The 72,089-nt window shown below is 37.1% G+C and overlaps 1 protein-coding gene across 1 annotated transcript; it reads left to right on the plus strand.

The window, feature by feature from the left end:
* The first annotated feature begins 33,760 nt into the window (after nucleotides 1-33,760).
* Nucleotides 33,761-52,855, plus strand: LOC113313005. The gene is made up of 10 exons (XM_026561736.1): nucleotides 33,761-33,897; nucleotides 43,123-43,202; nucleotides 43,409-43,495; nucleotides 44,825-47,046; nucleotides 47,170-47,448; nucleotides 47,562-47,873; nucleotides 48,305-48,595; nucleotides 48,688-48,975; nucleotides 49,083-49,382; nucleotides 49,485-52,855. The coding sequence occupies exons 1-10, from the start codon at nucleotides 33,761-33,763 to the stop codon at nucleotides 52,770-52,772; spliced, it is 7,284 nt and encodes a 2,427-aa protein (XP_026417521.1). The 3' UTR covers nucleotides 52,773-52,855.
* The last annotated feature ends 19,234 nt before the right edge of the window (nucleotides 52,856-72,089 follow it).

Below are 72,089 nucleotides of genomic sequence, written 5' to 3' on the forward strand. Positions count from 1 at the left end.
GAGGAAGTTAAGTATTGGAGAAGTGGATTTGTGCGGAAGGTGGTGATCATCATGTTGCCGTTATGAGGGAAGACTGATAACACGTTCACCCACTACTCTCATTACTGTTAACCGTCCGTCTTTCCTGACACTTTCTCGTAATGGGAGCGTTGCACGCCGCATGCTGTAAACCGCCAGACTAATACCCCAGTGAGTATCCCCCAGTTTGTGACATGTTTGATGTATCGAGTGAATGGGTCAAGTCATGTGACTTGCCACTAAAATCAGCACACAGTTCTTTTAGGTTAAATGATAAGTTATTCGTGAAATCAATATTTGTTTAGCATTGCTTATAATCGATGTGTATAAAGCATCGCTTTCAAATAAGCAGCTGAAAAATAATCGATGTTCTAGAAGCATCGTTGTTTTAGAGCTCGATCGAATCAGTCACGTATTGAGCGTCTTAAAAGTAGCACGACCGACCATCTTTGAATGATCTTTTGAGGACCCTATGGGCGAGCTATCACTTGGTCGGTTGCTCCCTGTGGAGGAGGGGTGGCCGGTGATCACAAATTCACAATGCTACTTTGTTGGTTTTCTTAAAATAAATCAACACCATCCAAATAGTCTAGTGAAGTTGGATGGACGAGATGATTTGCGGAAGTTTTTTATTGCAATCAATGTAATTTTAGGGTTTCGAAGACGTGCGGCCAACCCTGTTTTGGATGATTGATTGAAAGCACCGGGCGCTGATTTGAACAAGCCAATTGTCCATGTGCAAAGATGAGCCGCTGGTGTGCACGCTCACATCTCTTGGGCCATTTAAACTTAGATCTAAACCACTCAAATCGGCTGGAGAAGATGGGTGGTCATGATCGATTTGCGACAGTAACATACTGCCGCAAGCACCAATTAGGGTTTTAAAGAAGCCGCGTCCACCCTAGTTCAATCGAATGGTTTGATGCGTCATTGACTTGCTATGAGTAAGGCGATCGACTGGGAAGAAAGTTGAGCACCCAACGAACACATTGGCACCTCTTTGATCGTTGGGGATGCGATCTACGCCGTCCAACTAGGCCGGCTAAGTTGGACGGACGCGATGGATTTTGAGAGCGTTTTTTCCGGTCTTAGCTCATTTGAGCTCGTTTTGCCAACATCGCGATCACCTACATTAGGGTCGATCGTTCGAAGCGCTACGTATGTACTAGATGGGATTCACTCGGCCGAGATGCTTATGGGCCCGCTAGTGGTCGTCGTGATGATTTCCTAATTCTTCCAGGAGTAGGCTAGGCCTGTTGAATTGCGTGGCCAAATTGTGTGGTCGTGATCGTTTCTTAAGACCGATATGGACAGTCTAGATTTCCCTTAAGGATTTTAAACGCGTTCGATCGCGCTAACTTTTAATTAAAAGGTGTGTGAACACGCTGATCTCTTTGTCAGAGGGTGATGTAGCCTATATGAGTGTTTTTCATGCAGCTCTCAACACTAACACTTCGGGAGATTCATGCTACTCCGCTGCGAGTGAACACTAAACGTCATGTCATGCCAATATAGAGAGTTCGACTGGGAACTTTTGATAGGAAAATACTAGGCAGGCAGTTATGAGCTTAAATACTCATTAGGCTTTATACTAGTGAAAAATTCATCTAGGAGCTTGAGTTTCGATATAATATGAAGAGAGACATAGGCACTCATCATATTTTGATATATTCTCCAAATTCCCTTCGGAATATAGATATATCAAGGTCTACTGTTTCTGATGCCTGGTCAGGTAGACAGACTTTTACAGTTTTCTCCCTAAGCTAAAAACCACCATTAACATTAAGTCCCCTCCTTAGCACGTAACATTGACATTTTTGCGGGGTAAGCACTAGATGGTGACAGTCGAAAAATAAAATTTAAAAATACGAAGCAGGTAGATATTACCAGGGAAATCCAAATTGACTTTCAGCAACGGGATCGTGCGGCCAATGTATTTTTTAGTAGCGTGTTGCTAGCTCATCTATGGGGTACGAGTGCGGTGCGCCCAGCCATCTATTCCCGTTCATTGAGCAAAAATAAATCCTTCTTCTGTTCAAACTCTAGAAACTAAGTTTGTATGAAAAGGGGTATCGACCCTCTTCTATTTTGTTGCTCGTCCGGCTCCATGCTTTCGTGTGCCGAAGCAGGTTCCTCTTCGTCAATGTCAGCAACTCGATCATAAGTGTACCAATCGTCAGCGACAAGGTAAATTCATCTCGTCTTCGTATTTTAGTTGTGAGTGTAATATTCATGAGTAGTTGATCAAACTCGGATATTTAGATCGGTGTGAATGAATTTCTTTGTTAGTGGCGGTAGAGCGAGCGTCAACGACGACAAAGCAATCTCCAATAGTTATAATCAGCAGAAAGGCGAGCCAGGAGAACCCAAGGTAGGTGCTGCTTTATTTTTTGCACATGTAGCCATCCAACAGTACCACCGATCTTCTCTAGAATGTGTGATAAGGTTATGACTCCAGAAGAATGAGTATCTAACCTCTCCAGTGGGTTTCAAAATTTACCAAACTCCATTGCGCTCAATTGCAAGAGGTCTTGACTTTAGGTTGCTTAGTGTCTGGACTGCTGAGTTGCGATTGAAATGTTCTTTAAACTCTTGAGCATTGACTGGAACGAAATTGTATTTATTCCGACTCTTTAGCTTATAGACCTATTCTTTCATTTCTGATTGCGATGATGACATGCTTGGAAAGCTTGTCTGGGCAAGATCTTCCGGAGCCGTTTAGTGAAGTAGACGAGCTGAGCGGCGTTCCATCGCCAACGTGCTGCTATCAAGTCTTCAAGGAATTCATTCCAAGCGACATCCTTTGAATCATCTTCTGAATCTTGGTTGTTGTATGGAATGGGATGCGATGAGAAGTCCCCAGTTACACTTCTGTCTGGTCACAGAGATATATTTTTTTGAGTCGGCTTGGGAATACAATGCAGTCTTGTAAGGAGGTGTAGATGTGTACTAGATCCGATGGCGTGGACGGATACGTGAAAATATCTATGTGGCGTACTTTGGATTCTTTGATACAGTGTACGGTTTCATGTTGATAACTTCCTGCGCCTCGTAAAGCTTTGACAATGATGATGTTATATCATAGATAACCTGGTTGAGGGACGTGAAGGCATCTCGTGCTGCGCTGGCACTCCCCAAGTGTAATTATCCTGAGCCTATTTTCTCTTGAAAGACGTACTTCCATTGCGTTTGCTGGTAAGAGGGTTGACAAATTGATGAAGGAGGAAATCTTTTGGATTCGTCATTTGTTGATCAATGAGAGGGAGTCGCACTTGATAGATCTATATTGTATCCAACTTCTGGCAACCCATGCACCCCTTCCATAGGAAATTGGAAATAAACACTGAATCTGACTTTGTCAGCGATGTGCTTGTTGATGCGCGGCTTCGTGAAGGCCTTGGGTGGGCGATGCTGAATTCTAAGTAGGTGATGTGGCAGATCTGAAACGGTTGGTTTGTGTGACTTGCTGACGCGTTGAAGCGGCTTCGGCTCCTGGAAAGGAAATTCAAGAGGCTTCTGAGGGAACGTTGAAGCGGCTTCTGGAGCGAACATTGAAGCGACTGATGGAGTGAATGTTTAAGTGGCTCTTGGAGAGAACGTTGAAGTGACTGCTAGAGCGAACGTTGAAGCGGCTCTTGGATCAAACTTTGAAGCAGAGAGGCTTCTGGAGAGGACATTGAAGCATCTTCTGGAGAAAGCGTTGTAGCGGCTTCTGGAGCGAACGTCGAAGCGGCTCCTGGAGAGAGCTTTGAAGCGGCTTTTGGAGCGAACATCGAAGCGACTCCTGGAGAGAGCGTTGAAGCGGCTTCTGGAGCGAACGTTGAAGTGGCTCCTGGAGAGAGCGTTGAAGCGGCTCCTGGAGAGGACGTTGAAGCGGCTTCTGGAGAGGACTTTGAAGCGGCTTCTTCAGTTTGTCCCTTGTAAATTACATGCTTCTTGATTGATCATCTCTCTTGTGTTGAAGAGGTCCTTGACTGACGGCGAAGGAATTTCATGTTGAGCCTCAGTCACGAAGTGTGGTTTACGAGAATCTCTCTTGTATGCTCGATGGGTTTACCATAATAAAGGTATCGCCATCTAGCCTCCGTAATGGTGATCCTATTACTTCTCCATGGGTATATAAAATATGCAGAAGTTTGGATTACCTTTGTACGTAGTTGTCGTTGTCATGGTGAAGCTCTTGAGGGTATCAATAAACGAGCAGCAACGGTTCTTGGAAGCAATTGAGATCAGAAGAGACTGTGTTTTCTTAAAGACAAAACAGGTTGGCTGGAGCTTGGATGTCTACGATCACGATCCTTGACAGGGACGAGCGATGACTACATGCACAAATCTTGGCAGTGACGAGTGGTGGCTACGTCCCTGGATCTTGGAAGGAAGGAACGGCAGCTGTGAGCACTTGGACGACCACATCCATGAGTATTGACAGGATTTGATCGATCACGTATGTGAGTTTACTCTATCTTCTTTATTTTTGGTGAAGCAACTCCTACCTGATTCCCTGTGTGCGGAAACTCGCCTATTGTTGTTTGCATAAGTGCTTCATCATGGTCTGTACGGTTTTGGGAACGGAGTCCCCAGAAACTATGCAACTCCTGACCGTAAGAGGATCTCTGTGCACACTTTCAGTGCCTAATTTAAATTCTTTTGCATCCACATTCTCTTTGGAATTTGTTGCAGTCACTGGTTGGGTGATTGAAGAACCTATGGTTATGGAAATATTTGATATTTTCCATTTCTCCCTCGGTTGATGGACGTCTGAGAGGAGGTAGCTTGATAACATCATATTGAATCAATGCTTCTAGGAGTTCGATTACCTCAAGTTTGGAGAGCATCTCCTGTCTTTGTTTCCGAACATGAGTCTTAGTCACGGATTTTCGAGCTGTCTGTTGCGTTGGTGCCACACGTTTAGGTTGTTGTTCTGCAACTTGAGCTTTTCTTTCCTCCTACACTCACCGCACTTACATAGGGTTGAGTGTTGTATTGTTTGACGTCTGTTTCCTCGAGTCTCACATGTATCTTCATTCCTAGCGGGCCTGATTCCTTTCAGGAAGGCTGGCGTTGTTGTAGCCAACCGCTTAGCAGCTTCATGAAGTTCAGAGAATGTCTGGAAGCGCAGGCTCTCTAATAAAGCGCGATAGAAAAGTACCATGTTATTAATGCACAACTCCAATAATTGATGTTCATTCACATTTGGATCATAGTGCCTGAATTCAGTTGGATATGTTGTTTGGTGAAATGTTGTTGTACCATGTGTACGCCAAGTATCGTCATAAAGGGAGAACTGGGGAGAATAATATCATCTTGGAAGTAGAATTCTTTGCACATCAGGAAGATAAGGAGGTTGATGATGGTGCATGTCCGTCGGGTTTTCTTTGCCTCGATTTTGGAGAAGTCGTTCCATATACTCACATGTGATGGAATTGGGTTGCTGATTCCTTTCCAATGGGCGTTCAGGAGCAACGCGAGCTTCTTCATATATAAAGGTGTGTCCTGCTGAAGTGCTTGCGCCAAGAGTATTTAAAGTACTCCGTATTGGTTCCATGGGATGACGAGTCTCTTGTGGTATTCGTTCTGTTAGCGTATTGAGGAAAGTAAGTACCTCTTTCTGAGTCGTAGCCATGTCCGTCTAAGCCTTAGCGAGAACTTCTTGTCTTTCCATTAAATCGACAATGGTAATAGGGGGTTGGCCCCTCCAATATCTCATCTTGATGGGGTGGTGGAAGTAGCTCTAGTAACAACCGGGGGCGTTACGCTCAAAGAAACATTGGGGGCAGCGGCTCTAGCTCTGGTAATTGGAGGTGTCACGCCTAAGGGAATGTTTCCTGCACCGCTGGTGTTGGTGGTTGAGGATGTAGTAGCACGAGATATGTTGATTGTGCTGGTAGGCGGTACATTGGTGTCACCGGCAAGAATGTTGATACCAAGGGTGTTATCAACGCCAATAACATCAGGATTTGTCGCTGATCCATACCTAAGATCCACCATCTTGAATTTGAGAAAATTGAAAATTGATCTTGCAACCGGGAGATTAATCTCCCACTGTGGTCGCCAGTTGTTTTGAGGTAAAAACTGATTCTACTGTTTTTTGGTAAATTTGGTTGTGTTGATGAGAAGCGAATTCAAACCCTAAACAAATGCGCTGCACGGGAGTACTTTTACATTCGAGAGATCAATCTGTAAGACTCTGGCCTAAACCAAGAAATGGCCGTTCCAGATTCAATTCGATCACAAGGTGAAGGAGAAGGATTGATCTTAGGGAGGGAAGCGAAGAAGGTGTTTAAGCTCAGAATGCTGAATTATGAAGGTGTGGCTGTTTTATGACCTGTATCAGAAAAATGGTTTCTGGCTACTTGTATTGATAACACTTCTGTTGTTGAAATATGTTGAATACTTATTTATATAAATCATCGAACGCACCCTGATCTCATAGGAAGTGGAGGAAGTTAAGTAATGGAGAAGTGGATTTGTGCGTAAGGTGGTGATCATCGTGTTGCCGTTATGAGGGAAGACTGATCACAAGTTCACCCACTACTCCCATTACTATTAACCGCCCGTCTTTCCTAACACTTTCTCATAATAGGAGAATTGCAGTCCACACGCTGTAAACCTCCAGACCAATACCCCAATGAGTATCCCCTAGTTTGTGACATGTTTGATGCCTCGAGTGAATGGGTCAAGTCATGTGACTTGCCGCTAAAATCAGCACATAGTGCTTTTAGGTTAAATGATAAGTTATTTGTGAAATCAATATTCATATAGCATTGCTTATAATCAATGTGCATAAAGCATCGCTTTTAAATTAGCATCTGGAAAATAATCGATGTGCTAGAAGCATCGTTGTTTTAGAGCTCGATCGAATAAGTCACGAATTGAGCGTCTTAAAAGTAGCACGACCGGCCATCTTTGGGTGATCGTTTGAGGACCCTATGGGCGAGCAATCACTTGTTCGGTTGCTCCCTATAGAGCAGGGTGTCCGGTGATCACAATGTTACTTTGTTGGTTTTCTGAAAATAAATCTACACCATCCAAATAGACTAGTGAAGTTGGATGAACGAGATGGTTTGCCACAGTTTTTTATTGCTATTAATGTAATTTTAGGGTTTGGAAGACGTGCGACCAACCCTGTTTTGGATGATTGATTGAAAGCGTTGGGCGCTGATTTGAACAGGCCAATTGGCCATGTGCAAAGATGAGCCGCTGGTGTGCACGCTGACATCTCTTGGGCCATCTAAAGTTAGATCTAAGCCACTCAAATCGGCTGGCGAAGATGGGTGGTCATGATCGATTTGCGACAGTAACATACCACCGCAAGCACCAATTAGGGTTTTAAAGCAGTCACGTCCATCCTAGTTCGATCGAATGGTTTGATGCGTCATTGACTTGCTATGAGTAAGACGATCGACTGGGAAGAAAGTTGGGCCGTCGACGAACACATTGGCACCTCTTTGATCGTTCGGGATGCGATCTACGTCGTCCAACTAGGCCGGCTATGTTGGACGGATGCGATGGATTTTGAGACCGTTTTTGCCGGTCTTAGCTCGTTTGAGCTCGTTTTTCCAACCGCGTGATCACCCGCATTAGGGTTGATCGTTCGAAGCGCTGCGGATGTGCTAGATGGGATTCACTCAGTCGGGATGCTTGTGGGCCCGCCGGTGGTCGTCGTGATGATTGCCTAATTATGCCAGGAGTAAGCTAGGCTTGTTGAATTGCGTGGCTAAATTGTGTGGCCGTGATTGTTTCTTAAGACCAATATGGAAAGTCTAGATTTCCCTTAAGGATTTTAAACGCATTCAATCTCGTTAACTTTTAATTAAAAGGTGTGTGAACATGCTGATCTCTTTGTCAGAGGGTGATGTAACCTATGTGAGTGTTTTCATGCAGGTCTCAATACTAACACTTCGTGAGATTCATGCTACTCCGCTGCGAGTGAACACTAATCGTTATGCCATGCCATTATTGAGAGTTCGGCTGGGAACTTTGCACACGAAAATACTAGGCATGCATCTAGGAGATTAAATACTCATTACGCTATATACTAGTGAACACTAGGATCTTGAGTTTCGATATAATATGAAGACAGGCATAGGCACTCATAAGATTTTGATATATTCTCCAAATTTCCTGCGGAATATAGATATATCAAGGTTTACTACTTCTGATGTCGGGTCAGGTAGACAGACTTTTCTAGTTTTCTCCCTAACCTAAAAACCACAATTAATAATATCTTACATGATTTGTGTGAGACAATCATTTGATGTTAACTTGGGAAGTTTCGTATTGATCGATTAATCACTTGAAAATTACTTGAAGCTAGTGGTATGTGTAATATTACCATTGTTGTCTTCCAAGGATGTTATAATGATTAAATAGGAGTTTTGGAATTACTACGCGTACGTTGTATGCGAACTGTAAAGTTCTATATCTAGTTCTAGTTATAGTTCAGGTCCAGAACTCTTGTTTGCGAACAGGTTTACCTGTGAAAGGTTCGGAACCGTGGTTTGCGAAGAGTGTTTGCGAACGACAAGACTAGGCTAGGTCCGGAACTGTGGTTCAGTACTCAGTTGCCAACACAGTGGTTAGGTTCTAAAATCGTTAAGTATGACAATTCATACTCATGAACTCAGGTTCGTTTGCGAACTAAAGTCCCTGGAACTTTAATGAAATAAGGTATGCGAACTTGTTTTGCAAAGCGTGGGATTATGTTCATGAATTGGTTCTTGTATAAGTACTTTGTACAACTACAAACCAAACCGAATTTGTTTCAAATTGTTCACGGATATTTCTATAAGATAGTGAACATTTGGAAAACTTTCTTAAAGCACATTTAGATTCATTCAGTGTGAAGAGTTACAGGAATTTTGGATTATGGAAATTACATAACAGATATGGAATGGATATATTTTTCATTAGATTTTATTCTATCTTTAGAGTTATGGCAACAGAAGACGCGTATAGAAGATTCGATAAAGAGGAATATCCGTGACTTTCCGGAGGGAGAAAGAAAATTATTCCTAGAGATTTCTTTCCCTGGAGGATTTATGTGTGTATAAATAGGATGGGGTAAAGTCGCAGAAGGATTATTTGAGAGTTTTGCAGAGAATAAAGAACCACAGGAGCGAAAAATCAGAGTTGCAGGAAAGTTGGTTTCTGCGGCTGCACCAAGAACACGAAAAAAAAAACCTATACAGAACAGTTGCAGAAGAAATCTTAATTTCAAAAACAACAACAACAAAGAGTTATCGTTTTCAGTTTTAGCTGCAAAAGACGTCTAGCGACTGCAGTCTACCTTTAGCAGCTGCAGTTAGCGACTGTCTTCTTGTTTTCACTCTTTTCACCTTGTAAACACCTTTTTGAGCGTGTTTCCAACATGATGAGCTAAACTTATTCTCTGAGGCGACGAAGGAAGTTATTTCGCCAATGAAAAAGTGGTAACTTTTATTTCATTAATTTGTGCAATTTATTTTATGATTTTTTCCTTAGAATAAAAATGGATTTAATGATTTTTATCAAACAAATGTGATTTCTATTGATGGTATATGCTTAGCCTAGGGTTTTGATATCCCATGCTTTCTTTTTACAATTGTTCTTCTATTTTTTCAATAATTAGAATCAACTTGAATGTTTAGATTGCATAAGTACCATTATCAAATCACTTTGGAAATTGGTGAAATAGTGGAATCTTATCCCCAGTCTCTCACACTCTTGAAAACAATTTTAATTTAATTTTTTATTTTAGGATTAGAATTTAAATCTAGAATCCAACTTTCACAAGTCTTAAACAAACTTTTTTCTAAAACTATAAAAAAAAAATCCCATCACTACCAAAGTAGTCAAGTTTAGATTCGCAATCAATCACTATAGACTCAACGAGAAGCTATAAAGTGATGCCGATATCACGCAACTAATCAATTAAATAAATTTGATTCTAGTTGGATCCCAACTGATCAAGGTTTGTGCTACACAAAGATATGAGAAACTAATAAGAAATATTTTTCGTCTTCAAATCTTCTTTAATCTTCATTTAAAACCTGCACAACACCACTTGAATCTCTTGTGATCAATCACGCATGGAATGGAGTCTGTTAACACTGGATTATCACAAGATATCTTTTGATATACAAATAGTTCTGAAGATCCCGTTGATACTTCGATCTAGTTTGAGTGAATCTTATATCAGAAGAGAAGATTCTCAAGAATAAACAAACTAGGTGCAATCAAAGTTTCAACAACCATTAGTCAATCAATGCATGGGAGTGGTGATTTGTGCTAACTTATAGAGAAGTGGCTATTATGGAGGACAACGCATTGTACTGTTGATACGGGTAAAAATCCGGATATAAAATATTTTGATTGGAGAATCGAAACCTTCTAAGAAGTAAGTACCATTTGATGCACTAAGTTAATTAGAAATCCATGTAATGTAAAGACATGAATCATTTTTACCTCTTCAAACTTGAGCATTCTGATCTTGGTGATGCGACATTTTGTTTAATTACAAGGTGAAATTTCCATATATGACGAGTATTTCAAGAAGGTACAAAACTCCACCTGCCACAATTTACCAGCAATCCCCTGAGTCTAAAGATGATAAGATTACCTTTAATTGAATCCTTAATATATGGTCAGGCTCATTCACATCATCATTGGTATCCCACTTCCCTGAACCCATATATATGACTTCTTTATCACTAAGTATAACATCCTTAAGCTGCAAACTCACGATATAATTTTCTTCATAAATAGCTCCCAAATCTTTAATAAGACTGCATATCTGAATTAACTTCAAAGATGCAACTTCTATCTGAGTACAAGAACAAACAACTATAAACATTTCTTCCATAAAACTATATCCAGTAACTTCACCAGCATTACATGAAGTCGGAGTTGACATATTCACACTGACATGACCATCACTACCTGAACCTGAAATGCGTATAATAACCTTCAACTGAGTCTTTACTATATTTTTCAGCTCATTTCATTTACCACCATCATCAAACAATTATTGCTTCCTAAGGGTGTATTCATCCCCACGAACCTTTTTCCATCCTCTCCAATTTGTGCAGGAAGACTGATATCCCTAACAATAAACTAATTGCACAGTTCCTATGCACTGTCAGATCCACTTCCTCTGTTACTAGAAAAGTCAAATTACTCAATTGAATAATACGTTGTTGTTATCAAGGAACTTTCAAGCATAACGACTATTACCTTGTATAACACACAAAAACACATTCAAGAACTAAATTAACAAATCTAAACAATATCCAAGTTCAGAAGTAATTCGTATACAAAATTCCAAGCTTTTAATTACATCAAATTCTTTACCACGATCAAATAACCTTCAACCAAAACCATAAATGGTGCTACCACCTCTCTGGAACATTTTCACAAACAATTTATTACCATAACAACTACCAACATATTTTGCAATTACATACTCAGTTGAGTTCTCAAACACTATTCTAATATGTACCCTTGTTGACGAACTAGCTCATAAACATATTTCTCATTGAATTCAAAAATTACTTTGAACATAATAAGAATACCTTTTAATAGTTTGAAGGCCTTTTCCATGATCAAATAACATACGTCCAGAATCAAAATTAGGCAAAACAACACATATAGAAGTAATTGGGGATATATGCAAGTTATGTTAGAGCATAGCTCGGTTGAAGTTACCAAGCGTTGGTATGTCAAGTTTGGTTGTCATAATTTAATATCAAAAATCATCTAGAGTCGCTTGATTAAATACTAGAGTCAACTTCGTTTAGGTTAGACTAGAAAATCTAGGAATGTTGAGACATACAATTATTACTCCGAAGACCTAACGAATGTGAAGAAGTAGCGAACTACAACAACGACATCATACTTCCACTTGAGGTTAGTAATATTGACTTGAACTGTTTCATTCCTAACGTATCTTTCAAGTCGTGCTATATTGAAAACATAACTGCGAAGCTGTATATATTGTACATATTGTATAATAATATAGTGATGTGACATGATCATAATAGTATGATTATGGTATTAGAGAATCAGACTACGAAGTATAACGCTTATCTTTTGAACTTCGTAGACATGACTTCGACATAATCTTGTATATATTGTTATGATTATGTGAATGGGTTATGGTGAAGGTTGCATCCTAGGAAAAAACGTTTTACATTTGTTTAAAGGAAGTACATTCATGAATTTGTTTCGTGAACCGAAAGGGAAATCATTAGGCTTATTGGTCTGACTATTCATTGCAAATCTTTGCATGACCAATATGTGTGAGATGGTAAAACTGATCTTAACTTCGGTTATGTATCTTGGTATAACTAATCAGAATGGATGACTTATGATTTGGTATGACTGGTTTTTATTAATTGGTGTAACCGATCCTAAGTAATCACCATGTGATGGTATGATCGATCTTTGTAATTGGTGTGACCGATCCTAGTAATTGGTGTGGCCGATCACGAGTGTTGTACGAACGATCCTTTAATCGGTTATCGGTTCTGGTAACTGGTGTGATCGATCACAAGTAATACCATGTGTATATGGAACCGATCCTGTAATGGTGTAACCGATCCTAGTGATTGGTGTGGCTGATCACAAGTGTTTCCATAATTAGGTATAACTGATCCTAGTGATTGGTAGAACTGATTGAACCCATGTATGTGATCTGGTATTTGATCAATCACATAGTAGTCTTGGAATACATGTGAACCAATTCTAAACTTGTTTGGAAGTGTGGTATAATCGATTCCAAGAATGCAAATCCATGTAAATATGAAATAAGGATTTGCAGTGCAAAGATGTCAACATACTTTGAACACGAGAAATAACTCTTATCATTTAGTGTTCAAAGATATTCCTTAGTACTCAAGGTGATCATGTGCCGAAATAAATTGAGAATCTTTTAATTAAGGTTTTTGGTTTTATATGCTTTAATCACCAGCAATTAATGCAAATCTCTAGAAAATAAAAATTAGTAATGTGCATTTACTAATTGGAGATTTTCTATTGAGAGATTTCAGAAATATTGGACAAGCATTTATTAGAATTAGGAAAACCAAATTTTTCCATTCATTGCAAATTTTGAGAATATTTTCGGTTTTGGAAACTCCTTGATGTCCAAACATCCTTGGTCTATAAATACCTAAGTTTTCATTTCTAGCAAACTATCCTAAGAGCCATGCAAACTTCATCTCTTGTTGTTTCTGGTGGAGCCGTCTATTCAGAAAGGAAAGTATCCTAATTAGGTGAAATCTCTTACGACCGCTCGTTTAAAGACTTCTGTGGGATCAAGAAGATCTACGAGTATCGTTGGTGAGAAACTAGATAATTGCAGTGTTATTATTTTTCGATTGATTTGATTGACTAATGGTTGTTGAAACTTTGATTGCACCTAGTTTATTTATTCTTGAGAATCTTCTCTTCTGATATAAGATTCACTAAAACTAGATCGAAGTATCGACGGTATATTTAGAACAGTTGTTATATCTAAAGATATCTTGTGATAATCCATTGTTAACAGAATCTGTTATGTACCTGATTGATCACAAGAGATTTAACTGGTGTTGTGCAGGTTATTGAAGATTAAAGAAGATTTGAAGACGAAAAAATATTTCTCATTGGTTTTCGTATCTTGTGAGTTTGTGTGCACAAACCTTGATCGTCTAGGATCTCAACTAGAATCGGATTTATTCGATTGATTAGTTGTATGGGATCGGCATTCTCAATAGTTTCTCTTTGAGATCTATATTGATTGAGAGTGAATATAGACTTGACTATTTCGGTAGTTAAAGTTAGATTGATCAAACTATACGAAGGAGTTTATTAGATTAAACATAAGAGCCTTTGTTAATGACTCATCTATATCTCGTAGAAAGATTGTTTAGAGTGGTTACCAAACAAATTGTCAGATGTACGCATCTTACCCAAATGGTATTGTTGTTGCTGGCTAAGCCCTAGATGTTCCGCAAATTTGTTGCAGTTTTTGTTATGGCAATGCACCTGATGCCCAAGCCTCCTTCTAAAATTTGATAGCAGACTGTTGTCCACTTGACTGATAATTGTTTGTAGCTGAGGTCTATGCTTGCCCAGGGGAAATTCCTAAAGATGAAATTAAGTTCGTTTATTGTTTTCTTGGGGAGAACAAAACAAGAGGTCCAGAAGAAAAGCATGGTGCTCAGAACATCTCTTATCAAAAGGACCCTACCTGCAAAATAGAGGTGCCTAGCATTCCACGAATTTATCCCAGACTTAACTATGTCGATTAAAGTGATGCAGTCAAGATGCCAAAGTCTAGTAGATAAAAGATGGAGACCTAAATACCTAATGGAAAGAGATCCCACTTCAAACCTGAGAATTATCCTAATATTATATGAGGTGATATCATCAATAGAAGATAGAAAAATATTGGTTTTCCTATTGTTCACCATTAACCCTGTTCTGTTGGAGAAGTGGTGAGAATTGGAGCTAAAGCACTTGCTGACCTTGTATCTCCATTCATGAACACCATCAAGTCGTCTGCAAAACAAAGGTGAGTAATGATAGGGTTCTTGCATTTAAGGTGTAAAGAGAACTTCCATGCTTCTACCTTCTTGTGAATAATTGCATTGAATCCCTCCATGAGCATAACGTAAAGTTAAGGGGAGAGGGGTATCCCTATCTTATGCCTCTCTTTCCATGAATATACTCATATGCATTATCATTCACCATAATAGAGTGCTTCAGAATGATTATGCACATCTTTATCCACTAAATGCATTTTGAAGAAAACTTGAACTTTTCAAGCATAATCAGAATAGCATCCCAACAAATGTAGTCATAGGCCTTTCGAAGGTCGATTTTGAGTGCACATCTAGAAGATTCATTATCTTTATGATAGTTACATAGTAGCTCATGGACAAGCATCCTGGATGCTTCTGCATGAAATTAACGCAGATTGACACGGGCTAACCATCTTCTTTACCATAATTTTAAGTCTCATAGTAAGAATCTTCGTTATTCAGTTGTACATAACATTCTGACAACCTATGGACCTGAAATCATTAAGGGTGGACGCATTAGAAATCTTAGAGCAAAGTAGATGAGAATGGCATTCTCATTGTCGTTGTACAAAGTTTGGAGTTTCGAAAAGCCATCATTATCATTATTTAGTTAGACTAGTGGTTTGGACATCGGGAGCCTGGTTAGCAATTTGGGGAACGATAAAAATATGTGTATTAATCATAGGTAAAATATAAGTCCTGTCAAATATCCGGCCAATTATAATCAATTTGGTCAAAATAAGGAGTTCACGTTTAATGCTTTCAGATATTCAAATTCGGCATGTTTATAAAAATTTACATGATAAATACAGTAGAAACTCCGTTAATTAATACTCGATTATTTAATAAACTCTCTTAAATAATATTTTTAGGCGGTCCCAAATCGGAGACAACGTGCCAAATTAATAAGTCGCTAAAATTATAAGATAATATATTTTTGGTTACCTATGTATACCCTGTATGAAATATAAATTAATAATTCACTATATATATTCAATAGTGTTAGAGCATTGCTCGGTCGAACTCGCATGCGTCGCTATCTCAAGCATGTTTGTCAATGTTAGTGATCAAAACTATAAGTCTTGATTTCTAGTGTACTATAGCTAAGGTCTCGGACTAGGATAGAAAGTGCAGTTGAGCTCAAGAACTCCATGGCAATCATCATACAAGACGAAGGACTACTCAAGGAATCGGTGGATCTTCATCAACTAAAAGGTATGTGGAGACTTGAACTTATCTATCACTCAAAAGTATATTTATCTCCTATCTTGAGAAAAAATCGTTATGCTATATAGACTTAGATTATACACATTTGGTATTTCGAGTCGAGTTTACCTCTCCTATCTATATCTCGAAATATGTGTTGGTAAAGCTTTCGCTCAAGCCAAGTTCATCTTTGCCTAGTGACGAAAGTCATGTTATGTTTCAATCACTTTGAAAATTGCTCTGACGAAAAAGGGTTTGTGAATAACAACTATATAACATCCTCTGAGAATGTTTCAATGATTGAAATGAGAGTTTAGATTACATAACCATTGGAGGATATAAGCATTATGTGGAAACACATATATGTATAAGTCCTTATTGCTTGAACCGAAGTTTGCGAACTTTATTGATCAAGTGAACCGGAATAATGCATGAGGTAAGTCTGCGAACCAAGTTCGCGAACTGGCGAAGTTCTCAAACCCGAGAATTTCTGCTGGAGTTTGTGAATTCCATCCGGGAACTTAAGTCCGCGAACCCAGTCGGCGAACTTGAGTAGGTTATATCAAAAAACGACGTTTGTGAACTTATCTTTATAAACTAAGGAATGCAATTGCAAACCGTGGATATTTAGTTCATGAATCGATTTGAGTGAATCAAATCGTTTTTACTTCAATTGTGTCTTGTGTAGTACATAATATTTCCTTGCAATTGAACAATTCTCTAACTAGTTCATTTGAGTCATTTGAACTAGTTATGGTGAAGAAGAATATGGTTGATATGAAAGTAATCATATGGATAACCTTTTGGTTAACTATTGTTAAACCAACTAATGTACAAGTTTGGGTACGGTTACACAAGCCTAATAACGTGCATTTTATTTGTGTGTAACAAGCTATGTTTTCGATCTAACAGTTGATAAATATTAGCTTGAATCTAATCAAGTTTTCATCTAACGGTGATTTTTGAATGCTTTGTTACTAAGCTAACATTGGTTGCAAACCCTGATTTGAAAGAGTATATAAGGGAGAACTCTAGCAACTGGGAAACCTAATACCCATACATTCTGTGTGATACTAATTGTTCTAAGCTAGAGTCGATTCTCCTTTAACCTTTGGTTTCTTCTTATAAACCAGGTTAACGACTTAAAGACTTCAGTGGGATTGTGAAGCCAGACAGATACTACTTTCTTGTAGTTATGTGATCTGATCTTGCTGTTTCTATCGTACGAGTAAAATTGTAATAATTGGCATGAGATTTATATTTCCGATAGGCAAGATAAAATTAATCACAAACACTTCGTCTCATCGTTTGTGATTCCACAATATCTTTTTTCGCTGAGTCGATTAAAACTAGTTTGAGGTGATTGATAATACTAGGCTTTTCTTTGGGAATATAAGTTCGTTTTATCAATTGGTTTCTATTCACCTTGATTTATCAAAATACGGGACAAAAATCGTAGGTATATTCGTGGGAGACGAATTTATCTATTACCGTAGACTTGTCTGTATGATAAAAATTTGTTTATTGAAGTCTTCGACTTTGGGTCATAGCAACTCTTAGTTGTGGGTAAGATCAGCTAAGGGAATCAAGTGCGTAGTATCCTGCTGGGATCAGAGACGTAAGGAGCACAACTGTACCTTGGATCAGTGTTAGATTGGTTGGGGTTCAACTACAGTCCAGATCGAAGTTAGTTTGGAGTAGGCTAGTGTCTATAGCGGCTTAATACAGTGTGTGTTCAATCTGGACTAGGTCCCGGGGTTTTTCTGCATTTGCGGTTTCTATGTTAACAAAATTTCTGGTGTCTGTGTTATTTCTTTGCCGCACTATATTTATTTATATAATTGAAATATCACAGGTTGTGCATTGTTCAATCAATTAGAATATCCGACCTTTTGGTTGTTGATTTAAATTGATTGACACTTGGATATTGGTCTTTGGTACCATCCAAGTTATCTCTCTTTGATAAAGACTCACAAATTTCTATTTGCTTGAGTATAGATCAAATCGAGAGATTGAGGTATTAACTCTTTAATGTACTTTTATGTAGATTGAGTCTGACTGTCTAGTTGATTCTCTAGAAAGTATATTGGAGTTTTTCCATAAATATTGCGAAGCGAAATATTAGGTGTGGTTGTTAGACCCCTGCTTTTTTAATTGGTATCAGAGCAGGCAAACACGTTTAAAAGACCTTACAAGTATGTGTTTGTGGCAATCTGAGTCTGAGGACAAAATCTCTGACATATACGCATACCAAGATGTCTCCTAAAGCTTTTAACTATGTCAAATGTCTTGGGAATACCTCAAAGGATTACCCCTTAGTTGATTCTTCCGAACCCCAAGGTGAGAAGATTATTCCATCTTGTGTTAACATATCTCTCTCCGATGAGACATTGGGTACTATGGCAAAAGCTGAAATGGAGCTCACCAGAATCTCAAAAAACTCTGCTGAGATTATTGATTTTTCAGGATCATGATCAGCTTGTTGATGAATTTGAAAAGTCTCTTGATCGAGAACATGAAATCTATAGCATCATTGAGTCATTCTCTAAGAATATTGAAAAACTTCTCCAAGAAACTACTCTACAACGTGAAAAGATTAGTGTTCTTGAAGATATTGTTAAGGAAGATTCAATTAGAGAAAAGTGTTTGATCGAGACTCATTCATCATATCTTTACATACTTCGTGTCGAAAAAGAGGAACTAGAAGCATCTCTTAATCTAGACCATGTACAGTGCAAATCCTTGGAAAATGAAAACTTTGTCTTAAGGAGAAGTTCTTCTGTACAAACTAATTCTTATGAATTACAGCACATGAAGAAATTCCCTCCAGTAGAAGGTTGTGTCAAGAAAGGTTTACATAACTTGTAATCTTCTCATATGGCTATGAAGTTAAAACATGTACTAATTATTGCTTATCCTCCACGAACCTGTACATTCTGTGGGAAAAAGAATCACTATGCTATCCATTGTTTTTCTAGAAGTAAACAAATTTCTAAACTTCATAATTTGCTTCTCTCCACTGTCAATGGAACAAATAGTCAGTCGACTACTGCAGTGAATCGCATGCCCACAGAAAATCAGAAACCTTATAAATATGATCTCTTTCCTAGAAATCATCACAGGGCTCAAGTGCATTCAAGCATAAATTCGTGTGTTGCTAATGAAAGCATACCCTGTATTTATAAGACCGTTTCTGGTAAATCTAAGTCTAGAAAATGGATTCCTCTCTATTTTGATCCTCTTGAACCAGTTGCAAAAGATCCTAGATTCAGTCCTCAGAGAAAGCCTTCTGATGGATATGTTAAACGCTCTATGTATTACATTTCAGGGATGAAAGTCAATCGAAGAAAGGCGAAGAACACAAAGATCAAACTATCAGATGATATATACAACTCCTTTCTCGATGATCATAGTGGTACTTTCCACTCTACCACCTGAATCCGGGTATTCGTTTCCTTGTTTCTAACTTGAGAGGTTCAAGGAAATTAATTGAGAAATGCTCAAGTATGTTGTATATTATTTATGTTTGAGTTTTGTGTTGACGGTCCACAAACGTCCGCGTCCTCCTCTCGTAAGCTCCTAGGGTTTTCGAAATTAGAATTTCCAACTCTTGTTTACAAACGCATATATACTTATATATTGTGTTTCTCCGTCCCTAAATTTTTATGGAGAACTCTGCAAAATCTTAAGAAATTGTGCATCTTGATATGGAGGAAGACAATCAGGAACGTGAGTCAATTCAGGAGCTGGTCCTAAAGAAGATGCTTGAAAGAAAGGATTACAACTCCTGGATTGATGATTCTATCAAGGATTTAACTCGTTTTCAGAACGATTCAAAGGTCGAGTTTGCAAATATTCAATTGAAAATAAACCAACTTCTAGATGGTCAGGCCAGAAATCTTGCTAATCAGAATATTCTGATACAGAATCAAAAGAAGCTCATCAGGGACTGCTTCAAAGCTATACATCTTGCTCGGGTTGTTGATCGAAAAGTTAGTATTCTAACTCACGAACATGGTGTGTCTACGATCAAGAGAATAAAGGAAATCAGTGATACCTTCTTTGATGGATTCGTTGAAAGATATGAGTTTCTTAATGAACTTTGATTGTTCTTCATTCGCCTAGTAAATTTTCTACGTTTCTTGTTTTTATTTAGAAGATTAACTAGAGTTTGGAATAGCCATTGTTGTGATTACACATAGCTATGTCCAACGTTTTCATCTTCATGTTTTTTAGATTTAGTGGTTTAATTATAAAATTGTTTGGAAGATGATTTTTGCAGTATTAATCTTTATGGTTTTATATATTGCAAATTATTATGGGATATGTGTGTTTACGTCAGTGAACTTGATTTTCCCATACCTTGTCAAAAGTAAAGTCGTTCATAAGTCGATATGCATGTATTGATAAAAGAATGAATTGACTTTTGAAAAATACAAAAGTTAAGCCTATTATGTCATTTTTTGATGGAAGATAGGTTAAAATCTTTTGTGTTCAAGGATTATGTCTATTAGATGTCATTGTGCAAATGGTTATGAAAAATAGAATGAGTCCTTGTTTATTCCACGGTATAAGGTCGATCTCTGATCCAAAATTTTTGTGTACATACTGTGTTGTTCCATAAGGTGTCTTATGTTGAGCTTTATCGACTGAGTCATCGTTTGGACATAGTTGTTGTTCCATGAGATACTTTGTATTGAACATATTCAGCTAAATTAATCATCTTTTTGGTTACTTAGTTGTTGCTCCGTAAGTTCTCTTATGTCGAGCATGAACAATTAAATTGATTACTTTTGTGATTAGTTTGGTTGTGTATTTCGATTAGATTAATTATGGGTTTTCTTGTGATTAATCTAATTGACCGTTTTTAAGTCTCCATAAGTTTACTTATGTTGAGAATTTCTGATTAAGTTAATCATGGGTTCTCTTATGGTTAAATTAATTGAGTATTTTGGATTCAAATTCATACATGTATGTGATTTGTTATGTCCAAAAAAATCCTTCTTTTCTTTTGAAATTAAGGTCGCTCTTGTTGTTCTTTCGGGAATGACATTTTAATGGGGGAGAGTTCTTAATTGAACTTATGCTTAATTGCCAAATCTTTGTGGGGAGTGCAGCTGTGGAATATTATAGGGGTTATCTTGTATCTTTACAAACTCCTTGATGAATGCATTTAGCTTCGGCTTTATTATTGCATCTAAATAAGATGATATAAATGCTTTCTTTTAGTCATGAAATATATCTTACGAAAATTTCATTAGGATCCCGTTCTTGTACCTTTGCCAATTTTATTGACAAAAAGGGGGAGAATTAATATGTAGTTCACACTACAAATACATATGGTTTTCGGATCATTATGTAAAGGGGAGTGGTTTCCATGTGAGATGGAGTATTGACTAAGGGGGAGTGACATATCACCATAGTATTTTTATTAAATTTGTGATACAATTGAACTTTGACGGTGTGTAATGATACTATGACACTGTATAACAATTATTGAGAACTCTTGTTTTCTCGCTGTTATACCTATGGATTTTCAACAACGATGATGCTAAACTTACAACCTTTGGGATCATTGGAGTACTTGGAAGTGACTAAGATTTCGAGTAATGTTGAAGATTAAGCATGTGGAATAGGAGCTACAAAAGTTTATTAATATATTTTTTGTATTCCATATGTATTGATAGTTTTGTCACTAAAATTGACAAAGGGGGATATTGTTAGAGCATTGCTCGGTCGAACTCGCATGCGTTGCTATCTCAAGCATGTTTGTCAATGTTAGTGATCAAAACTATAAGTCTTGATTTCTAGTCTACTATAGCTAAGTCTCGGACTAGGATAGAAAGTGTAGTTGAGCTGAAGAACTCCATGGCAATCATCATACAAGACGAAGGGCTACTCAAGGAACCGGTGAATCTTCATCGACTAAAAGGTATGTGGAGACTTGAACTTATCTATCACTCAAAAGTCTATTTATCTCCTATCTTGAGACAAAAGTCGTTCTGCTATATAGACTTAGATTGTACACATTTGGTATTTCGAGCCGAGTTTACCTCGCCTATTTATTTCTCGCCTAGTGACGAAAGCCATGTTATGTTTCAATCACTTTGAAAATTTCTCTGACGAAAAATGGTTTGTGAATAACAACTATATAATGTCCTCTGAGAATGTTTCCATGATTGAAATGAGAGTTTAGATTACATAACCATTGGAGGATATAAGCATTGTTGTGGAAGCACATATATGTATAGGTCCTTATTGCTTGAACCGAAGTTTGCGAACTTTGTTGATCAAGTGAACCGGAATAGTGCATGAGCTAATTCCGCGAACTCAGTCCACGAACCCAGTCCGCGAACTGGCGAAGTTCTCAAACCCGAGAATTTATGCTAGAGTTTGTGAACTCCATCCGAGAACTTAAGTCCGCGAACCCAGTCCGCGAACTTGAGTAGATTATATCTAAAAACGATATTTGTGAACTTATCTTTATAAACTAAGGAATGCAATTGCAAACCGTGGATATTTAGTTCATGAACCAATTCGAGTGAATCAAATCATTTTTGCTTCAATTGTGGCTTGTGTAGTACATAAGATTTCCTTGCAATTGAACAACTCTCTAACTAGTTCATTTGAGTCATTTGAACTAGTTATGGTGAAGAAGAATATGGTTGATATGAAAGTAATCATATGGCTAACCTTTTGGTTAACTATTGTTGAACCAACTAATGTACAAGTTTGGGTACGGTTACACAAGCCTAAGAACGTGCATTTCATTTGTTTGTAACAAGCTATGTTTTCGATCTAATGGTTGAGAAATATTAGCTTGAATCTAATCAGGTTTTCATCTAATGGTGAATATTGAATGCGTTTTACTAAGATAACATTGATTGCAAACCCTGATTTGAAAGACTATATATAAGGGAGAACTCTAGCAACTAGGAAACCTAATCCCCACATATTCTGTGTGATACTAGTTGTTCTAAGCTAGAGTCAATTCTCCTTTAACCTTTGGTTTCTTCTTCTAAACCAGGTTAACGACTTAAAGCCTTCATTGGGACTATGAAGCCAGACCGATACTACTTTCTTGTAGTTGTGTGATCTGATATTGTTGTTTCTATCGTACGAGTACAATTGTAATAATTGGCTTGATATTTCTGTCTCCGATAGGCAAGATAAAATTAATCACAAACACTTCGTCTCATCGTTTGTGATTCCACAATATCTTTTTTCAATGCGTTGATTAAGATTATTGTGAGGTGATTGATAATACTAGGTTGTTCTTCGGGAATATAAGTCCGGTTTATCAATTGGTTCATGTTCACCTTGATTTATCAAAAGACGGAACAAAACTCGTAGGTATATTCGTGGGAGACGGATTTATCTATTACCGTAGACTTTTCTGTGTGATACAAATTTGTTTATTAAAGTCTTCGACTTTGGGTCGTAGCAACTCTTAGTTGTGGGTGAAATCAGCTAAGGGAATCAAGTGCGTAGTATCCTGCTGGGATCAGAGACGTAAGGAGCGCAGCTGTACCTTGGATCAGTGTGAGATTGGTTGGGGTTCAACTACAGTCCAGATCGAAGTTAGTTTGGAGTAGGCTAGTGTCTATAGCGGCTTAATACAGTGTGTGTTCAATCTGGACTAGGTCCCGGGGTTTTTCTGCATTTGCGGTTTCTTTGTTAACAAAATTTCTGGTGTCTGTGTTATTTCTTTGCCGCACTATATTTGTTTATATAATTGAAATATCACAGGTTGTGCGTTGTTCAATCAATTAGAATATCCGACCTTTTGGTTGTTGATTTAAATTGATTAACACTTGGATATTGGTCTTTGGTACCATCCAAGTTATCACTCTTTGATAAATACTCACAAATTTCTATTTGCTTGAGTATAGATCAAATCCAGAGATTTAGATATTAACTCTTTGATGTACTTTTATCTAGATTGAGTCTGACTGTCTAGTTGATTCTCTAGAAAGTATATTGGAGTTTGTCCATACAGATTGCTAAGAGAAATATTGGGTGTGGTTGTTAGACCCTCGCTTTTTCAAATAGTGTAATGTTTTATGAAGATTTTTTAAAAAATGAATCAATTATTGTCTTCTGTTTTTTGTTAAAATCAATATCACATGGAATATCATCTTTAATTTTTCTTTTCATTATAAGAATTTTTTCTGTTGTTTCTCATAGCCCGGAGGAATTATTTAATGTGATTGTCGCTTTAAAAACCTCGTTTCGTGAAGGGGAATATATTGTAGAACTCTCATCATATGTTTCTCTTCTTTATCAGTTCCCATAACGCGCTCAATTATTTTCGCCAGTCAATAATTGCGTAACTTCATTTTCTTACAGATATTCAACACATCTTGACATTTACTAAATTGTGATAACCCAACTTTTTGATCAAATTTTGCAAGTCTTGGGTGACATCATTGTCTAACTGTTCATCCGAACTGCCTAAACTTGTGTTATCTGTTGATCAAAGTTAAATTTATTTATAAGTTAATAAAATATTAAGTTATCGGTTAATTAATATCTCGCTTAATTAATAATTTTGGTGGTCCCAATAGCATTAATTCATAAACTTTCTACTTATATGGAATAAATTTAATTAAATGCATGCAGAGGTACCAAGTTTATGGGTTTTATAGGCCAAAAAGCAACTTTTGGACAGAAATAGGAAGTTTTTTTTGTAAAATCTCCACTTGAGCTATTAAATAATAAAACTAGATTTGCGCTTGTTTTTCCCTTTTAACTTTGTGAGCGTGGGGCATCTCCCCACCACATGGAGATGTATTTTTGATTTGGTGTGGCAGGTCGAATACAATAGAAAACTAACATCCTAGTCAAAAAACCCAGTTTCACACACAAAAAGTACCCAATTCAGAAAACAGATAAAAATGACAAGCCCGAACAAAATGCTTTAAATAGAATACACGCACTGATATAGGTAGATTGCAAGGCATGTAAATGGACCTTCTCATTATAATTGCAAAAAATTTGGCTATTTGGCCAAAAAGGTGTTATGTGTGGTTCAAATGGATGGGTAACATAAGGTATGGGTCAAATGGAAAATTAAAATAAAAAATCAAATACAGACCATAAAACCCCTCTTCTTCATTATCTTCTCCCATTTCCTATCACAAATCTCTCTTCCTCGTTATCTTCTCCCCCCATCAAAACCAGAACCAAGCTCTTTCCAAGATCTCTACATTAATATCATCATCGACAAACAAGACCATCATTGTCACGACCACAAAACACTAACACCAAAATCTATCAGATTCATCACCGTACCCATCAGCAATACAGATAACTGGATTACAAAGCGTTCACCATCGACACAACCACCTCTATTACCGATTGTGATTTATGTTCTTCAAACTCCCTAAATTATTGAAAAGAATAGTATTATGTTGTTATCATCTATCAATTCAAGACAAATACCCGTAAGTTTCTTAATCCTAATTCATGTTTTTTATTTTAATTTTAGGAAAAACATGTTTTTTGATTGAAATGTTGAAATAGAAATGAAACTTAAGTTAAAAATGTTGTTTGATTACCATTAATATAGAATCCTGTTTGAATGTGGTCATGTGAATTCAAATTTTTGGTTGTATGTTGATTTTACAAAGATATGTGTACTGATATAGCCTATTTTGAATGATTTCAACCATATTATACTAGGATGAAAACCAGTTTCATCATGTTTATGATAGAGCTCGAATTATTTTCATCCATGTTGGTTTTCATCCTGTTTTGGATTGAGCTGAAACTGACTTTATCCATGTTATACAAGGAGGAAAATTGGTTTCATACTGTTTTGTATTTGGTGGGAAGGATGAAATCAGTGTCATCTAGTTTACACATTGATATACCTTATTTTTTTTGTCAGAATACTCAGGGTGAAACTAATTTCATCTAGTTGTGGACTGTAATATTACCGTATTTTAGTCAAAATATGCAGAATGAAACTAGTTTCATATAGTTTGTACACTGATATACCTTAATTTTCGTCAGAATACTCAGCTAAAAACCAGATTCATCTATTTTTAGACTTCAATATAACTGTATTTTTGTCAAAATATGCATGATGAAACCAACTTCATATAGCTTACATATTGATATACCTTAATTTTCGTCAGAATACTCAGATGAAACCAATTTCATCTAGTTGTATGATGTAATATAATTGTATTTTTGTAAAAACATGCAGGAGGAAACCAATTTCATCTAGTTGTAGACTATGATATAACTTTATTTTCATCACCATAATTTAGAATTTAGAAAAATTTTGGATGTGTTTTAAGCTATTCTTCAATTTGAAATCTGTTGTGCTAAGTAAAACTGGGCAAGAGAGTTTGTAACCTTTACAAAGTGTGTTGTGGGGCATTGGTAGGGGGATTTCAGCTTCTATTACGATGCCACTTGATGTGGTTAAGACTAGATTGATGATGATGACTCTGGTTCAAGGAGAGACTAAGAATAAGGTTTTTACTGTTGTTTTTAGTGGAGTAGATGGCCCAAAATCAAGCCTGATTGCCGGAACATGGTCTGGCTCTCTGCTTCTCTGACCACGCTAAGAGTAATTGAGTATTAGAAAACCTATCACGTCACGATAATGTAATATAAAATTTATCTCCCAAAATTTACACAAACACTCAAATTCTTCCCTGTAATTCAATTTTCCGATCCATAATTTATCTTGTTGCAGTTTAAAAACCAAAGTTTGAAATTTTGAACCTTGGCCAGAAATCTACCATGTAATCTAAAATCCTCATTGTGTCGGGAGTTTCCCCATCGCTCAAATTACACCTCATGACGAGTAATCTACATAGTGACCCAAAGTCTCCTTATCCAAATTTGTCCTAGATCTAAAATCTGCCTCGTGATCTAAATATGTGACTGTGATCGTGCCCCAAAAGTTTTGTTTTTCTTGAAGCGGAAAGGACAAATGTTCATTGAGAGAAAAAAAATGAAACAAACAGTGGCAAAACCAGGCCCAAGCCGAAAGAATAATCAGTTAGTTACAACCTACAGTAATTTTTTTTAATATAATACTCGGTAATTAATGAGGAAGGATCCCTTCACATTTATATTATCACACTATCTCACACGTTGGACGTTATTTTTGTAAATAAAAACCAAACCGTAAAGAATTTGAAGCTAATATTTTGAGGATATGTTTCTCTTACCAAGTTCTACATGCCTACCAAAAATTAGCGAATTCAGAAATATAAAACCTCACAGTCTTCTGGTCTTAATTTCGACGTCCAGAAATCCGTTGATTTTTCAACTACTCATTTTCAAAGTAGTAAATGGTGGTGTTATACTTCTCGGAGTAACTCAGTTTTGGTAAGAACGTAGAGCTTTGTAATAGTAACATATCTACAAAATATTAGCTTCAAATCCGTTACAGTTTGATTTTTATTCGCAAAAATGACATCCAACATGTGAGATAGTGTGATAATAAAAGTGTGAGGAGATGTCTCCTCTAATATAATAGTCTCGCTAAAATAATAAATTTTACTAGTCCCGACTCGGGACCTTAGTGCTAAAATAATAAATTCGATAATATTATAATATCAAACATTTAAAAAGTTCCCCTTAAGTATTAATAGGTCCAAAATATTATATAAAATACAAAATTTATTAGGAAAATAAAAAATAATTTTTATAATATCAAAATATGATTTAATATTGGTATGTTTTTCTTTGAAGTTCAAATCAAGTTGTAATTCATTCCTGTATGTAGTATATTAGTATATTATTAATATTTCTACAATTTCCAATAGTTCATTATCTAGAAAATTCTTTCAAATTAGTCAATGGCTGCACATCCTAAATATTTTGTATCAAACCACAATTATTCAAGTCAAAAAATTAGGAATTATTCTTCAAATTAGTATATTATTAGTGTATCTATAAAATAAAAAATTATTAAATTATCGATTATATATGTAATATCTCTTTAAAATAATAGGATTAGGGTGGTCCCAAGACTATTATTTTATAATAGAAGTTTTTACCGTATCAAGAAATGAAAATGCAGTCTCTCAAAAAGAATGAATTTAACCTTTTCAAGTTCTTCTTCAACAATTTTAGCAATATCATTCTTTTGCTCGAAAACATCATCTAAAAGGAGCTTTGGGACAATAGCTATGATTACTCAAAAAATGGACTAACCAATTCCCTTTAAGATAAAACTTCAAATTTGGTAAGATGTTAATTTCACATATCAGTTTAGAGCTTGTGGGTTTATACCATCAAAAACATAGGCTTCGATTTGGCCCCTTGTACTGCTCTTTTTATATAATGCATTCCTTGTCTTCTCATCTAAAACTCGATGTTGTCTAGATGCAACGACATTCACAAATACGTTATAATGCAAGAAAAAAATTACATTAAGAAAATTCATGTCACTGCTTCTATGAACCCATTATGGGGGTTGATTGTCAATTTCGAAATTCAATAAAACTGTCAAGAAATATCCTCACAAAAAATTGTTTTTCCAGATCTTCTTTGCACCAATAAAGATTTTTGGTTGGAAGTGAATGTTAACAATTTCTGCTCATAAACATGAAAAAACAGAATACTGCAACTCATCAAATGTCCAGATGCACTCAAGATATTGCCATACCTTTGTCTTAGACTCACATTTATCATCCGACTGCTAAACCCTAAGGGTGAGATGACAAGCTATCTGGCTACCAAAAAACCATAGTAAGCAATAGCATTTTGGGTCAAGAACGTCTTTAAACTTTCAGAATCTTTCCTTGATAGCAACTTTTAATTGGTCCCCTTGCACACAACAAAATAGGTCTCCCATTCTCTGTTGTTTACGATATACAAAAATACAGAATCCATGTCAAGCAACAGTTATATTGAAATAAAATACAAACAATGAGAATATATATGCACAATTTTCCTTTCGGCAAGACCAAAGGGAAAGGAAGGAATACGTTATTAACGACTATGTTACAGAAACTCCAATAAATTGGTCACTTGAACAGATACACCAGAAATTAGAGAAAATTTTAGGAAAAAAACGCACTGTAGGAAAATAGTTCTGGTTACTTTGGTAACATATCCCATATAGACGATATCGTCCTTGAAATCTTAAGTATATTGTTTTTTATCAATGCTAAGTATTGAGTAAAACCACATAAAAGATTATTCTCGTTTAACAAGAACACCTCAGAGCATATATTACTTATAATCGTTACTTTGAGCTTAAAAGGGTAGAGAGTGTCACAACTGAAAGTTGTGAGTGTGCAGCAAAACTTGACAGAATTTCTCTTTAATATCAACTCCAAGTCTAGCGAAAATCCCGAACCTCCAAGTCTAGCGAAAAAGGTGAAAAATATCAACTGAAAGTCATGTAAAATTAGAAGCTTTTGAGCCATTTTTCAGAAGAAGAATAGGAAAAGGTGATCTCATCATTTGACTACATACCAATGGAACAGGTGATTCGTTCTTTTGATTTGATGATCATTTCTCCAACAGAAGAAAGATTTATGCCAAAAAAGGTAATGAATGCACTCCGAGCAAAGTAGCAAATCAACAAAGAATTCAAAGCATTCAGTTGAAACCAGAGGAAACAAAATGAATGAAGTCAAGAATCCAAAGCATTCAAAGATGACGAGTTTTCTTTATATTCCAATGATGAAAACAAGAGAATTACGCTTATAGTTCAGACCACATTGAATATGCAAAGGGGTTTAACAAAATTAAACCGACAACCTATCCATGAAAATTCAGAAGTAGACAGAACATATTTTCAAAAATTCATTTGAAGAAAGAATCTTGAGATATGAAGAGGATTTCCAAACTTTTTAACAGGTTTAGGGTTTAAGAATATAAAATGCGGTATTTTTAAGAGTACCTGAAACAAGCCCAGAACGATTCCAACCAGCAGAAACGTGAGATATAAAAAGGATTTCCAATTTTTTTAACAGGTTTAGGGTTTAAGCAATTGATGAAATACTGGAAAAAGGGGATCGACTGGTGGTGCTTCAGATAATCAACGCAATTGGGTTTTTTTTTATCATCGGCACCGATAGCAGCGGTCTAACTACTCTTTTATATATTACGTTGCACATTCTCATTTGTTCAATGCAGGACTAAAAACATTATCTAAGCATATCTTGTAATAAATTTTTTCTCATCCAACGGCTCTCATACTGGTCATCATCGGCTGCTGTTTTCTCAAAACTTGGGAAAAAATTGAACGGCTTTGATCGACTTTATGTGATTTGGGATCGATTCTCAGTGATCACATTTTCTTCTCATTTTATGACGTTTCTTTCCTTCTCTATTTCTCTGTCCTTTTTTCAGAAACCTTTCAGTTAGTGTCCGTGTATCCCAAGCTGTGGATGAACCATAATCATCCAACAAGAGGAAACAGAACAAAATGAAGTCGAGAATCCAAAGCACTCAAATATGAGGAGTTGGTTCAACATCAAATCGAACTGGCATAGCAATTTCAACTGTCAATGTAAAATTACCAAGTTTATGTCCATCCATAGCAAGAGCCTCGGGGAAACCTTAGTAATAAAAAAAATCAATGAAAGCATCAACATTATATAGAAATGTTATTAAAGCGACATGATGAAATTCAACTCCAAAGAAGGTTGAAATGTTGTCTAATTATAATCAAGTCATTGCATGTAAATATGTAACAAAAAATATTTATCAGGGACTGCAATGCAGAACTTGACAAGAAAAACCTACTAACCCCCGGGGAAAAAAAATCGAATTCTCTATACAGGAAATGATGTGGGTTATTCTTAGAAAGTTGGTAAACTGGTTTTTTGGTTCTGTCAAGTGATAGGACTTTTTCATATTGCCGGATTCTTTACCCAATTTCTATCAACAACGTTGTTCGAGTTTTATTGATTCTCCTCTTAAGCATATTCGTAGAAAACTTTTACACAAATCAAGAAAGGGTGCACGCAAGAGGAATATACTTTAAACGTGCCCAGCAATGACGTTTTAATTCTCGTTTTGTAACTTTAATGTAGGGATGGTCATGGGGCGGGTATGGGGTGGGGATCTTGTATCCCAGTCACTACCCGTTCAAAAAAAAAAAGACCACACCCTCTCCATTACCCGTTTGATCTGGGACGGGACGGGTATGGAAAATACCCGTTCTGGGCGGGTTTTTCATGGGTTATCCATAACATTAAAATCAAATATGATGAGTTAATTTAATAATCAATACTTAAGTTCAACCAATAATAATAATAGTCTAAGAAAATGAGTTCTAAAATCTCAAACTCATAAATTCATCGTAAAACAAGTAAAGAAAAAAAAAATTGGTCTATAAACGAGCATCACTCATTTTAGTTCTTAATTATTTCTTATCAAGTATCTTCCTCCATGTTGATCACCTCATCGTCTGCTTCAGTTTCTTCCCAAAATGTTTCACCATCGAATTTTTATCCACCCAGCCAAAATAAGAAAGTGTATCACCATAATGATGTATTAAATGTAAAAAAAAACATTTCAATAAAAAGAGAATTTCATTACCATTCAGCATATTCAATAGCCAGTCTTGAGCGCACATCAAAGCTTCCAACGTTTTTGGATGAAGTCTATTACGTTGGACACTCACAAATCTACCTCCGGTACTAAAAGCTGATTCAGAAGCTACCGTCGAAACTGGAATCGCTAAAATATTTCTAGCCATACACCGCAAGACTGGATATTTAATCCCATTTGTCTTCCACCATGCTAGTATGTCAATATTATCAATCCTAGGTAAAAGATCTTCTTCTAAGTAATTGGTTAATTCTGTCTTAACAGTACTAGTAGGAGCAGTACTAGAGACAAACATATCAAACTTACAAAGGATCTACGTCATCGTTAAAACCATGCATCTCCGAAGTGAAAGACAAATCATTTTGGCTAACTTTTACATTTTCTTTTATATTTTATTTCCGTTAATATGAACCATAGGATTAAAATACCTAAAACTAAAAATATAAAACCCTAAAATGAGAAGGTACGGGGCGGGGACCTAGAATCCCATCCCTGCCCCATCCCCGCTTCACTAATTTCGGGTATTATCCATACCCAATCCCAACCCCGTTTGTACGGGTAAAACCCGACCCAATAGAGACGGGTACCCACGGGGATGGGTTTGGGTGGGGCAAATGGCCATCCCTACTTTAATGTTTTTCAGCTCCCAGCCTTTTTGATCAATTACTCTATTGCTGCTTGCCAGTAATCTTCTCTACTGTTAATAGTACTTGCTGATGCTGATATCCTTGAGCTGTTTGAAGTGAGACGTTCAATCTAAATGAAATTACAGAACAAATCCCTTATTATATTCTGAAAAGAGAAGTATTTTGATAATGTGTTCTTCCTCGTTTAAACTTTGAGATTTAGAACCACTGTTTTAACATGTTTTAAACATTTACTCTGTCGTTCTATTGCCGTATTATTTATTTTCTCTTAGTTCCGTGTCTGTACATGATTTTTCTTTCAGTTTCAAAGCTTCCAAGTCCCAACTATATAATTCCCATTCTTTCTGCTGCTTTGGTCATTTGAAATTAGTTTTAGCATGTTAGGGCTCAATCACATCATTACGATGGATGATTTTCACGTTCAATTGAGTGAGATTTCGTATAAGGAATTGAATGATCCATGAAGACTTGTAAGGAGTCTCTTACTGGAGTTAAACATACTTGTTGATTACATAAACAGTTACTAGCTATCACCCGGCCTACGGCCGGGCTCAACCTTTGCTCAGCTGCACGTTCATCCCCATTGAACAATTACATATTATGAGTCAATTCAAAAATCTTACACTTTCCCCACAGCGGACATCTGCTTATCGATGCATCGATCACCTGTTCTCTTGCTCCTCTAGAAACAACTGGTAGAATTTTTCTTAAATCTTCACCTAACACCGAAGTCTTACCGCCTAATGGTTTATTATTAGCAACATTTCCATCCATTGTCATTATATTCCTCAAAATTTCCATCCATCCATTGCAAAATGAAGGGGTGTTAAGACCTTCAATTTGGCTCTCAGAAACTCAAAATGTGGTGCTGCAAGCCCTTTAGTAAGGATGTCAGCTGCTTGCTCCAGTGTTGAAAGATATATGACATGTAGAGACTTAGATTGAACCAATTCTCTGACAAAATGGAAATCTAAAGTCATCCTGCTGTGAAAGATGGGATTTGAAGCTAAAGATATAGAGCTTTTATTGTCACAAGCTATATTAGGTGAATATGGCAGAAAAATGTGTAAGTCTCTAAGAAGATTGCACAACCAAATAACTTCAGCTGTAGTGGAAGCCAATGATCTTTATTCAGCTTCAGTACTTGACCTTGAGATAGTTGCTTGCTTTTTGGCTGACCAACTAACAGGGTTTTCACCAAAAAAGATGCAATACCCACTGGTGGACCTTATATCATTAGGATTACCATCCTAGTCTGCATCTGAAAAACCTTGAAGAGCAGTGAAACCTTTAGTGAGAAGTAGACCATGATCTATAGTACCTTTAACATACCTTAGCATTCTGTTAGCAACTGTTAAGTGTGTTGTTTTTGGAGACTGCATGAACTGACAAATCTGGTTTACTGCAAAGCATAGTTCAGGTCTTGTCCAAGTTAAATATCGCAGAGAACCAACAATAGACCAATATTCTATAGGATTAGACATAATATCACCTTCAGTAGAACTCAGTCTTTGAGAATTATAATAAGGAGTAGGACATGGTTTGATTCCGACCAGATTTGTTTTTTCCTAATATGTCAAGAGCGTACTTAGTTTGACTTAGAAAAATACCTTTTTTGTTCCTTTTCACTTCAAGACCTTTGTGACCGGTCCGCGAACGTCCGTGTCTCCTTATATGGGTTTCCATAACAAGAGATTTATTCTCCTGTTTACAAACAATATATATATTCTATTGTGTTTTTCCATCCCTAACAAAAAACCTTTGGAGAACTCTTCATGGTCTCAAGAGATTCTGAGTCTTGACATGGAGGATGACACTCAAGGATGTGATTCGATTCAAGAACTTGCTTTAAAGAAGATGCTTACAAGGAAAGAGCACAACTCCTGTATTGATGAATCTCTCAAAGAGTTAAGTCGTTTTCAGGGTGATTCCAAGGTCAAGTTTGTGAATCTTCAACTGCAAATAAATCATCTTTGCTAATCAATAGATCTTGATACGGAATCAGAAGAAAGTCATCGTGGACTGTGTTAAGGTTAGACAACTTACTCGTGTTTTTTATCGTAAAGTTAGTATTTTAACTCATGATCATGGGGTTTCCACCATCAAGAAAATTAAGGAAATCAGCGACACCTTCTGTGATGGATTCATTGAAAGGTATGAAGTTATCAAAGAGCAGTAATATTGTTTAGGAAACTTCTTACGAGAATTTTATTCTTGTTTTTTAAGAAGGATGACTAGGGTTTGGAATAGCCATTATTGTGAGTACACATAGCTATTGCCAACGTTTTCATCTTGCAATGTGTCTACTATTCTTGCAATATAAATAAGTTTCTGAATCCACGATTGAACAACCAAGAATCATCTGGTCAACAAAAATTTCGACCAATAATAAATTATCGCTCAATCGATAAAAACTTATCTCAGAACTCAACAGTTCACCAACTTGCAGAAATCATCAACACATTCACAATCCTTAATCACCATCGATCCCACACACTTCTCAGCTTCCCTCCTACAGATCGACCCCCATCCCTCTTTGTTATCTAATTGACTCTGGAACGACTATTTTATTGGTTTAGGCCTAAGTACTATACATTGATCTCTCGAACTCAAAGCACTCCCGTGCAGTGCATATGCGTAAAAAAGGTTTAGGAAATTTGCTCGGTCGAGGAGTTTCTGCCCGTGCGGTCGTCTCTTCACTTTCCTAAAAAACCAGCAAATCGTTTTCACCCACCAACAGATTGGCGACCACAGTGGGAGATTAATCTCTCTGTTTTAATCTCAATTCGTCAAAATGGTCGATCTTAGGCCAGGTTCAGTTATAAATCCTAACCCAAACGGTGCTAGCACTTGCAACAATAATGGTGGTACTCTAGTCACTACTCCTGCTTCCAACAGCGGGGCTACTAATACTACCCCTGCTCAAACCAACACCGGAAACAACCTTCTCTTTGGATGATGTCCTAAAGAAATCAGAGAAAATCCACCTACCATAGCTGATCTCATGAAAGTTTAGGAAGTTCTCGACAAGAATCAGACAGATAAGGCTGCAACACAGAAAGAGTTATGCAATTATCTCAAGACTTTCACAGATAAATTATCTCCTGAAATTTTGTTGCGCCTACTCTATGGCAAAGCCATGCCGGCCTTAAACTACGCCGTTGGCTACCAAACGAAGGGTTGCAATGATCAACGGCCACCCTTCCATCTGATATGCAGATCTCGGCCCTCCAAGTTTGCCACCAAAACGCATGGCAAACTTCCGGCCCAAGTCCAAACACCATGGTTTGCACCTAAACCCTAATTTGGCCGCGCCTACTCTATGGAAAAGCCATGCCGGCCTTAAACTATGCCGCTGGATACCAAACGAATGGTTGCAACGATCAATGACAACCCTTCCATCTGAGATGCAGATCTCGACCCTCCAAGTTTGCCACCAAAACGCATGGCAAACTTCCGGCCCAAGGCCAAGCACCACGGTTTGCACCTAAACCCAAATTTGGTCGCGCCTACTCTATGCCAAAGCCATGCCGGCCTTAAATTATGTCGCTGGCTACCAAAGGAAGGGTTGCAATGATCAACGGCCACCCTTCCATCTGAGATGCAGATCTCGGCCCTCGAAGTTTGCCACCAAAATGCATGGAAAACTTCCGGCCCAAGGTCAAACACCACGGTTTGCACCTAAACCCTAATTTGGCCGCGCCTACTCTATGCCAAAGCCATGCCGACCTTAAACTATGCCGCTGGCTACCAAACAAAGGGTTGCAACGATCAACGACCACCCTTCCATCTGAGATGCAGATCTCGGCCCTCCAAGTTTGCCACCAAAATGCATGGAAAACTTCCGTCCCAAGGAAAAACACCACGGTTTGCACATAAACCCTAATTTGGCCGTGCCTACTCTATGCCAAAGCAATGCCAACCTTAAACTATGCCGCTGGCTACCAAACAAAGGGTTGCAACGATCAACGGCCACCCTTCCATCTGAGATGTAGATCTCGGCCCTCGAAGTTTGCCACCAAAACGCATGGCAAACTTTCGTCCCAAGGCCAAACACCACGGTTTGCACCTAAACCCTAATTTGGTCGCGCCTACTCTATGGCAAAGCCATGCGGGCCTTGAACTATGTCGTGGGCTGCCCAAACGAAGGGTTACAACGATCAACGTCCATCCTTCCATTTGAGATGCAGATCTCGACCCTCCAAGTTTGCCACCAAAAGCGCATGGCAAACTTCCGGTCCAAGGCCAAACACCACGGTTTGCACCTAAACCCTAATTTGGTCGCTCCTACTCTATGGCAAAGCCATGCTCGACGCTGGCTACCAAATGGAGGGTTGCAATAATCAAAGGCTATCCTTCCCTCTGATATGCGGATCTCGACCTTTCAAGTTCGCCACCTAACTCACAACTCAAAGCCAAAATATCACGGTTAGCACCCAAACCCTAATTTGGCCGCGCCTATTCTATTGGAAAGCCATGCCGACTCTACCATGGCCACTGGCATGCCACCACGCCACACGTAACACCATGTTACACGTTTTCCCATGAAAACACTCGAGACATCAGCACATGTCACAAACTGGGGGATGCTCATTAGGGTTTTGGTTTGGCGGTTTACAGCGTGCGGGGTGCACTACGCCCGTTACAAGAAAGTGTCATAAGAATAAGTCGTTTAGTAAATGCAAGGAATAATGGTAAAACGTTTCTTTCATTATGGAACATCAATTCCAGATGTTACCCGTTACCGCCTCCTTCCACTTTACTCAGTCGTTTCTATTTCTTACGAGACCAGAATACGTTTGGGTTAAGACTTGTATAAATAGGTCTTACCTATTTCCACAAACAACAAGTTTTTGGTCAGGAACATACAACACTCAGAAATCACTTGTTGGCTTTCCCATCTGTTAGCTTTCACTTTCTGATACAAGTCAAACAACTACTCTTCTAGAATCAACTAATCTGGTCTCAACAGTCTCTTCGCTTCCCTCCCTAAAACCAACCCTTCTCCTTCACTTTGTGACCGAAGCAAGTCTGGAACGGCCATTTCTTGGTTTAGGCCGAATTTGTACAGATTGATCTCTCAAACCTAAAGTACTCCCTTACAGTACATTGTTTAGGGTTTAAACTCGTTTCTCACCCACTCACGCGCAATTACCAAAATCAGTAGAAACCGTTTTCACCCTCAAACATCAGTATGCAAATAGTGGCTATAAAAGTTCATGAACCGATTCATGTGAATCAAATCATCTTTTCTTCAATTATGTCTTGTGTAGTTACATAAGATTTCATTGCAATTGAACAACTTTCTAACTAGTTCATTTGAGTCATTTGAACTAGTTATGATGAAGAAGAACATGGTTGATATGAAATGCTCATACGGCTGTTGACAATCCTAGAAGCGTTCATTTCATTTGTGTATAATAAGCTAAGTTTTCGATCTAACGGTTGAAAAATATTAACTTGAATCTAAATCAGGTTTTCATCTAACGGTGGATATTGATTGATTTGTTACCAAGGCAAAACCCTTATTTGAAAGACTATATAAGGGGACATCTAGAAACTCTGTTAAACTAATCCCCACACCTTACATGTGATACTAGTTTGCGTGCTGGAGTCGGTTCTCCTTTAACCTTTGGTTTTCTTCTTCTAACAACCAGGTTAAACGACTTAAAGACTTCATTGGGATTGTGAAGCCATACCGATACTACTTTTATCGTATTTGTGTGATATGATCTTGCATCTTCTATCATACGAGTATATGATTGTTTTGAGATTGATATCTCCGATAGTCAAGATATAAAAAGTAATCACAAACACCTTCGTCTCATTGTTTCGCTACCATACGATTAAGATTGTTTCGCTACCATACAATTAAGATTGTTGTGAGGTGATTGATTAATCTAGGTTGTTCTTCGGGAATATAAGACAGGATTATCAATTGGTTCCTGTTCACCTTGATTATTATCAAAAGACGGAATACAACCTTTTCGGGTTTATCTGTGGGAGACAGATTTATCCTTCGATAGACTTGTCTATGTGAGACAGATTTGTTTATCATCAAGTCTTCGACTTTGGGTCGTAACAACTCTTAGTTGTGGGTGAAATCAGCTAAGGAAATCAAGTGCACAGTATCCTGCTGGATCAGAGGCGTAGGGAGTAAAACCGTACCTTGGATCAGTGGAAGACTGATTGGGGTTCAACTATAGTCCAGTCTGAAGTTAGCTTGGAGTAGGCTAGTGTCTGCAGCGGCTTAATATAGTGTGTATTCAATATGGAATAGGTCCCGGGGTTTTTCTGCATTTGCGGTTTCCTCGTTAAAAAAATTTCTGGTGTCTGTGTCATTTCTATATCCACATTATATTTGCTTATATAATTGAAATAATACAGGTTGTGCGTTTGAATCAATCAATTAGAAACCCGACCTTTGGTTGTTGATTGATATTGAAAAATCCTTGGACATTGGTCTTTGGTACCGTCCAAGTTATTCCTTGTATTTGATTAGAACTCGTAGTCTTGCTTGAGTAAATTAAATCAAGAGAGAGATATAAACTCGTTGATATACTTTTAATTGATTGAGTCTTGTTGATTCTCTTAAAAGTATATTCGGGTTTGTCCATAAAGATTGCTAAGCGAAATATTGGGTGTTGTTGTTAGACCCCCGCTTTTTCAGTATCTATGTCAAAATCTAGTGCTTACCACGCAACACAACATTGTTTTGTGCTAACCATGGGACCAATGGTGATGGTGAGTTTTTGATAAGGGTGATCATGGTAAATTGGCCTTCCCTACTTGCAGAAAAATAACGAAAATCCTTGACCTGACATCAAAATTAGGATATTCGTAATAAATAATTTCAATAAAGCATATTCAACTAACAAACATGGTAGTCCTAAATATGTATATGCATGCCAAATTTCAGGGATTTCCGCATCCTAAACCTTGTTATTTCATGCACGCCAATACATACACCTTTTATGCTGCATGAATGACATAACTTGATTCAGTGTGGGATTTGACGCCATTCTTGAATTAATATGCTACCGATGGTACCATATTTAGTACATAGTCATATCAGTATCATCTCAAGTCTAAACTCCGGCCGATTTCCTTGAACATATTATAGCGGCACTGTCGCACTCAAATTTGTACCAAAGTGGCATTAAACTTTAAATCTAGGTTTGGCATGTTACCGTAGACTCAAACCCTAGATTGTAGCCATATGATGATCAAATCATGATCGATAGCTTCATAATTGCGACACATTGGCTTAGCATAGCCAAGCCCATAACATCTTGGCTAGACATAGCCAAGGACACAATACAGTTGTTATAGCTCAAGATGCTTCAGTGAAGACAAGAACTGATTAATGGCCTAGTTGGAATCATCCCAAAGCAGTTGGCCAAATCCATGGCATAACTAAATACAACTTGGCGGAGTATGGCCTATGGCATACCCACTACCGCGCTACGGCATAAGCTGCACACGATTTCCGGCCTTGGAAGCTTTGTCCAAGGCCATGGCGTGGTCCCGTGAGCATCTCCGGCCTTGGCAGCTTTGACCAAGGCCATGGCGTGATCCCACGAGCATCTCCGGCCTTAGAAATTTTTGCCATGCCATGGCGTGATGGTAGGCTAGGAAATATGACTATAATTATATTAAACTGCAAGTGCACAGTGTCGATATGCAACACAGGGCAAGCACAGGTCGATCCACAGGGACAAGGTGGGTGTTGAGTTGAAACTATGGCCTTACTACAACTGATTCAATCCAAACAGTAACAAAAATGGGTTTTGTTTGCGTCGATACGACAAAGTGATGGATGATTATACAAAATAAACAAGATTACAGAGCAATAAATGGTAAACTAGGGCTTCGAATCCACCTCCTAAACGCATAGAAATCCCTAATTTGATATACTAGCTCTCCCTTCAATCAAGGAGCTATAGAAGTTCTAGCCTCAAACTACCTTGAAGATGTGATATAATCACTAACAAATATGATGAATTAATCTCAATAAAAGATGTCAATCCCTGTATTACTTGTCTTTCTAAGGCACAAGAAATCACAGATTGAACTAAAAGCAGTTTACATATGCTTGAATATTGACAAAGAATTAACCCAACTACCTAGGATGCTTGACATACAAGGTGAAAGCAATTTGCCAAAATTCAGAAATTAATCATGCTTTTCATTGAAATCCCATAGAGAAGAAGAAGTAAAATCAAACAAGAGGAATTCTAATTATCAAAGGAAGTTTCATCTCTGCCCTAGCAGGGATTTTTAAAACATAATGCAAGATGAAAATAAACCTAATTTACTACTGCAAGTTGCACCGGATATTCCGGGCTTAGCTTCTTCCTTACAATCCTCTCCCTATTTATAAAAGATCTCTCCCAATAATCAAATCTCATACTGACAGCAAAAACATATATAAAATTAGGGATAAAATGTTTGACCACTTCCGACAACTCACCAACTGATGCATAGTCTTCACTGTACACAACCACCCTATTGTCTTGATGCTGCAGAGAGCTTGAAATTTAGACCTTCAACTGTCAATTTTGTCACCTTGGAAACCAATTATCCTTCTATTCTTGCACAATTTGTAGTCTAAGGTTAGGTTGAAATGGGTATAATAATAAGAGTACGAACTGGACATCTGATTGATTTGGGAGATATGGAGAAGATATGGGTTTGACAGATCGGGAGAGAAAGATAGGTGGCGCTGGTGGTTTAGCAGTAGGGGGAGGTACTATTGTCGGGTGGATTTAGAAAAAGAATGACTTTTGTTTTCTTTAGTTCTGTTCTTGGAGTTGAAAGAGAAATGGAAAGGGTAGTGTTTAGGTATTAAGCTGAATACCAAACATGGTGTGCATTGTTGTCCGCTTTTCCCCACTAACACCAGAGCTTGAGCTTTGTTACACCTTGTAGTAAATCATCATTTCATCAATTCCCTGAGCCCACAATCGCATCCAAGTTCCCTTTTCTTTCACTCCCTTTGTACAAGCCTGCTAATTTCTTACTCACCATTTACTCAACCACCTATAACACACACAAAAAATGAGATTATTCCGAGAAAATTACCCGTCAATGGACAAATGTGCAAAATACAAGAAAATAGAACAATTAAGCACTATGAATGTGATAAATGACTATAAAATAGTCTAGAAATATGCATTATTAGGCATCGATCACGTGATCCCGCGAGCATCTATGGCCTTGGCAGTTTTGGCCAAGGCCTTGGCGTGATCCCGCGAGCCATTTCTGTCCTTGGCAGCTTTGGCCAAGGCCTTGGCGTGATCCCCACGAGACATCTCCGTCCTTGGCAGCTTTGGCCAAGGCCGTGGCGTGATCCCTCGAGCATCTCCATCCTTGGAAGCTTTGGCCAATGACATGGCGTGATCCCTAGAGCATATCCTGCTTTGGCGGATTTGTCCAAGGCCGTGGCGTGACCCCGCGAGCTATCTCTAGCCTTGGAAGCTTTGGCCAAGGCCATGGCATGGTCCGCATGCTATTTTTAGCATTTGGCAGTCTCGACCAAGGCCATAAGCAACGTCTCAAACTTGGCACATGTGCGTCCTAATCTCACAGATGGCTTTGGCTAAGTTATATTCCCAAAACTCTAATTTAGTACTCCTATAAGGCACACAACATATCAACGGCTAAGATTTATCCTGAATAAGTTGAGATCTATAGTTCATCAAAAGTACATAAGAAGCGTCAAAATATGTCACATGGGGTGATTCTTCATTCGGTATTGGTCTGGTGGTCTACGACAACATGCGGCGTGGTAACACCCCATGTGAAAAGTCAGAGTAATCGCAAAGTCACAACAATAAGGAGAGATAGTGGGCGCATTATAAAAGGGATTCTACAGAAACTTTCCTAAATTATCTCGCACTATCCCACCATCTCCATATCTCCATAACCCACGACTTCCATGATTCATGAAACTGGCGTTATGCATTCTAAACTACTATAAATAGGTTGCTCAAACTATTCAAAAGACAAAACAAGCTTCATCATCCAAAAAACTCTGTTATTCTTCTTAGTTTTCAATACCCAACACACACGATTCAATACAATTGTCAATTTCTCAAACTTTTCTGCTTCCCTCCCCTAAGATCAACCCATCTCCTCTCCATCGTGACCGAAGCAGGACGGAACGATTGCTATCGTGGTTTAGGCTTGTCCTACTCTATATGATTTTCGAACTTAAAAAGAAAATACCACAGCGGTGTATTTGTTTTGCCTGGAAGTAATTTTTAGGTACTAACAACAACATACCTAAGGAGACAAAATCAAATTATTTTTAAACCCTAAAATTAGAATCACCCACCTTTGATGATTTTGCTGATGAAATTCGAAATTGCATAATGGAATTGGTTCACCTTGGAATTAGGATCAAACCCTTTTGATTTCAACCAAAGAACTGTAAGGAATCACCATGAAAATCAAAAGGGGGAACGAAAGTGTTTGAAAGGGTTTTGAGAGAGCAATAAAAGAGTGAAAGAGGATAAATGGGCGAATCCATATATTTTCTATATACTTATGCCCCTCAAAAGGATATTGGGTTCCCATTCTGATCAAGTCAACGAGTTGAATCAAACAGGTACTCATACTTCATTTACACGAAAACTGAAATCCCGTGCAGTGTAGAGAAGGGGTAAAAGCAGACGATAATAAGGTTGTCTTGTGACCCATATCCTTTCTCTACATTTAGGGGATAGGGAAGAAGTATGGTGTGCCATAGTGCTTGTGGCCTAAGAGGCAGATCAAGCGTCTAAATACGGATTAGATCAGGTGAAATCCGCAAACTGGGGTTGATTTAGTCAGCCCCTATTCTGATATTTTAATCTTGTGTGAAATCACAGTAAAAAGGCCGGCCCTCTAAAGATATTATTGTCCGGGTTGCCCTTTTCTCATCGGATATGCTTGGGAGATAGATACAGTCCAAAATCGAGGTCTTTCTTTTATTTTTCTTTTTTGATCGGTTTTGATCGGCAATTAAGATGTCTGGCTGGTTCAAATTGAGTTCTTGGAGGGACACTTCTGTTAGGTTACAAGAACTCAGTATGAACCAGCCAGACAAACATAATGCTAGAATTAGCGGCTCAAACTTACGAAAAACCGTATCTGGACTTACTGTGCCACTGAGCTTGAAGTATCAGTGGCGCAATAAGTCTGAATTTCTTTTTCAAGTCTCACAAGATCGGTCGATTATTTACTCATCTAAGTCAGTCAGGTAAATTATCAAGTTGCTAATTAGTAATTTTTGTGTTTGTAACTTCGTAATTGCGTCGTTATTTCACTTTTTTTTTTGACCTAAACGAAGAAGAGAATGTTCTTGAATTGATTAGATTACTAGTTTGATTTGATTAGTTTAGATGTCAAAATTGGAGTAGTTATTACTGCTAATGAAGAAGAGAATGCGACGGTAATACCTTTCAGGACTGAGTGGACTTGCAGCGCCTAGACGAGAAAGATTGAATGGGTCTTTCTTCTTCATCCAGTCAGTACCAAAAGAAAATGGACAAGGTACATATAACTTGAATAGTTCTTTGTAGTGCTGTTCTTTTTACCTGTGCCTATCTATGTTATCTTTACTAGATTGATGGTTTTATTTTGGTGATTGTGGATGTTACAAAATGCTGTTAAATGAGTAAGAGTGGTTATATAACGATTGTGTGTTGTTATATGAGTTAACAGTTTAACATGATGATATCTTTAACGTAAACTACAGTACAGACTTTGTTTACCTATACACAGAAGCTTCAGATAAACTGATATTTTCTCCTCATATCAACTTGGTTTGCAACCTTTTCAACCTTAGTATGTCTCATTATGTCCATATTGACTCTTCTTTTTACTGTAGTTTTTTTGTCCCTTCAGATGGTTTTTGTGTAAGGTGCATGTTTTTCTAGCCTACCCCAGCTTGTTCGGTAAAAGGCTTGGTTGTTGTTGTTGCACGTTTTTTAGTACCTTTATAAACATTGCAGAAAATTATATTTAGCCCTCCATACTCATTTTCGCGGAATCGAAGTATGTCCATATTACAAAAAAAAAAATCATAATGAGAAGCCTTGCTTGTAATTTGCATCTATTGAAAATTAAGAAAATGAGGATAGTGAACACTATCATGAGCTGTTATGCACACCACAATGTAAAATCCTCTTTTACAAGCTTGACGATACAAAGTAGTTTGCTAGGTTGAGTAACTGGATTTGATTGTGCTGAAATATTTGTTTTCCTGTTATGTAGTACCCGCCTTATATTTTTTAAGGATGGTAGTTGTTGAAAAAAATTGACCCAAAAAAGGTCCTGAAGAAGAGGATCTAAAAATGGATTCATATCCTAAAAAGGTGTAATTCCTGTAAATTTTCTTTTTTTCTATGATTAAACACCAAAATCAGAGGTTCTTTTTGTTTGATTAATCTTCTTCACCACCATTTCCATCCACCACCTTCTCTCCTCTAGGGTTTCATCCATAGAAGAAGATTTAGCTGTTCATTTGTTTCACATTTCTTTTATGGGTACATGCTAAACTGATGATCATTTGGTTCCTCCATAAACCTGCTCTGATTGGTTTTTAGATGAGTTAATTGAGTATGTACGTAGATATGTTTAATGTAAGTGATACATGAGGGAGACAGAAAATGGGCGTTGTAACGAATTTTCTTCTTGTTTTGAGAACCATACTTTCAATCATCAAGACATGTTATAGAGTAGTTCGATATCATCCTTCAGTTTTGTTTGTTATTCTTTTCTTTTATCTTTTATATAGATTCGTTCCATCTGTATTCAACCTTTTGTTATCTTCGTTCCCTCTTTTTACATGCACAGTTGCTCTTATTGCATTGCTTGTAGCTTTAGGGCACGGTACAGATACTCATCAAACACGTTGGGAAGCTGATGAGCAAAAACATCAATCTTCACCTAAAACTAAACATGTCAAAGATAAAGAACCCATTATTGAGAAAGATAAGAAAACATGTGAGGAAACCACCAATGACGTGAAGACCTTGGCAACAGATATTAATGAGAAGCCAGTTGGAAGTATAAGATTGGCTGGAGGTCTAAGCAGAAGGCAGAAGAGTACGAAAAGGGTTTCCTTTTCGCCAATCAATTTTGAAAGTTCGGCTTATGGTACAACTACAGCTGATTATAAATCAAAAGAAATTCTTGAAGATGGCAAATTGGAGATCGATAAGCCAAAAGGTGAAATTTCTGAAAACCAAAGAGATGCATCAGACTCTTCTCAGGATCCATCTTTGGAACAGAACGAAGGCACTGCTGTATCTTTGAGTTCTCATTCAGTGCCTGGTCCTACTTCTTGTCACGCAGAAAGCTCTTCATCAACTGCTTTAGTGGTGGATATCAACCCTGTAACGACTGATGCACCATCTCAACCTGTTCTTTTATCAATCGGTGAATTTGATGGTGCACCAGAAGAATCAGATAGATCAAATGAGGATGGTTTAGAGTCAGAAGCAGAAAAGAACGGAAATAAATCCGCCAGTAAATGGACGGAAGATGATGAGAAGAATCTTATGGATCTTGGGGAATCTGAAATAGAGAGGAACCAGAGATTGGAGAGTTTAATGGCTAGGAGAAGAGCAAGGAAAAAAATGTTGAGAATGGTGGCTGAAAAGAATTTGGTTGACTTAGACCATAATGACCCTCCAATTCAAATTGCGCCATTATCAGTTATTAAAAGCAATCCGTTTGATCATTCGACAGAAAATGAAATTCCAGGTTTACCTCCTATTCCTGGTTCAGCTCCTTCTGTTTTGATCCCAAGAGCGAACCCTTTCGATCTCCCCTATGACCCACAAGAAGAAAGACCCAATTTAACTGGAGACAGCTTTCATGAAGAATTTATGAATGTTATACAAAAAGATATATTTTGTCGACATGAAAGTTTTTGTTATGGATCCACTTCATACTTAGGAGGGCTCAAGCAAGATAAATCTGATAATAATATCAGGTCTTACTCGGTAATCGAAGACATGGGATCGCCGGAGCAAAGACCAATGGGTGCACCAAGTGATTCTACGTCGAGTTTAGGTACTGAGGTAGAATTGCGATCTTTGGTTCCAGATCAGGAAGATGAAATGAAGCCAATTGAAGAACAATCAGCTCAAGAGTGTGAGTTGATGCCACCCATCGATCAGTCGGCTAATTTTGTTGAAGGAACAACTCAATCCCCTGAAGCAGATGTGGTGGAAATTCATCCAGAAGAAAGAAGTGAAGCTTACATGAAACCTGATATTGTTGAAGAGAAATACATTGGATTGAGTTCATCCTCTTCATCTTCATCATCTGAGTTTAGCAAAAATGAAATTCAGTCACAGGCTATAGAACTCAATAGAGATGATTCAGCGCTGAATGATTATGATCCCAAGAGTGGTATGACAGTGAAAGTCAAGGACAATAGTCAACCCTACGAATCAGTATATGATTCTAGTCCATCTGCAATTGAAAAGAGGACAATCGAAGAATCATTGTTTTGTGAGGATAAAGGGGTAGTTCTTACCTCTGTTTTATCAATAGCTTCTGACATGCAAGTAGAGGTATCAGAAGCGAATTCACCTTCAGCTTCATCAGAAAGAAATACTGCATTTACAGATGAAGAACTTCTAAACTACAATGAGAATGTCCGAAGTTGTAACAGCTCTGTCGGTGAAGATCTGTGGGCAGCTTCACCAGACCTGCATACAGTGGATGAAATTGAATCAAAATCGAACGGAGTCACAGAAATTAGCGACCTCGCTGTCATAAATGCAGGACTTTTTGGAGCTTGTACTACTGATGCCAATACCGGAATTCCCATCGAGCAACAACCAGTGCTTAATCCTGTTAACTCCAACCCACCTCCTTGTCCTTCAGAGACTGAATCGAACATTGAAGGTTTGGTGAGTCAAGCTTCGTCTTCAAGTACCGAACCGGAGGTAGTTGCACGAGTTCCTCAAGTGGATTGGAAAGAGAATGTGGCACCAATAGCTTCTAGTTCCTCTGCGAGACAACTTCCACATGAAAGTTTGATAGTTCAACCATCCAGGGATGGTGATCATCACAATGAAGCACAGGTTTGTCGATTCTGAATTTCAGTTTCCATTTGTGAATGTTGTTCCTTTGAGACCACAGTTTTACACCTTCTTCCAAAGTATCACCGTTCACAATTATTAGCTAACTTGTTTGGAAATGGACAGGAACCACCTATCAGTTCTAGCAAAGAACACAGTTTCACAGACCCATTAGCAGTTGATTCCAAAACAAATTCAGCATTACTTGAAGAACCAAGTATGCAAGGTTCGGTGAATCAAAGTCCATCGTCTAATGCTGTAAAGGAGCTGCATAGTCAAGTCTATAAATTGAATTTGGAGGAGACTGCCGACACAACAGCTGCTACTTCATCGCTCGCACAGCCATCTCTTGAAAACTTAACGAATCAGACATCTGTGGATGGGAATCATCTTGATGAAAAACAGGTTTTTGTTATCATAGATCTGCTGAACGTCAGTTATCAATAATGACTTGCCGTTGAGGACACAAATTTCACTACCATACATTGACAGTTGTGTTTTTCTTTTATGATGTACAGGAAGTGTCTTTCAAGTCTACAGATGTACAGGAAGTATCTTTCAAGTCTACAGAGGATGAAAACACTATCAAGAATGTGAAGGATCCACCAGCTGTCGAGTCGTACCCAACTTCCTCTCTGATGTGTGAACCGTTAACTGATAACCAGAACTCATTATCAAGTACCGAGCCAGAGATGCATAACCATGTTGAGCAATTGGTCCTGGAGGAGAATGTTGAACCAAATCCTTCTAGTTCTTCACTTTCACAAGTTCCACCCGAAGAATTTGTCTATCAGCCGCCCATAAATAATGAGCATCATGAAGAAGCAAAGGTCAGTTTGTTTGTTATCATGAAACTGTAAAACGTCCGATTCTCATTCCTGAGGTTATAGACAATTGTCACGGGCCCTTTTCTTTTTGAACTTGAGAACAAAATGCCACCGTCAAAACTAAGTCTTTATTAAATCTACTGAAGTTCTTAGTCTAGACATACAGCCATTGAATTCCAATTTTCTTTCTACAAATCCTGTACTCTGCTGTGATAAAATCGTTTTATTTTCCGGGAGGTGGTTGGAGGACAGATTATGATGCATTTTCTTTCTTATGTTTATATTTTTGTTCCTTCTCTTTTTCTGTCTAAGAAAAAGAAAATAAATTAATAAATTCGTAGCACAAAACTGTTGCTTCCTAGCACCTTTTTTTCTTCTCTAATAAATACTGCTTTTCGCTTGTTCAAAATACTAAATTCTTCGAGAATGAACAGGAACCATCCACCAAGCCTATGGAAGAAGGAGATATCAGCAAGGATGTGAATGACTCAATATCAACTGATTTCAAATCAACTTCATCAGTGGGTGAACCGATAAAGGAGGAAATGATGAATGAGAGCTCATCTTCAGCTGTCGAAGCAGAGATAATGAGCAATCAAGTTCATTTATTGAATTTGGAGGAAAATGTGGATCCAGAAGCTTCTAGTTCATCAGTTTCACAGCTTCCATCTGAAAAATCGGTCGTGCACCCATCCATGAACAATGATCATCACGAGGAAACAATGGTCAGATTGTTTAGATAAAACTACAATAATTTTTAAGCTTTAATATAATATTATAACTTCTTTAGCATACTGAATATTTCTACAATGTACAGGAATCACCCATCATTTCAACAAAAGAAGGAGATATCATCAAGGATGTGAATGACTCGGTATCAACTGATTCCAAATCAACTTCATCGGTGGATGAACCGATAAAGGAGGGAGTGATGAATGAGAACTCATCTTCAGCTATCGAACCAGAGATAATGAGTTATCAAGTTCATTCTTTGAAGTTGGAGGAGAATGTAGACCCAGGAGCTTCTAGTTCTTCAGTTGAACAGCTTCCATCTGAAAAATCGGTTCACCCATCCATGAACAATGATCATCACGAGGAAACACAGGTCAGTTGTTTCTATAAAACGACGAAAAGTTTGAAAGGTTTAATATTTTACTATAACTTCTGTTACTTATGTAACATATTTTTATTTTATATTTCTACAATGGACAGCAGCCATCCATCATTTCAACAGAAGAAGGAAATCTCTCAAAACGTTACCAACATGGTATGCACCCGGTAACAACCGACTCTCATTCTACTTCATCTGTAATGAATGAACCAATAAAGGAGGGTTTGATGAATCGTGACCCGTCGTCAAGTGCGGAAAAAGATATGCATAACCAAGATCTGCAATTGAATTTGGTGGAGAGTGGAGAACAAACGGTTTCTGGGTCTTCACTTACCCATTTTCCAGTTGAAAATTCAATGGTTCAGACGTCCGTGGACAGTGATCACCCTGAAGCTGCACAGGTTAGTTTGTTTGCATCAAGCCGATATGCATTTACACCACACCCTTTTAGACCAATCTATATATCTTGAAGATAATATCAGTTTTAACTGTTCAATGGACAGGAATCCTCTATGCAGTCCCCCGAGGAAGATAATATCATCAACGATGTGAAGGATCGAATAATAGTTGAAGAGGAGAAATCAAAGTCAGTCAAAGATGCTGAAGGAGATAACCAGGAGTTGATTGAACGTCAGGTGGACTTGCCAGAAACAGCAGTGACACCGTTAATAAAGGAGCAAGCTTTTGAAGCAAATCAAAATTTCGAACAAAAAGTGGCCGAGCTAGCACCCAAAAGTGAACTAGATTCATCGGGTGTTATCTTTACCGATGATCATCTTAATGAGGAAGAAACTAGGAAGACAACAGATAGTGGAACAATACAGGAGAAAGATGTTGAAGCAGATCGTTACCCAGAAAAGGATACTTCTACGCGTCTGCATGATGAGCAATTAACAGTTACGTTAACGCCTGAAACAAAAGTAGAATCTGTTATGGTTAGTTTTTCTGCTGATCATCTTAACCATGGAGGAAGGAATAAGACAATGGAGACTGCAACAACACAGAAGCAAGATGTTGACGGGAATCTAGACCAAGAACATGAAATGTCTAAGCTTCTGCACAATGATCAAAAAGTTGGTCAAGCTTCAGAGGAAAAGATACAAGAAGAATCTAGTACCGTTGGCTCAGCCAATTATCATGCTGATCAAGGAAGTCATATGATGACATCAGAGGGTGCAACAGTACAGAGTCAAGATTTTGGGGGCCATGTCAACTTAGAAAACAAATCATCCAACCATTTGCATGATGTAAAGGAAGTACTTCAGCTGCAACCAGAGATAGCAGTAGAATCTGGTAGAGTTAGCTCTTCGGTTGTTCATACTAATGATCAAGAAAGTAAAAAGATAACAGATAATGTAGCAACCCAGGAGCAAGGTACTGACGCAAATTGTGATCAAGAAAGTCATGAAACAATGGAGCATGGGGCACAACAGAGTCAAGATTCTGAAGCAGATCAAGGTAAGGAAAAGGAAAGTACCGGGCATTTGCATAATGAAGACGTTCAGCTAAAACCAAATACAACGAGAGAATCTGGTGCGGTTAGCTCTGCTGATCATTCTAACGAGCATACGAGTTATGAGAAGACGGAGAGTGGGACACAATCAAAGCAACCTTTTGTTGCAAATCCTGATTTAGAAAAAGAAACTTCCGAGGATTCGCACAATGGACAACAAGCAGGTTGTCTAAAACCAGAGACAAAGTTAGAATCTAGTAATCTTAACTTAGATCATGGGAGTTCTAAACTTCTGGAAGCAATGGAAAGCGACTTCAATCAGAATACAGAATCAGCTTATAATGAAAATCATCAGCATTTAGTGAAGGAAATAGCTTCAGATGATCTGGAAAACGAAGTTGCAACTCATCAGCCGCAAAAACCAGGTTCAACAACCAGTGCTAACATTGTTGATCATCATGACACCTATGGCCATGAAGATTCTAATCAAAAGAGTAATGCTGAGAGCGGGTCAGTGGAGAAGAAATTAGCGTTTGGAGGAAATCTACCGCTAAAAAACATTATTTTTAAGAATCTGATTGAAGAAGAAGTTTGGTTAACACCTAAAACAACATTAGAAGCCATCACTCCCAGAGCACCAATAACACCGAAAGCAGCTGAATTGGAACTTCATTATCATCGGAATCATTCTAATGATCACGGAGCAAGTTGTAACATTCCAGAAATGATGGAGAACAGAACTCGAGAAGAAACACATGAACCTTCTAAACCTCTGCAGGTTACAGAAGTAGTAACCGTAGAATCTGTTGATCATGGTAGTGAAAATCAAGATTTTGATGAAAAAGATACCTCCAAACCTCGGCGAAATGAACATGATATTCATCATCCGCAGCAGGTAACAGCAGACAAAATAAAATTCGAATCTGGTGAACATGCAATGAGTTCTGTGATGGAAACTGGACCTGCAAAGAAGGAGCTGAGGTTTGAACCAAATAATTTAAGAAATATGATCTACAAGAATCTTCAACAAGAAGAAGAAGTTTGGTTAACACCTAGAACAGAAGCTGATCATTATCATAATTATCAGCATGATAATGAAAGTTCCAATGTCCAAACAAATACTAGTACACCGACAATGAGAAAGACCGAGAGCGATTCAGCGGAGGCAGAGAAGAAAGTAGATTTTGATGAAGGTAATCATCATCCTCAAGAAAATGAAGCAAGTGATTCTAAAACCTTGGATTGTCATGAGAATGTAGTTGATGAAAGTTCCAATGTCCAAACAAGTGCTAGTACACCGACAATGAGAAAGACCGAGGGCGATTCAGAAGCGGCAGAAAAGAAAGTAGATTTTGATGAAGGTAATCATAATTCTCAAGAAAATGAAGCAAGTGATTCTAAAACCTTGGACGATCATGAGGATGTAGTTGATGAAAGTTCCAATGTCCAAACAAGTATTAGTACACCGGCAATGAGAAAGACCGGGGGCGATTCAGAAGCGGCAGAGAAGAAAGTAGATTTTGATGAAGGTAATCATCATCCTCAAGAAAATGAAACAGTTGATTCTAAAACCTTGGACTATCATGAATATGTAGTTGATGAAAGTTCCAATGTCGAAACAAGTACTAGTACACCAACAATGAGAAAGACCGAGGGCGATTCAGAAGCGGCAGAGAAGAAAGTAGATTTTGATGAAGGTAATCATCATCCTCATGAAAATGAAACAATCGATGCTAAAACCTTGGACTATCATGAAAATGTAGTTGATGAAAGTTCCAATGTCGAAACAAGTACTAGTACACCGACAATGAGAAAGACCGAGGGCGATTCAGAAGCGGCAGAGAAGAAAGTAGATTTCGATGAAGGTAATCATCACCCTCAAGAAAATGAAACAATTGATTCTAAAACCTTGGACTATCATGAAAATGTAGTTGATGAAAGTTCCAATGTCGAAACAAGTACTAGTACACCGACAATGAGAAAGACCGAGGGCGATTCAGAAGCGGCAGAGAAGAAAGTAGATTTCGATGAAGGTAATCATCACCCTCAAGAAAATGAAACAATTGATTCTAAAACCTTGGATTGTCATGAGAATGTAGTTGATGAAAGTTCCAATGTCCAAACAAGTACTAGTACACTGGCAATGAGAAAGAACGAGGGAGATCCAGCAGCCGCAGAGAAGAAAGTAGATTTTGTTGAAGGCAATCATCATCCTCAAGAATATGAAACAAGTAATTCCAAAACCTTGGATTATCATGAAAATCATGAAAATATAGTCGATGACAAGAATGCCAATTCTACTACCAGTACTATTGTTAAGAAAAGCATGGATGAATGACTTTTTTTTTCTGTTGTGAAAATTCATATTATAACCAACATTACGTTTTTCCCTCCATATAAAAATTTGGTTCCTTCTGTACAGGAGAATTCTTGATTTCAATTATAATTAAAGTTAATCAAGAATCATTTTGAATTTTGTTCTTTTTTAATCAATGAGACCTGTTTTACACTAAAGGGGATACCAGTATTATTTGGGGGTGATACCATTTTAGATAGGACAAATAAATATTAACATATCCTGATCGTTGGATTGCTCAATTGTTATAGTCCCCGCTAATAGTGGTATCCCCCTTTATAAATCATGTTGTTTTAAGGCATACCTCAAATTTTTGGCATTCAAAATGATTTGCCTATCTAGGATATGTTTATGAGGGGTTTCCTAGCCACCGGTAAATTACTATGTTACCCTTAGTTTAAAATTATATAGAAAGCTATTATTGGAGCGTCACATTCCATTAGAAGGGCTTCACTAATAGGACAAAAACGGGTCATCCGTTATTAATTTCAAAAGCCCCTTATGTAGAATATTCTTATAATGACTAAACAACCCTCGTTTAACTAGGGTTAATTATTTAAGAAGGCTATTATTGGGGAGTCACACTCCATTAGAGGGGCTTCACTTGGATTCTTAGTGTCCAAAAAAGTGGTTATGGGATATCCTTCACTTAGGTACAAAATGTCTAGAATACCCTTTAACTAAAATAAAAACATAAAAACCTAATCTTTTTTAATCTAATCCTAGAAAAATACTGCTCCTCTTCCTTCCTTCATCTTTCTTCTCTTCCTCTCCTCCACAATCAATTTCAATTCAACTTCAATTCACTTCATCGTTTTCGATTAATCGGCGATTCGAAAACTCAACATCGTCGGATTGAAATCTCTACTAAAGATGAGTAAGAAGGAATCAGCCTCTCAGTCAACCACTAGACCCAAATCTTCATCCTCAACAACCGATTCAAGCATCTCAAGAATTACAATTTCAAACTCCTCAACAACAACCCATGGTGTATGTTAGATAATTATCGAACAAACCCATCTTTGTTTACTCGTTTTTATGCTTAAATAGGAAGATTGGATGAAATCGGAGTAAAATTAGGGTTTATTTAGTTACAGTTTCTAAACTGCTAGTGCTACGTCTAGGTTCGCCAACCGTGATTTCAGTTTTTGAAGAACTTACGTCCAGGTTTTGATTAATTCAAGCCGTAGAAATAGCTTGCATGTTGGTTTACGTTTGGGTTCCATTAGTTTCAACCGTAGAATTGAATTTACGTCTAGGTTTATCTTATAGGCTAACCTAGACGTAATTGTGCATGTATCTTTTGAGAGGAAAGCTCAAATTGGAATATGTCTAGGTTTTTTGAAGCTATTTTCCAGACGTAAGCTAGTACGTCTAGGTTCGTGACTTGTTTTCCCAGACGTAATTTTCTACGTCTAGGTTTATCTTATAGGCTAACTAGACGTAATTGTTCCTGTATCTTTTTGAGAGGAAATCTCAGATTGGAATACGTCCAGGCTTTTTGAAGCTATTTTCCAGACGTAAGCCTGTACATCTAGGTTCATGACTTGTTTTCCCAGACGTAATTTGATACGTCCAGTTTCGTGAAGTTTATATCTGGACGTAATTTTGTACGTCTGGGTTTTTGAAGTATTTTCCCAGACGTAATTAATCCTAAATCGTCTAAATTTTTTTCAAACTAATTCTATAAGATCTATATCTTGTAATTTGAAGGAATCGTGATAGAGTAAAGGCTAAAAAGAAGAGAGGAAATGATTTAACGCCAAAAGATACTCCTACACCTCGCCATGAACTTCATTATGGGGTAGAACATAGAGGTCTCCACAAGGATGCTAAGAAGAAGAAGGATATGACTCAAGGAAGTAGCTCAAGATGTCCTGAAGCATCTCAAGAGGAAGATAATGTTTTCCAAGATCTATAAATTGAAGGGGAACAATTTCAACTACAGGGGATATTGGGAGGTACACTTGTGATTGGAGATACACCAAATCAACAAGAAGAAGAAGAAGTTGTTGTTCAAGGAAAAGGGAAACAAGTTGTTGTTGCTTCACCTGAAGCTACACCTAAACCTCAAGTGAAGGAAAAGAAGCCGAGGAAGAAACCTTCACCAAAAGGCAAGCATATTCCTAAAGGAAATAATTTTTTGCCCAAGAAGAAGGATGGTACACTTTGGGGTGAGGCGCCCGATAAATCTGCGGTCTTATTTGGTTATCCACATTCATGGGCTGCTAAGGTTTGCGAAAGCAGGGTAATAATCTCTAACTTTCTCTTATTTTGCATTATTTTGTTCAACTTGATATATTGTTTATTTGGTATAATTTAGAAATTTAACAAATTTGTTGTTTATACATTTTTTGTAGGATCATGAAATTGGGATAAAGAAACTGAAACATAAAAAGGCTGGTTATTGGCCGTTAGGTGAAGAATGTAAAGAGGTTCGTGATCTTGTATTGGATACAGGGCTAGCTAATGGAATTCTCAACCATCAGTATGAGTTTGATTCTATTATTGTCTGTGCCTTTAGAGAGCGATATTGTTTAGAAACCAATACTTTTCATCTTCCATTCGGCGAGATGACAATAACGCCGGATGATGTGAAGCAAATCTTGAACTTAAACGTTGAAGGAAAATCTGTTTCTGAAGGTTTTGACAACATATGAGTCTGGAAGACCTTTATGTCCTTGTTAAAGACACACTTGGATGGGAGCGAGCTGAGACGGAGAAACAGTTTAAGTGGGCTGGTGGAGATAAACCAGATGAAGCAAGAGATGGTCCATCTATACCTGTCAAAAAGATAATATTGAAGAATCTGAAAGATATGTTTGGAGGAACACAAAAGGCTGTAGTATAACGTCATGAGGTGATATCTAAACAAAAGCTCGTCGTACAGCCATCACATACCTATTGCATTCCCTTGGTACCATATTCTTTCCTGATAACTCGGGGAATCGAGTAAATGTCCACTATCTACAATGGCTAAAAGATTTGCAGGAGTCCAAAAAGTATGCTTGGGGCACTGCAACCCTCGCTTTTTTACTTGATAGTTTTCGAAAAGCTTCGAGGGTTGGAGCCACTAAACTTGCTGGGAATGTTGGTCTTTTTCAGGTAATTTATATAGTTTCGGTTTTCTTATATTTGTCATTTTTTATTGGTTTTATGTATATAATTTTTATGGTTATATATAATTTGTTAGGCATGGGTATATGACCACTTTCCGACCATGAGACCTTCTGCATCTTGGTTAGACGATGAGATTGGTCGTTCTACAGGAAAAAAGTTTGTATTCACTGGTACCCAAGTAAAGCACAAAGAAGAGAAGATAGTTGATTTAAGGTTGAAAATGGATGCTCTCAATATTGAAGATGTGATATTTGATCCTTACATAAATCTAAAGAAAGATAAGTTTGGATAAAAGATTGATCATCGTGTTTTTTCAAGTTTGGAATCTTACAACGGGCCTTTGTTTCATCCTCATGGGTACGTAATGGCCAATCCACGTCGAGTTCTCCGCCAATATTGTTATGTGCAAGAAAAAGTCACTCAAGAATCGTTCAAATTGTTGGCTAATGCTTCTTCCGTAAAAAGTGCCAATGTCGTGCTCAACTACAGCCCAGGGCCAAGTATTTATGTTTGGAACGACCGCAATAATGAAAAATACCAAATCCGTATGAAGGATCCCATTCCTGCTCTAGGAACAAAGGAAGCCGAACAAGGTTATTTGGAATGGTATTACCATTTTGGTCATCCTTATGTGATCAATAATGATCCAGAAGCGGCGGTATATACCCAAAAGGCTCAAGAAAAGAAGATGCGCGAAGCCGAGAAGAAAAGTGTATTTGATATGGATTGGAAGGCGCTATATTTCAAGATGGTAAGTAAAGTTGTTATTTTTTATGATCCTTTTTTACATTTCGACTAATATGTTTCATGACGCTATATTTGTTTGTACTAATATGTTTGTTTCATTTTGATATGTAAAATAGAAAAAGAAATTCCTTCACTTGGCACAAACATTGACTCCATGCGTCAAAAAAAGTGAGGGCCTCATAAGTGCACAAGTAAAGGTTTTCCAACAACAAATCAAAGACTTGCCGGATCCAAACAAGCATTACGAGAACTTAGAGAGGGGCACGGAGAGGAGTAGAGATGTGGGTACTAGTCAACGTCAGCCATCACCTAGAAGTTCTGAATCTACAGAAGAGGAAATGCATGCTCATGGTCAGGGTCAAGGTGGTCGTGGTCGAGGTGGTCATGACGGTCCTCTTACTCGAGGTGGTCGTGACGGTCCTCGTACTCGAGGTGGTAACAAAAGAGTTTGTGGTCGTACTCGTAATGAGTAGACATTGTCCTAAAACTCGTAATGAGGTGTACCTGTTGATTTTCAAACATTGGTTCTTCACTTTGTTGATTTATTTCTTCAATTGGTTGAGATTCATCATCACTTTGTGTTAAACCCTCTCTACCATCTAAAAAATCATCAATCTCTTGGTCTCCAACACGAGGAATGTAAAACTTGTTTTCTCTATCATACAAAGATTCACCCACCTCGAATTGGTAACTTGTTTCATCCATTTTGGCTGAGTGAATCAAAAAATCTCCAAAATTTTTCTTTTTTCTCTTCTCTCTAGTTTTTCTTCCCGCAAAAACTTTGTCCCAGAGTTCACAAGTATATAACAAAATTCATCTTCTTAATCTAATTAGATTAGATACTAAATAAACTAAATTAAAATTAGATAAACAAGGGTTGTTTGGTCATTACAAAATTATTTGAGATAAGGAGTTTTTGATATTACTTATGGGTGACCCGTTTTTGTCTTATTAGGTGAAGCCCCTCTAATGGAGTGTGATGCCCCAATAATAGTCTTCTTATTTAATTAGATTGGATTAGTGATTTCAATTTATAGTTAGAGATAAAAAAAAATTAGAGTTGCTGTTATCAGTTGTTATAGGGATGAAAAAAAAGATGAAAACAAGATTTCTAGAAGAAGAAAAAAAATCTAGATTGGATTTATTAGCTTTTTAGACTGTCTTACGGTTGGATTCTTCCTTTTACAACCAGCAGTGAAGATAAATTTACGGTTAGATAACAATAAACTCCTAACCGTAAAATGAGGAAAAATTATGAAAAACCAAACTAAAAAAACCAATTACGGCTGGCTGAAAAAACAACCTAACCGTAGATCTGCTTACGGTTGGATTAGGTTGTCAATTATCAACCGTAAAATAAACTACTGATTTTAGTATTGTTTGGTAATTAAAACGTATTTGGTTTGGTAAGTAAAATCATTTTTAGTTTGGTAATCTAAAATAGTATAATGTGTAGAATACATAATAAGCATGTTTAGTTTATTTAGGGAAAATCAGATTTTAGTAAATCTGTTGTTCTTCCTAAAATATCTCATCGTATCCCTTTGTTCGTGAGTTTCTAAGGAGAATATGAGAATAATTTCTTTCCCTTTTTGTCTCTACAAGACTAAAATATCTCTGCATTAACATATTTTTCCTAAAATACCTAAAAAAATCTAAACAGATCGTTTGTTTGCTTTTCCATGATTTATTAATGCGTAGGACCTATTACGGTTAGTTAAACTTAAAGAAAACTCGACCGTAATAACATTACAGTTGGTTTATTTAAACTCAAACCCAGCCATAATCCAATTAAAGCTTATGGAAAAAATCTGTAATCCAGGATTTTTTTCGGTTAGGTTTTAAGAGAGTCGAACCCAACTGTAACTAGATTTATTTTTTTATTTTTTTACTTACGGTTAGGAGTTCTTAGATTTTTATCCGTAATTGCCTTAAAGAACAAGTTTAAATTTAGGAAATTAATAATACCTAACCGTAAGCGAACCCACAACCCTAATTTTCCCCTTGATTTCAACCAATTTAGTCATAATATTTCATGATTCTAATGTCTAGTTAGTTGGGTATGGTTATAGAAATTTCAATTGGCGATTTTAAATTTTTTGAATCACTGATTAATTGAAAAAAAAGTTGAGGATTTACTATTTGATGAAGGAGAGTAAGTTTAGAAGTAGAAGAGGAGCAGATTTTTGAATTAGAATTAGGTTTTTTTTTGCAGTGGATTATGGAGAAGAAGATAAAGAGACGGAGAAGGAGAAGGATTTCTTATTGATATGAGTAAACCCTATTACATATCTATAATATCTTTTATATACAATAGGAATAGAACCCTAGCTGTTATATTGGGCTGCACATCAGTGGGCTAAAGTCGTACAACACTTCCCCTTGTGCGGTCTAATAAAACTCCATATGCAGTTCTTCACATACAATGCTTCGGATGTAGGTCTTCAAATGTAGTTTCCTCCTTGATGACTTTTGTTTCTAAGACAATTGCTCCATTAAAACTTTGACAAGGAAAAACCCAGTGGGACAAAACCTTGGTACAACTCTTCACATGTTGCCTCGTATTTTACATGTAGTTCATCACATGTAATACGATCTTTAAAGATTGTCGAGTCTAAGTTAGTTGTCTCGTTAAAACTTCGTCAGGCTAACCCAGAGGGACAAAACCTGAACTAAAGAAACAGAGTACAACATTAAGTGAACTTAGAACATAGTTGGATGCATATATGTTGCCTCATTAAAACCTTGACAAGGAAAACCCAGTGGGATAAAACCTTGACGAAGGGAAAAGAGTACAACGTGACAGATGCAAGTAAGTGTGATCCGTCGCAGATGATCACTTTGCTCCGTTGAAGTTGAGTAGTCGCTTCACAACTCCTGAGGAAGAAAATCCTTGTAGGAAAGATAATAGTCTTAGCTGGGAAATTACATTCCCGGTGTTTGTCGTTGTTGTCTCATTAAAAATCTTGCCGAGTAACAAAACCCCGTGGGAAAAGGTAACCTCGGTGAAGGAAAATAGTTTAACACACCATTAGATGCTCCCCCTGATGTCAGACAATTTTAATTAGTCTAATGCAGTCAGAAGAAGTTTATCACACTTTACTTTGGTGAGTTGAATGTTTATAAGACCTTATTGTTGATTCTGGAAGTTACGTTGCTTAACAGACTATCGTGTTTCATTTCTTTGATTCAGATATTTTCAGTAATATCAACGCGAGCTTCATGTCTTCAACTTTCAATATTCTTGATGTTTTTAGTATTGTCTCGCTAAAAGCCTTGTCGAGTAACAAATCCCTTTGGGAAAAACTATTCTTGATCGAAGGAAAAAGAGTACAACACAACTTCAATTTCGAAGTAAAATATGTCGACATCATATCCTTGGATCCTCACCCTGATGTCGGCATCTCCCCCTGATTACTTTCAGAGTTATTCCAGATAGTTCCTCTAGTCATGTACTTTTCGAAACTGAATATCAGTAATGACTTAGAAAATAGTCTACCATATCTCCCTCAAATTACTTTCGTTGGACAAGAGATTATTGTTCCTTCATAATCAACAACTTTTGGATTGCATTTTCATTAGAATTCCTTTTAATGTCTTTGTAGGGATAGAACAAATTTATGTCAATGGTTACTTTTAAGTACATGATTACATTCACTATACCATTCCAATGACGTTGCTTTGGCGCGGAGCTATATCTAGCTAACAAGTTCCATGAGGATGTAAAATTTAATCGATTACATTATTATACTAAGTACAATAATGCGTCTATTATATTTAGATATGGGAATTTCATCTCCCAACACATCTTCGTCATATTCCTTTGGACGAAATGGTTACTTACTTACATTTGAACCTCGACTAATCATGGGAGTGCTATCAGTATGCATGTCTTTGTTAAATTTCCTGACAACTTTAGACATATGCAAACTGGTGGAATAATATACCACAAGCTCAGTATTTGGTCGAGATTTCCCCAGATTTTTCATCTCCAATTCGGATTTCAAATAGCTTTTAAGGTACCTTATTACATCAAGAGTACCCATCATGTATGTACCATCGACATAGATAGCTACAATTCCAAATCAGTAACTTTCTTGTGAATACGCAAGTAAAAATACCTTACTTGTCTATCCCCTCCAAATCAAATAGTCACTTAGACGGGTATACCACATCCGCATGATTGCTTCAGCCAACAAATGAGCGTTCTACTTAACTGTAAACGCACTCTTTGGTTTAGAGTCACTTGATTCGGTCAACAAAAGGCCTATCAAGTACTTTTGTAAATATCTGCTATCTCTTGATTCTTTCAGTGATTAGTAACAACCACATATATATACTGCATTTCAATTCCTTTTGAAATTACCAAGCTAACTAAGTAGCAGAACGCTATAACGTTCATTACAAGAGAACAATACCAGGGCTTTGTGAGAAACCTCGCGCCACAAGGCGAGTCTTTATACTTTAAGACTGCTTTCTTCTCATTATGCTTTGTGACAAATTAATCAGGTATGTCCAATAGGTTTTACACTTGGTTGGTTAGCAATACCACACCAAATACCTATATATTTGTCAAAGAACCAAGTTCTACCTGGATTGTATAGGCCAAATATGCTCTTCATTGACATTAAGCAACAAAGATCTTGGTTCGATCTCATCTTTCTCTATTTCCTTAAGCAAGTATATATAAAATTAATCATCAATATGCTCGCATAATCTTTCCATTGACTCGTGCGCATTCTCATAATCCACTTGGGATGCCATTGTTCTCTGGAATCATTAAACTTTGGAGCGTCCTCCAGTTTGATTCATGGACATATTCAGAGACAGTATTATGAAATAATTTCTGATGATATAAATAAGTTTTGCCTTACTCGCCTACTTCCTTTCTAGGTGAGCATTGATCGAACCAAGTGGTCTCTCCAACTTCCTTTATGGAGCCACGGCCTCAACCACACTTCCACTAAGTGTAGTTGCAACACCTTAGTCTATGGTGTATATCCCGTATTGAGGATTTGTAATTTTGCAGGTAGGTTTGCAGTTGGTATGTGTGATCTCATCACTTTAGCAACATCAGTGTAATTCTGAAAATCGAATATTCTTTATCACTTCACATTTACATTTGTGGAGTACAAGAATCAATATGAGACACAGTGGGAACACACCACGACAATTCCTGTCGTTCCCTTAGAAAATATTTTTTCTTATCTCCCCCTAACGACGGGAAGATTGTCTCATTAAAGTGATAACCCGCAAATCTAGCGGTAAGAGATCCGTTGTCAAAGATTTTAAAATGCGGATAATTGTTGGAAATTCTTGTCCAACATAATAACTTAATCATTTTGATGACCCATCATAGTACGATGTGGAGTCGTAAGGGCACATATATAGTGCAACCAAAAATGCGTAAGAACACAAAATGTCAGGGTTATATCTAGTTACCAACTGGTACGCAAACAATAGTTGACCAATTGTGGGTCTAAAACGAATAAGTGAAGATGCGTTTAATATTGCATATTCCCCAAGCAGTTAAAGGTAGGTTTGTACGCATAACCATGCCTTAGGCACCATATGTAACCTTTGATGATAGCCTTTGCGAGACCATAGGGTATAGGATGCTCTACATTGATCCTATTAAACATGCAATAACCATCAAGTCCTTTTGATGTATATTATCTTGCATTTACAAGGGGTGGTGAGTCCTTACATGTATAATGTGTGCTAGTAGTTTCCCAAATGCAACATTACTTTGGAACTATAACTAGTCCAAAATGTCAAAAAAAATCCACGAGAGCCATAAGTCACTTTAATGGTCCGCATTCTGCATGGATATTTTTCTAAATATCACCTTGTGTTTCTTTGTAATATGGATTATTTACCATTTACATCTTAGGATGGTCTCAATCCTATTTTATTGAAGACTTGTAAAAATGAGTGATTTGATTTCTTACATAAAAACATAATGGGAAGGGGGGTTGTGCATGTAGTACTTTAGAGAACACTTATTGAGATATATATCTTCACTTCGCATTCTCTCAATCTTTTTCCCATTGTCTCATTCACTCAAAAATAATGATGTACGTATGGTTCCTTTCAAAACGAAACATCATGTCACAACCAAAGTGTCTTTATGGTTATGCCAAAGCCTATATGAGTCAATTCCCAACATTTCATCGTTGGGGTCAATATGGATTCAATATTCCAAATACTATAGTGATGTACATTTCACTAGATTGACTCATTAGTTTCTCTAAGATATATTTCCTTAAAAATATATTAGAGACTATAAAATATGCAATCAATTACGTTCTCATCATTGCGAGGTTCCACATGATATCCATTTGCATCGGTTAATTTGGAATTTAACAAGGTGTGATTATCCCTTACTACATACAGAGCTTATGTGACTTTTAGTCTTTGTTCCATCTTGGAAACAAACTTTTAGCCGTGCTTCGCTCGATGATCAAATCATCGTAGTTTATAGTAAGTGGTGTGGCCTTAGTGGGTAACAAAATTGGGATTCAACTCAAGTACTTTAGAGTGAATATATGTTATCTCAAGTGCATTAGAAAATTTATGTCTCGTGGGAATGATGTATTTTTCATTCCATAAACGCAGACATTGGGTTTAGTTCAATTAAATAAGATAGTTAGTTGGCCAGGCAAAGTTCTTGTTGCCATTAAGGTTGATGTGAAAATTGGTTGTTACTATGATGCACACATTGTTTGTATACCAACACCTATGACCAGGTGCATTTCCAACTCTTTTATTTATGATGGGAGTTAGAATTACATTTTAGCCGATCCCATGTTCAATTGATACTTGTACTTTGGTGTCATTACTGCTAGGGAAATAGTACATTTTTGTCCCATGATATGTATGTCCCTTTTCACGTGCTTTATATGAGTCGGTACGTCTAAACCTCGTTACTTCAGAGTTCTTCCCATTTTCCATTTTTTTTTTTTGCTTAATTTGAGAAATTTCTTTATCTCAACATGCCAAGAGAATCTCACTACACATGTCAACCATTTACTTTAGGTTGAATATATTACTAAAGATAGTTCTCTTGTTGTCATACTTCAACTTATACTGGTTCGTTAGTATCATAGATGAAGTAGAGAAATGAATTTTTTTGACTCATATAACTTTTTGTGAGTCTGTGCATAAAAGTTGAGATTCGTGTGTTTTTAACTACAACATAACTTTGTTGAAGCTACAAAATCTAATTCAATAGTCTAACCACCAGATTACATCCAACTAGACATTCATGGTCGGGAAAAGAAAAAAAAATCATGAATAATTTAAATTTCCTTAAAAGCATTTCGTTGCTCTTCAGCCGTATATTGAGGACAATAGGAGAGTATGTCTTTACCTTTTAGACGACACATCGTCATTGGTAGAAGTTTTTAGTAAAATACACTCAATTATTTCAAGGAAATGATTTCCACGCCAGATAAACAATATAATGCTCAAATACTTCTGAGACAAAAATGTCATTTCTGAATCGAGTTGTGTCCAACCGTCAATGACCTTAACATATGACTAAAGGTGATAGCCAAAGATGATAGCCAACATCCAATCAATAATTATAACCCTGTTAATGCTTAGTCAATCGCCAAAATGACTTAATATTCGTAACCCACTATATATAGAGTACAGACGTTGCAAAAAAAATTACAAGAGACAAATACGCATAAAAAAATATGCTAACGCATGTGATGGCAAATCGTTAAAGTAATAATTAATGAGAAGATCATGTAAGGCAAAAATATAAGAAATAATAAACAGAACGATATGATAACAAGCAGGGGATATTAGTGTTCCACAAAATGAGCCCAACATAATGGTAAGGAAGAAACGAAAACAACAAAAAAAAGCAAAAAGAACACTGAGTATAATTTCAAGCACAGAATCATCCTATAACATCATGTTAAAGTGTAAAATAGCAAGACCGGAGAATATAAAATAATGGTAGCATGACATCACAAAGAAAGACAAACATTTTTTTTTGCTTTTTCATTAACAAAAATAGATATCAATTGCTTATACGGTACAAAAAAAAAACTTGTCACAATCACCACCATTACCAAAGAAAAATAGACAAAGACATGTGATAAGAAAAAAATAATACAAATATTTATGTTATAGTTGATCAGAATCTCTTGCAAATTCAAGTAACTACAAAAGCAATCGTCATGATAAAATCACATAAGGCAAACTATATAGGACAAATCATATGATTAATTTTTAACAAAAATAGACAAATGAAATTCAATCGCACAGACATGAATACATAAACCGCGAAAACTCAATTAGAACATGTGATCATGACCAGCAAAAATTGATGAGATAAAGATAATAGACAAAATAAGCATATGTCACAATCAAGAGAAAACATGATTTGGGGACATAAACAGAAAAAACAAGTTCACAGGTCAAGGCACCGCACATATCTTTTAGCACATCACAGTTACAAACATAAAAATAAAATGAAGAAAGAGACATATCTAATGAAACCTATATAATGAAACCTATTACATATCTATAGTATCCTTTATATACAATAGGAATAGAACCCTATCTGTTATATTGGGATGCACATTAGTGGGCTAAAGTCCTACAACAGTTTTGGTTTTAGTTTTTAGGTTTTGTTTTAATTGAAGGATATTTTAGATATTTGGTATTGAATCAAGAATACCCCATAACCAACTTTTTGGTCACTAGGAATCCAAGTGAATCCCCCCTATTGGATTGTGAAGCCCCTATAATAGGTTTCGTTATATAAATACCCTTCAAAAAAATTGAAAACATCACGATCGGTTCAACCATTCTTATTCTCATTCTCACAGCCAAACTCTCCATCCCCCGAAACGTTGGAATATGTCTTCCCTCATTGATTAATCGTTCAATCATTAAAAAAAAATTATTGGTAATTCAATCATAAATCTTCGATCGTCGATTAAAAGTACAACTACAAAATCATAAATATAATGAAGTGTTGCACCCAGTGTAGTCAAAATCGCTCTCCAAGGCCGATTACTCGCCAGTAATCTCCAAAGGCTATTTGACCGAGGCGATATCCTATTCTAAGTCCTATTTTTAGCGATTAAGGCGAACGATTTTGCCAATTTAGACAGATTTTGGAGCAAAATGAGTTAACATTTTCTCCGAGTAGACCTTGCATGCACTAAAATGAGAAAAGAAAATTTTCATAAAGCTCATATAGGAGTTATCAAATAGAAAAACCTCTTAAATATATGATAAATACGTTCCATATAACAATATTACACACTTAGTTATATTATAGTGTTAAAATTTTAATTTTAATTAGGTACAAATCATGAGTGATGAGTAGCAATATATAAGTCTACAATAAATGGATCCCGATTATTAGACCGATTTTTGGCGATTTCCAAGTCCGTACTTATTGCTCCTCGCTCCAAGCTCCTCAACCGAGTAGGACCGAGGAACGATTTTGACTACTTTGGTTGCGCTAGAGATTTACTTCAGATATGCATGTTAGAATCCAATTTAATAAAGAAGGTACTCAAGCTAGTGAAGAACAAATCCAACTGAGCTATGTTGGACAATGACAATGAACCACCGATTGCTCGAAAATATATATTAGACGGTATTTCCTACAAGACCATCTTGTTTTTCCTTGTTTTTCCTTGTTTTAATTTTGTTTTATCGATAGAATAGGATTTCATAGATGAATTTAGGGTTTTCAGAATTAGGTTATGCTCGGAATATCGCAAAAACCCTAGCAGAACCTACCTTCGTTCTTAGATTCTTCTTTTTTTTCCCCAGTTTCGGCTGATTTACTTTTTAGGCTGAACTCTGTGAAGAAGTCTTTTGGGTTCGGTGGATTATCTAGTATAATATTTTCAGCAGAATCTTACTTATTCAAAATATATACAAGTTCAGCTAATTCGATTATTCTATTTTACAGCCGAACTTTGGATTTGAGTTTTACAAAAATGCCAATCATAGCCTCGGTTCGTAATTTATCTTTGAATGTTAGCCGAACACCTTTCTGTTTTCATATATCCAAGAATTTCCAGATAAACCTTGTTTTTGTTAGCCGAATTTTATCAATTTTCAGCTGAACTCTTATTTTATTAGCCGAACCTAGTATTTTTATCCGAATGTTTAATGTTTGTTACATTAATTACATTTTCTACTTTGTGTTAGGAAACAAACTAAAGGTGGAGGTAACATTAGAACTCAAAAGAATAAGAGGTACACGGAAGTAACTCCTTCTAATGTTAAAACTCCGAACCTCGAGTAAGCCGCAAAAAATTTGGGGTAGCTAAAAGGGGAGCTACGACCTTGGACACAGAGAACACGGAGACAGAAATATAAAGATAAGGAGAAGTACAAGCGGGGAAGGAAACAAGGGAAATGCTTCCGCTACCAGAGAGATTTAAAGTGAAGAAAAATTAAAAGGAAACATAACCACATAGATTGAAGGCGGAGGAAACGTAAATGAAGACGATGAAGAAGAAGATGACCAACGACGACCACGACGCCATGTAGAATGAGTCGTTCAAGGATATGAATCAGTATCATCTGAGGATGAAGATGAATATAGTAAAGAAGAAGAACAACCACAACCACAAAAATAAGTAAAAAAGAGGAAACTTGTTGTACCATGGAAGACAAAGCCTCATGACCTAGATTATGACAATATATTACCTCCTCAAGAGAACAACCCAGTTTACGGTCTTTCAAAAGATGGAGGAAAAGGTGCTGATTAGTTACAATAAATCATGGGCAAATAGATACTATGAGACTCCGGATCATATGGATGCAACCAGAAACTTGAGACACCAAAGGGCCGCAGTCTGGGATTTGTCAAAAGAGGTTGATGAGGTTTGGGCTGTAGTACAAGATTCTGGTTTGTGGAAAACAATTAAGTATGGACAAAAGGAGTATGATTCAGTAATTGCCTCTGTATTTATTGAGAGATTTCCCCCCAAGATTTACACATTTCATCTCTCGTTTGGTGATATGACAATCATACCTGATGACACTCAATGAGTTATAGGTTTTCGATCGATTGAGAAAAGTGTAGATGTTGAATATTGTGAAAAGACTTGGGATGAGCTTTATAAGTTGGCCAAAAAATTTGTTGGCTGGGATCACGACACTACCAAGTTGAAATTTTAATGCGCCGCTAAAGAGGTGGAAAACTAAGAAGAAAGTAGCTGATGGGACATCGGTAATCGATGCGAAAAAAGTAAAGCAGAGTACTGCTCCTTACTTTCATTATATGTCAAGTAAGACTTGAGTAATAAACCTATTGTCAGCCGAACCTGACAACTTTGATAAATTTTCCAATATGTGTCAGGTTCCTATTAACATATTGCATTCTTTTATAGCCGAACCTTTCTTTATAAGTCCCAAAATTATCTTTCATCAAGGTTCGGTTGTCCCATAATTAAGTTCGTGAGCCGAACAGATCCGTCACATGAGTCAAATTTTGGGAAAGCCGAACCGTATACTTTTTTTTCTTCAATTATGCACCAAAAAATATACAAATAACAAGAAGACATAATATTTCATTCATAGGGTGTGTTTGAGGGTATATTTTATGTCATTCATAATCTTACCTCATCCTCACCATCCGAACAAAAGAAAAAAAAATAACCGGTCCCTTATGGCATTCCCAAACAATCCTTCATATTATGTTTTATAGACTTCCTAACCTTAACACGTATTCACTTACCTCGTCCTCGTCGTCTTCACTTACCTATTCATCCATCGATAAAATCATTTGTTGGTTCACAAACGAGACATATGAAGCTTTCCAAAGGTCAATTTTCGTCCCCTAGTTTTCACACCAATCCATCGAGTAATTTTGTTCGAATCCCAGCCAAAAGGATAAAGTAAACAATGTCGATAACGGGAAACCGGGTCTAAGTTTGAGGCCGATAAAGTGACATCCTTGAACAAATGTAATAAAAAGTCTTCTATCTTTCATATTCTCATGGAAAGGTTTTGTTGGAGGGCACGTAAGAAAACCATGCAATTGAAAGTCTCTGCTATTAAAAACCCACGAATTGGCATTTGCATCCAATATTCTCTTGTGATGAAGGAATCCCCATGCAAACACTCTTTGAACCTAATATGCTCCTCTAGCACCCCTTGGGTTCCTCCTGGACCAGATCTCATCATTATCTTGTATAAGAGACAATATAACCGCAATGTCTGTAACTATCGATGCCTCATATACTTGATTTATTCCATTGCTACTCCGTCTTCTTCACTTATTCAAAAGGTCTTAATTGTTACACCATGACTTGATAACCACGAACTCATCTCCCTTGACGTCTTCCATGGTTATAATGTGCTCAGTAATTATTTCAGGTAATTCCTCTATGTAGTTATCATATATCATATTGGGACGCCACAAATACTTGCCATCTTTATCCCTTTTAGGTCCTTTCCTTTTACCCACCGCATGTAGGGTCGTTTTTTTCTTCTTTATCATGATTTGTTTTCCTGTTTCTTGTGAATGATACATCATACTCTTGAGTTTAACGTCTCTTTGATTATCAGTTTGGTTACTTTTTTCGTCTTTATCCTTACTTGGCTGACCACGGTTCCTAGAATCATTAACTTCTCTCTTTTTTATCACATTATCTATTTTTGTCTTTTCCTTTTCGTACTTTGCATCATGATACTCAACTTCCGATGGATCTGTTTGGGTATCCAATGCCTTGGCGACTTTTATTTGATTATTTCCTGTCAAATAAGTACTTTGCCTACCTTTCGGATTCCCATTTTCCGGTTACAAAATATTTTCCCATAATTTATATTCCAAATCTCTTCATCGGGATCTTCAGTGGGGAGAGGTTCAAAACTCAACTGTTTCCAAAAACTATAATATTCTCAAAAGGTATAATACCATCGCTATTTGGTGGCGACACAGAAGTACCATAAATTCATTCATTTTACAAAAACACACTTTATGTGGTTGATTAACGTCCCAGTCTTTCATCGACTTTACTTCAATCATGAATTTGTCAATGCACTAATACGCGACCATGTAAGTTAATCCCTCGACCTAGGGATCATCCTTATGGGTTTTTTGTTTGAACAATAAGTTTTTTAGAATGTCGTTTTAATTATTACAATATCATCTTTGAAATACTTTTCCATCGAGTCAAACACTATCACAAGCGTGTCAAATCGCTCAAAAAGTTCTTCTTCAATCGAAAGTGAACTAACTTTACCAAACTTGTAGATTGTTTGCCGAAGTGTTTGTATTGGTTTGTATATGCATGCAAAAAAAAAAAAAAAATCTTTGTGATTATCTGAGAATTATTTACGCAAATAGGTAATGACACTTGGGTATTCGGTGCTCCTATGTGCAATAAATTCCCCAAATTTTTCCCGATACACATATTCGATGATTGACCATGTCAAAGTATACCATTCGTTGGAGAAACAAACCCATAACCTTTCATTCTCAATAATCCTTCATAAATTCCTCATTTTTCTTTTCTTTTACTTCATCCGGTAGTGTCATAATATTCTCTAAGTCTTTCGACTTAAGCGGTTGAATTATAGGTTAACATTTTTTCCTAACGTTGTTCCATATATGAAACATACGAAGAAAATTATGGGCGTCCGGGAATACCTTACTAATAGCATACATCAATGTTTACTCTTGGTCGGTTGCCATCATCTTAGAAAGAGAATCCTCCATGAAAATTAACTTACTTGTTGTAACCCCCAAATATAACACTCTTTCGTCTCGTCTTTCAAAAAACAAAAGGCCATCGTGAATGGTGCCTTAGTTGACACATGCCTCACTATGTTCAACAACGACGTCTCATATTTGTCGGTCTTCTACGTGCAATCCATTATAAGAACTTGTGGAAATCATAGATCTAATTGAATGCAATTCGTCTCATATTCCATGAAATGAATTGCTTGCCTTTATTAGATTTATTGTTTCTCCAAAATGTTGTTGAGTCGAGTTCGTCATAAATACGGTTGAGTTTGGAATTTTGAAGTTGATCACATGGTGCACTGGAATTGTGTTGGTGACATTCCATCTGTATACTTCTGACATATTGATGGGTCTCCACCTAGTCAGTATGGACTTCATATTTTCATTGAGAGTAGAAAAATGAACTTTTTTGCTTCTTCCTACAAAGAAAGGTAGCCCTAAGTATTTTTTTCCAGGATACATGTATTCATCTTCTTTTACAATAAATAATTGTTGATGGTGGTTTTTAGTTTAGGGCGAAAACCGTAAAAGTTTGTCTACCTGACCCGACATCAGAGGTAGTAGACCTTGATATGTTTATATTCCTGTATGTGTATAACTATATTTATGAGCTTCGCCCGGATAAATTCAGAAAATATATGTATATATAAACAAATTGTATTTACTGAAAAATTCAGTATCTGCATATATGAAAATTATCATAATAATAATGTGAAAAGACGAGGGTACCCAAATACACCACAATCTTTAATATATCCACCTATAAGTCATCTTACCGAAAGAGATTGTCTATGGACAAATTTGAGACAATAGGAAAAATCGGTATTCACACTTGGTGTGATCGTCCATGGATACGAGATAGAGACAATACGACGATCAAATTACTTGATAATAGGTTCGGACTTAACCAAACTCTATAGAATCACTATCAAGTAAAGCGGAGTTAACGTTTGTGTAGTTTACTTTAAATTATAATAACAACAATTATAATTACGGAAAGAAAAAGTAAATGACACGACAAGATTTTGTTAACGAGGAAACCGTAAATACAGAGAAAAACCCCTGGACCTAGTCCAGAATTGAATACTCTCAGAATTAATCCGATATACAAAATCTAAACCAACTTCGTATACTTGAGACCAACCATCTAACCCTAGTTCACTTAGTTTCCTCAATATCCCTGCGCTTACGACTTTCAATGAGTGCACGCACTGGAACAATTCCATTGGATCGTATTCCAAACAATAAAGGAACAACAAATCTGTTTGGTAACAACTCTATTGATTCTTTAAGATAAGATATCTCAAATCATATGCAAAGGCTCTTCCGTTTAAGCTAATAAACTCCTTTGCCTGGTTAGATCAATCCAATCTTTATTACCTAAGTAATAAGATTCGGATTTGTAACAATCAAAATAGATCTTAAAAGAACTATTATGTGTTACCGATCTCACGCAACTAATCAATCGAATAAATCCGATTCTAGTTGGATCCCAGCCGATCAAGGTTTGTGCAACACAAATATATAAGAAATCAATAAGAAATCTTATTTTTCTTCAAATCTTCTTTAATCTTCAAATAAACCTGCACAACACCACTTCAATCTCTTGTGATCAATCACGTACAGAACAGAGTCTGTTAAAAATGGATTGTCACAAAATGCCTTTAGATCTACAGACGGTTCTAAAG

This window comes from Papaver somniferum, chromosome 9 (genome assembly GCF_003573695.1).
Source record: "Papaver somniferum cultivar HN1 chromosome 9, ASM357369v1, whole genome shotgun sequence".
NCBI lineage: Eukaryota > Viridiplantae > Streptophyta > Magnoliopsida > Ranunculales > Papaveraceae > Papaver > Papaver somniferum.

Bases quoted from the DNA above. Each gene is read 5' to 3' on its own strand.
- LOC113313005 (XM_026561736.1), top strand. From the start codon at position 33,761: ATGGAGGATGACACTCAAGGATGTGATTCGATTCAAGAACTTGCTTTA. The intron at 43,203-43,408 runs GTAAATTATCAA...AATACCTTTCAG, and splicing joins TACTCATCTAAGTCAGTCAG to GACTGAGTGGACTTGCAGCG. The intron at 48,976-49,082 runs GTCAGTTGTTTC...TACAATGGACAG, and splicing joins ATCATCACGAGGAAACACAG to CAGCCATCCATCATTTCAAC.